Source organism: Parasteatoda tepidariorum, chromosome 2, assembly GCF_043381705.1.
Source record: "Parasteatoda tepidariorum isolate YZ-2023 chromosome 2, CAS_Ptep_4.0, whole genome shotgun sequence".
Classification (NCBI taxonomy): domain Eukaryota; kingdom Metazoa; phylum Arthropoda; class Arachnida; order Araneae; family Theridiidae; genus Parasteatoda; species Parasteatoda tepidariorum.
Window position 1 is genome coordinate 79,822,565 of NC_092205.1, and position 72,089 is coordinate 79,894,653.

The following is a 72,089-nucleotide window of genomic DNA, read 5'->3' on the forward strand; positions in this document are numbered from 1 at the left end:
AATGAAATTATTACCAATTATAAAAACGATATACATTTTACGTCTTGTTTGACGTCACCCTTAATGATCTCTTCTTGTATCGGTCGACAAGAAAAGACAAAGAAAAAACAGATAATAATTGAAGAAAATTATTTTCCTCGTCCAGGCTGTAAAAGTAGGTCAAGTACCCAGTAACCCTTACTTATGAAAACCAAGATTCGCTTTCGCTGACCTTATCTGAGAAAATATCACAACAATTGGCTTGTTACTTATTCAGAACACGCATCAGAATAGGAAAAAGACGATGAAGAAAAAGCGTTTTTAAGTGTTTTAAACAAAGAGAAAATTCATGCTGGATTTCTTAAGTCGTTCAAAAGCCTGATATACTTCTTTATTTACTTTTTTTTTTTAAATGCTAAAGGAAAAAAAAAGTGTTTTTAGATAGCCTGACGAAGGCACTTGAAATTTAAATCTTACAGAAGTAGCTTAATGCTTGTAAATGAAAACAAAATGAAGAAACGTCACTTAAAATTTAAAGTCGAAGAAGAAGCGTGTTAGTTTTAAATAAATGAAAACAAATATTGTATACAATGTTTGTTGTAAACATTGTATATGTTACCGTTTAAGTATGAAATCCGTTATTTTATAGAATACCTAGTTATTCTATGAAATAACTGATAGTGTCCGTTAAAGTGTAAAACTCTCTTGTATTTCATGGTTTAACTAGTTATTTCATAGAATAACGATCTGCAGCCCGTTAAAGTGTAAAATAATCGATATGCTACAGCTGAAAGTTTAGGTACTGGTCAGGGATTTAAAAAATGTTCGTGTAAAACCCNTATTTTTTTTAAATGCTAAAGGAAAAAAAAAGTGTTTTTACATAACCTGACGAAGGCACTTGAAATTTAAATGTTACAGAAGTAGCTTAATGCTTGTAAATGAAAACAAAATGAAGAAACGTCACTTAAAATTTAAAGTCGAAGAAGTAGCGTGTTAGTTTTAAATAAATGAAAACAAATATTGTATTCAATGTTTGTTGTAAACATTGTATACAAGAAACTACATTGTATATCGTACTGCCTCCGTAAGATGTAAAGTATGGACTGTACAGTGGACTTAAAAAAGGACACCTTGAATAACTTTTGATCTAATGATTTTATTTTCACATACTAGGATTTAATTTAAATGATTCCGAGAGTTTCAATTTAAATGTGCTAATTAATTAGTGCAGACGATACTTAAAGTTACAAAATCAGACGAAAAATATACCTTCGCTGAATAAGCATACCTATTTCGGATTCCTTTTACTCAAAATATGGGGAGGTCTGGAATTTACAAAATTCTTCCTCGCAATTATGAAACTCGTTTATCCAAAGAAAATTTCTCGAAAGTATATTTTATAATAATTATTATTTCTTTTTTTGTGAAAATATTGAAAGAAAATAATTGTTTTCGCTAATTTTTTATTATTTTATTTATTAACAGTCGAAAAAAGTTTGAACAGTAAGGATTAAAAATGTTTGCACAATTTTATGGAATATAGTTTTAAATGGTAAAATACAAAATTTGAACAAAATCATGGGAAAAGTTCTTGAAAAATCTAATTACTATTGTTGCACAAGCTCTTGGTTCAGAAATTATATCTATACAGTGATTTTGCCCTCGATGACGCATAAATAATTTAAACATGTAAAATGCCACTAACATCATCTTGTGTTAAAGCTTTCAAAGTGCTTACGGCTCTCTTTTGCAGCATCATTCCTCCAATATTTCATGAATATTCATAATCGCTTTTGCTTTTTGCAAGTAATATTCTACAATGAAAACCAGTATTGATGCACCGTTACCAACAGCAAAAATAATTAGTGCTCCGGATAAATCATGAATTGATATCTGATGCTTAGAGTCCGGAGTTTTTAAAGTTCCAACAAACTGAAGCCAAGATCGGTACATTTCATCTTCAAGTAGTTTTTGATAAATACCAGCATACTTAATTTTAACAATGACAGAATCGAGCTGTTTTTTGCAGCAGAACTTTTTACTCATACCCATCGCCATTCCAAAAGAAAAGGCCGTATCTTCGGAAATATACATTCTTGTGAATGGAGCTTTTCCAAATCTAAAATTGAGAAATGTTCTACTACCCAACTGTGCTGTTCGTCCATCAAAATGGTTTTCGGATTGCGATTCGGCGAATGTTAGGAACCAATCGTTCTTTATGATTGTGTTAGCCAAAAGTACAAGATCTTCTCGTTCGGTAGCAAGCAAACTTGGAATGGTAACAGTTCCTTTCAAATCAACTGCTCGATATTGGCCTTTAGAGGAAGCTACAGCCAAGTCGTGAAAATTTCTAATGGGATTTTCCCGTAAAGGCATGCTCAAAAAGGAGGAAAGCGCTCCAGAGTAACTCAACGACAAAACAAGCGAAGCAACCCACCAAGAGCCAAGGAGAAATCTATTGTAAAAATGGTCATCGATCAAAGGTTGATGTAGAATTGATCCGTAAAGATACAATAAACGTTCAAAGTACGATGGACCAGATGAAGAAAACCACCGAAATAATAAGGGAGCCACGAAAATGATGAGGGTTATACAACACCACGTGACAAGATCGAAAGGATAGAAAAACACATACTCTTTGGGTGTATATCCCGGCAAAGTAGTGACATAAGTTAACTCATTCACAGCGTATGGTTCACTAAAGTCAACAACTTCCAATCGTTCTTTTGTAGCTGTACTCCATAAAGTGAAGTCAGCCTCTCCTCTAAACACTTGGCCTATCATACCTGTCCAGTTACCGTCATCGGTCTTTCGTCCCCATTCATTATCAGGTGGTATATTAATGCTGTATTCAAAATTCAAAGCTTGGGCTAGAATATTTAAGAATTTTCCATCAGAACCTAATAGGTGAACGCGACCATCAGGACCTTCGTGTATTTCCATCACTCGTCGTAAAGGAACCATAGCTACAGTGATATTAGATGGAAATTTGGGAACCATTGCACCAAAATCACTTTTATATTTATTTGGCTACATTAGAGTATATGGCAATTCAGAGTTTGTGGTCGCTTCTTTTTTGAGAACAGAGGTAACGAAATGCGTGTTTAAAATCTTCATACAAAACAATAAAACAGATCTGTGTTGAATTATTAATTCACACACATTTCAAATTAGAGTTTTATTTTATGCCCACGTATCAATTATTGAATTCTAAAATACTTTTGCTACTTATTGGAAGATAATTTTGCGTGAGACACATTGCTGCAATAAGTAGTATTGAACTATACTTAAACCAGAAGAATCCATTGCGAGGATATTTTAATAGATATTTTCCATTTTAAGTAGAGTTAAAGCTGTGTAGTGTATAGAGAAAACATTAGCGTAATGGTGAATGAAGATAAAAGTGCATCTAAATCATAGATATAATCCTAACGCATAGCGATTCCAAATTAATAACAGTATTTTTAGTGTTCTGTCAACTAATGTAATATTTTAAATATTTAAACATATCTTTTTATTTTCAAAGCTTTTCTTTCATCGTTAAGTAACAGTTACCAATACTTTTTATTCTTCTTTTTTTAAGGTTATCTTCCACGTTTATTCCATGAGGAAATGGAAAACAATATTTAATTTTTGTTTCCCACTATTTTCAATGAGTCTGATTTTAATATAGAATGTTTGAAAACAATTCTTTTCGAAATCTAAAAAACATATGTTATGTTTCACAATGACCGCCTTTAATACATATTTTTAGAATCATGTCTACAGTAAAATAAAAGTAGAAACGCAACAGAAGTCTCAAAGAAACTGGTATATAAGGGGGAAAAAACAACAACAACTGAAATCTAACGAATCACTATTGAGAAAGGTGGGAAAACATTAAAACTTGTTTGATTGTTGATGGAAGTAGAGAGGAATTGAAAAGCTGTTGTTCGAAGCATCTAAACGTTCCATCAGGCTATTAACTGGTTTTGGAGTTTTTCAATCGATATTCCTTACTAGTAGATTTCGATAGCGCTTTTGTTCACTTCTTGCTTAAATATTTATTTTGAAAATCAATATCAAGTTCCCTGTATAATTTATACTTATGGGGAGAGAAAGTTTAAGCTACAAAATGTTTTCTTGAAAAATTTCGCAATAATGTTAAGAAATTTTATTGTTTGAATATTAGGGTTGAAATGTATAGTAATATTAAAATAACACTGACGGAATAAAATTAGAATGAGACAAGTTCCTTAAATTTCAGGAAGAAAAGTGATTCTATTAAACATAGTAAAATCAGAATAAACTAATGTGAAACAGCGTAAAACCGATGTTTCTTCTTATCAATAATTTAAAACAATAAATATAATTGTGCGATGTTTCTTTTTTAGCTTTGAAAAGAATAAAATTTTATTAAATATCATTATTGGAAAGCAAAATCTTGGAAATTTTCTAACAAAAATTGGCGGAATAAGGCGAAGTAAATTCTCAATAATAAGGTAGTTTATTTTTCAATACAGTAAAAGTCATATAGGATCTGACTAAAACCTATGCATGGTCTCCTGTAATGAATGCTCTTAATGTATATTTTTATAATCCTAATCGAAAATGAAATTCAAAAAAGATTGCTCATCCGAAGCTGTAAATTGGTATTTAGTTGTAGTTAATTTACGTCGCACTAGAGCTGCACAATTGGCTATTGGCGACGGTCTTGGAAGCATCCCTGAGGATGATCCGAGGACATGCCATCACAATTTTGATCCTCTGCAGAGGGGATGGCACCCCTGCTTTGATAGCCCGACGACCTATACGCGAAGTCGAGCACTTAACGGTAGAACATTTTAACGAGGACCAATACCGCACACCCTCGATCCCTACGCAGACTGATCCAAGTGGTCACCCACCCGCACACTGACCGAAGTCAGTGATGCTTGACTTCGTAAATTGGTATTTAAGCGAGACAAGAACGAAAATACTACCCAGACCTGTTTAATTGCCGGAAGAAGGCAAATCGATGATGAGGGAATATTGATGTTAATTGAAAAATCGATGTTTTCTATTCTTCTTAGAAGTGGTTTTGTAGATTTCGAAAGCGTTTTTCTTTTTTGCTCGCATTTATATTAATTTGCAATCCCTACTGCAGTGTTTCCCAAACTTATAACTTTTGTGTACTCTTTCTAAATTTTTCTTAACGCTGTGTACCACTACTGAAAAAATGAATGTATTTTTTGGTATAAAAAAATTGCCCAAAAGTTAAAAATCAAGACTGGCTGTTGACACCACTAATAATTAACTGTTAACTCTGCAAAAAATAGCCAATGGAAAAATACGTAATCTCAAAATTTTCATGGATAGCTTTGCTTTAAAATAAAAGTTTTTGAAATTTCCGTTTGTTATACGATATTTCACATAAGAACGCGTACCCCCTCTAAACTGTTCCCGTACCCCTAGGGGTACGCGTACCACACTTTGGGAAACACTGCCCTACTGTATATACTTTTTTGACGAAGATTTGAACATAATTAAACGAAGTTTCAGAATCTATTTTAAAGGTTCCCTACTTTTTCTACCTCAAAGAGCACATTCTAGAACACCATCCAGTCAGTGGGCACCATTTAATTTTTAAAGTTCAATTTGTAGATGAAATTAATATTTTTCTGTGGCACCTTTTAAAAACTAAAATATTTTTACCGTGTTTTAATACCGACAGGCATACTTAATACGATCAGCGGAAATCCACGGGTATGGGGTTGGGTACACCTGATTTGGCTTATTGACAAAGTTTTTGCCGCATGAACATTAAATTATCGTACGCTTTTTTGTACTTAATGTCCTAAAACAAGATCTCCCAAGGAGAGGAGAAGTCGGATAGATCTCATGACGGAAAAAAAAATTTCTGCAGCAAACAATAAGTAATCAATATTTAATGCAAAAAACCACGAAAAAGTACTTAAATTTGCAATAACTCCCGAACCTAGGTGTATTCTGAACAAATGGGAATTTCCAAAAAACTCTAGTCAAAATTATAATACAAAATGGACATATTAGCACATTAAATTTCAACTCTGCAGTTACGTTTCAACCGATAGTAGATCCACGAACATGTTTTTTTCTTTTCTTCAACTACAGGTCTAAAGTTATTAATTCTCAAACAGTAAAATTGTAATTATTTTTAATTTCATCGAACTCTTTTTGTACTTATCAACATATCTTCGTAATTTCAAGTTTCTAAATTGTACAGATTTTGAGCAACAAAGCCAAAATGTAACGTAAAGCAAAGAAAATGAGAAAAATTTGAAATACTTAAGATTGAAATAACTTTTAAATAAATTAGAGCTTTGTTTTTTTTTTAAAAAAAAAAAAAACTATGTATTAAGTTCATAAATAATAGTAATTTCAAGTTTTTAAGTCTTATAGTTTTCGGGCAGCAAACCAAAATGTTACGTTAAGTTGAACACCCAAAGTAGCGTCCCTGACGATTTTTTAAAATAGAGAGAAACTGAACTCCAGCATTCATGCGAATTTTGACAAAAAAGAGAATATAGTGATTTAAAGAAATAAAAAAAGAAAAACTGTTTTAAAGACTGTATAAAAAATATAATAAAGTATTTTTTTTCCTCAACAGATTGGCCTATTACTGACGTTATATTTAGCAGCAGCTTATGGACAGTGCTTCAGAGAAAATGACTACGCTCCATCTAAACATCAGTTATTTATGGGCATGGAAGATTTCTTTGATGCATCAACGCAATTTAGTATCCGATTACTGCACGCACTAAATACTACCGAAAATACGTTCATCAGCCCATTCAGTGTATGGTCATCATTAATCTTAATATATCTCGGTTCCAAGGGTGCAACCGAAAAAGAACTCGAAGGTGTTCTGTCATTACAGGGATTTGAGAAGAATGTTGTTGCTTACAGCTACCAATCTTTAAAACTGTGGTTCACATCGAAAATAAGAACACCTTCCTCTGCTTTATCTTCATTCACAATGGTCAACCATTTATTTTTACAAAAAGATATAAAAATGAGAAGTTGCCTGCTTCCTTTCATGGAGGATGATTTGGCTTACGTAGACTTTTACCAAAATCCTGAACTAGCTAGGAGAGCCATTAACTACTTCATACAAAGACAAACAAAGAATAAAATAAAAGAAATACTCCCTCCAAGCAGCATTAAGCATTACACAGACTTTGTAGTGACAAGTACTATGCATTTCAAAGGAGTATGGCTTCAGCCGTTCCTGCCACAATCAACCCAAAGAGGACCCTTTTTTACCACCAATTTAGATTATAAATTTGTGGATATGATGGTCACGCGGGACACCTTTCTTTATGCTGACAGTGAAGAATTGCAATGCAGTGCCATAGAAATGCCGTACGCAGGAAGGTCTTTAACGATGGTCCTTATGCTACCAAAGAATAAAGCCCACGGAGTTCAAATATTGTCAAGTTCGCTAACCATGAGCAGGCTGGGGAATCTTACAGAGGACATGTTTCCGAGAGAAATGGTGGTAGTTGTTCCCAAGTTTCAGTTTGAAGACAGCTTTCAATTGTCCTCCACATTGATTAAAATGGGGCTGAGGAGTCTCTCGTCTGGTGCGCTAGAACTAAGTGGTTTTAGCAAGGATAGAGTTCTAAGAGTGAATTCTATCTATCATAAAGCAAAAGTGTCTGTAGACGAACAGGGCACTGAAGCAGCAGCAGCGACTGCAACAGCATTCGCCAGAAGTTCTCGGCCCACAAGAATAATTGAATTCATAGTGGATAGGCCATTTGTGTTTTATATCCGTGAAAATCATTCTGGTAGCATTCTTTTTGTGGGCATTGTTCGGAATCCTAAATATTTACAGTCAAGAGATCACTAGAGATGTTAATAAATGCAAAAATGATCAATAATCAATCATGTCTCAGAAATATATCAGAATTATGAATTTAATATAACAGAAGGAAATAATTTTAAGTTATATAAAATATCAATAAAAGGGGAGAAAAAAAAACACATACACCCTAAGTAGCTTTGATTCTAATTATCAGATTCCCATGCACTAAAAGGTCTTCAGGGTTTATAGAGTCCATTTTAGACAGGCTAATTATTTTTTCAGCCTAAAATAATATGGAAAATAACCACAAATAATAAAATCAGATTCCAGTGATTAGTCAAAAGAGCTGTCTAAAGCATAGAACTTTTAATGTTATTTTTTTGCTATTTATATCTTTAAAATAAACTAATTGCATAAATTAAACAAGTTGAAAAGTCTAAAAAATTATTTTCCAGCATAAAAATAATTTTTTAAAATTTTACTTTTATTACAATTTAATACAATGTTAGTAAATTTCATATGAAATAAGAGGTTATTCTTAAATTATGCTTATCTTCTTTTTCAATATTTTTGACCCCTCCTCTCTTTTGGTACATCTCACTATATCCTTTACCCCACATCAAGTTATATTATATACTTGCAGTTTAGAAATAAAGATCTATGCTATAGCTCATGTTTTAATGATTTTTGTGCACATGACAATAATGATATGTGTACGCTTTTGTTAAAATATATGAAAAAATATAAAAATAAATTGTATAAAAATATTTAAAGTGTTTTTTTTCTTTTTGCAAAAATGGATGACATCATACTTGTTTCAATTTCATGAGCTTTCAACCTTCATAAGTTGTGGAGAACCTTAAGAAAAAATTTCCAATGGGGTACCCATTTGTTACTACTATGTTATAACATAAGCTTGATTTTCAAAATTAGTAGTCAATAGTAATGAAAGCTTTAATACCTTTTTTTTCATGAAGAATAGTAAATATTTTATAAATTTTTCAGTACTAGGTATATTTATTCTACTTTATAATTCTTTAACAGAAAATGTTATCTAGCAGCTGAATAAATTATTACTAATGATGATGACTTCTACTAATGTTTTGAAAGTATACCTCTGTAAGTACAATGGATATTATTTCGTAATCCGAAATTGTAAAAAATTAAATAAATAAAAGTACCTCAATTGGTTAATTGGCATATTGTGCATAATTACTTACATAACAAAATAAAAATTATTTACAGCACTTAAAATTTCCATTTTAACAGGGACTTTTATTATAAGGACACTTGCGATTATATCAAAATAAAACATGGTGAAAGCATCGCATTGAAAATATTACCAAGAATAAAAATTCCCCTACTGCTTTTCTTTTCCTGTTCATAAATATATTGATTTTTCAATATTTATATGCACAGTGGCATGTATACTGCATGGAAAAAAAAGGACATCCTTAATAACTTTTGATCTAGCGATAGGATTTTCTTGTTCTAGGACTTAAACTGAATGGTCTGAGGGGATGACCTTAAGTATGTTAATGAATTAGTGCAGACGATATTTTAAGTTGAGAAATCAGACACAGAAATGTACTTTCTCAGAATAAACATAAATTTTTTCTCAACAGATTCGGATTTCTGACCACCAAAATATAGGGAGTATTTGAGAAATATTGTCCCCATAGTTTGGTCAGGAGAGCGATCCAAAATTTGGACCCTACAATTTTAATTATACTTTTTGCGTATTTCGCCACATCTCAAGAACTTTTTTAAAGAATTGAAAATTTCTTGCACAAAATTATAAAATTCATTTATCGAAAGATGATTCCATGCAAAAAATAAATTTTAGTAAGTATTTATTAAAATAAGTCATAAAATTTTTGAATTGTAAGGTATAAAAGCTTTTACATCATTTTAAAATATCTAATTTTGCATGGCAATATACAAAATTTGAGCGAAATCAGTTGAATAGTCAACAGTTCCTGAGAAATCGAATTTGGAAATGGTCGTATATTTGATCGCTCCAATTTTGCCATGTAAAATTATATACTTTAAATATGATGTAAAAAATTGCATGCTTTACAATTCAAAATATTTTTGACTATCATTAAATAAAACAATAAATATTTATTAAAACTTATTTTATGCATGTAATCATCTTTCTATAAACGAATTTTTTAATTTTGTGCAAAAATGTTTCAATTTGTTTAAAAAGTTCTTAAGGTGTGGCGAAATATGCAAAAATTAAAACTACGGGGTCTAAACTTTGTATCACTTTCCTGAACAAACAAAGGGGACCATACTTCCCAGATTCTGGTTGCTTCCTATACTTTGGGGGTAAGAAATCTGAACCCGTTGAAAAAAAAAAGGCATGTTTATTACCTCCTTTACAATCGGTTAATTTTCAAGAAAACGGTCATATAAGTGCCTATTTTTTTATCCCTGAAATATATATAAAAATATGTGTATGAGCAAAATATATATTCAGTTTTAATTCGTTTTCAGTTTGAAATTTTTAGGAAAAGCCAACATTCTATGACTTAATGTTGGTTTTCCAGCAAGCAAGGAATTTTTAAAAAATATGAGTTTCAAACATTAAAAAAGAATTTTATTAAACTTACATATAATATGAATTAAGATTAGTAAATTTTTCTTGTGTGATAAATTTCAAAGCATGAGATACAGAGGTGAATGTCACAATCTGGACAGTAGTACCGAGTTTCCTTCCTACATCTCTTATCGTTTTCATCTTTCATTTCTTCTCTACTACCTACAATTACCTTAAAAATATTCTGGTACTGCCACCTGGTGTGTGAAATGAGAAATAAAATGTTTTTCGAGCAAAAGAAATGAACAATTTTTATTCTTATTGGCGCGCTGCCACTGAACACTCCAGCCCGGGAATATCATGGGAGCGAGAAATAGAAGGTGAAACTTCACCCCATCATTTTCACGGGAGCGAGAAGGAAGGAGTTCAGAAAAAGTACATTTTTATGTCAGATTTCATAACTTAAAATATCGTCTACACTAATTAATTAGCATATTTGAGGTCACCTCCTTGAAGCATTAAATGTGAGACCTAGAATGTGAAAATCCGATCATTAAATCAAAAGTTATTCAGGGTGATCATTTTTTTTTTGGTGCACTGTACAATTACGCAGTTGGTTTGTTATAATGTGTTCTATCATATCAGTGCGGAAATGACAATCACACTAAAAATATTTTCAGCCCAGAGTAATAATAAATAAATAGTGAATCTTTATCTTACAAACTGTTAATGAACAGATTTAATATTACTTGCAAAACATTTTAACCACTTGACTGACTCCATTTAAATATTGAAATTAGGCATTTAAAATTTTTTTATTTTACAATTCAAAATTTTTCTAACTATTATTTAGTTAAATTATAACATATTTCTCTTACAAATAAATTACCTTTGAATGAATGAGTCATATAAATGAGTACAAAATTTTAACATATCCATTTAAGTTAAGTATAAATTTTTTATTATTTTTTTGCAACTTAAAAATCTTATCAATTAATCAAAAGTTATTATAGTGTTTTTTTGTTGTTACATTTTATACAGAATAATCTGTCACATTATATATCGGATTTGTTATATTATATATAGCACTGATACAGCAATGGATTCATAGAAATTGTTTATGCTATTATCTTGCTATGGAAAAAAAAAGTTTAATGAACTCTTAGAAAAATACTTAGTGAGGAATTTTATTTACAGGGGTCCGTCTAGGTTTTTCTGAAAGGTACCTATTTTGTGAAAATTTTGACATAATTTGTGAAAAATTAAAAATTATATTAAAAAATCAACACAAAAACATGGTAAAAATTAGATCTATTGATTCTTAGGCGATACAAAAAATTATTTACGAAAAAGTATTTTGTGAAACTACCGTTTTTTTTTAAGTTGAATTTGTGAAACTACCATTTTGCCTAAAATTGAATTTGTGAAGGTACCGCTAAACGGTAATAAATTCGGCCTGGACAGCCCCTGATTTATTTACTTTAGGAGGGCAAAAAGAGCAACAGAAGGAGGTGCTGTATTTATTACGTAAACAATTTATAGATTGACTTCATTTGACATTGATAAGGGGTAGCTGAAAAAAGCTTAATGTTTCAAATAAATGGATTAAAATATTTCCATAACTATGAGTCAAGCAATTAAACTACACTTTGTACACAATAATTTTATCTACAAACTTGTACAAGAATATAAATTTGCATTCAATATACAATAAAAAGTATAATCATAGCTAAAAATTAATAAAAAAAAATCAACATATATATTTCCAAAATGACAATTTAAAGTAGCAACCAGGAGCAGCGCAGAACACTTATTCTGATTTGACAATCTTGTGCACCTTTTTCCTAGACGCCCGCAAGAAATTTTTCTTCATTTCTGAAAAACGACTGGATTCCTTGGCTTCTAAATCTAAAGCATCAAATGATTTAGATTTTGGTATGGATTCAGTTGATTTTGATGCAGGCAACGCCTATGCAGGGAAAAGTAATCAATGAGTAAAAAAAGCTATAAAAAATATCCTTTCTATGAATCAGTTCATATTTTCATGACTTCTAATAAATCGTAATGGAAAATGCAAATGTAATTTTTTATGAACGTTTTAAAATCATTACCGGGTGAAAAAAACAACAAAAACATTAACTTTTTGAACCCCATTAACGTTTCAGTTAAGCAAGAAAACTATAAAAATTGAATACTGAAAACATAAATGTAGATAATATTTTTAGCTGCTAAAATTAAGCAATATTTCTAAGTTATTTGGTAGTGTTGTGACATGTTGCTAATTAGAAAAAATAAATCTAACCAGTATTTAATTTTAGTCAGATTTCCTGTAATATATGCATCATAATTATTACTCTTATGAAGTGATAAATCCTTATCATGTAGTTACATAAATCAGGCTTAGATTTTCTTTTTTTCTCCCCATCATATTGTTTTCAATTCACTATAGATTTTAATTGACATAAGTTGTTAGTTACTAAGTATAATTATGTATTTGTATATTCAGATCTGTCAACTTCAGAAATTTAAAAAGCAGGAGACTTTCTGTGATAATGCAATAAGCAAAACAATAAATATATGTATAAAAAAAAGGAAATTGATGCATTTTTTAAATTAAAGTTATATAAATAGCTTTAATAATACATGAAACTTAAAAATTTCAAAACGATTTATCTATTTCTTAAAATCATGATATAAGACTTTTTCTGAACCTTTTTCAGGTTTGTCTTCCCAGTCAACAAATTTTCCAAAGCTCATTTCAGCTAAAAATAAAATAAGACAAACAGAATGAAGTCTGGATTTTTTTTTTGTTTTTTTTTTTGCGTGGCTAAATATTCCCACTACTGACTTTATGCTATTTTCCATCGTTATGTTATTTTCCATCAGAATGAAAAACTTCTATTCTGAAATGTTTTCACACTCTAAAGCACAAAACAGAACAAACTACATAGTTTTGTCATCTTTTCCTAAAATCTTTACAAGAACAGAAATACTTTGTGTTCAAAAGAGAAACAATTTAAATATTACTTAATTTAGCAATTTTACCATGAATTTAAATATCACACTTAGAACTACTAAATGCTGATCTGAAGGAAAGTTTTGAGGGCTGCTGCAAATTATGCACAGATTTTTTGATTAATAATGCTACTTAGAAAACGCATAGGCTGTCTGAGGCCCTGAGACTGGGCACAAAAGCGAGAGAGCTGGCAGGAGTACAATGAAATTTTCATGATATATATGCAGTAACCAAAAAATTGTCCAAAATTGGGACCAAAAAATTGTCCGTTTATGAGAGTTGTCCGCTTACGGGAAGGGTACCCTAATAACGAAGTTTAACACTGTTAATTGCTTTTAGAATATTTCCAAAGATGTTCAAGTAATTAAATAATTTACAATAACTATCTACAAGGGCATTTATTTAAACTTTAAGAAAGATAAAAAAGAATATATAAAGAAGTTTAATATAAATACATAATTCTGGATGCAGCTACAGATAAATAAATATAATTTTCCTATTAGCATGGATACTCAAGTCAGACATATGATACAGAATAGGAGCTTTCAGTCCTCAGTCGGTTTCAATTATTAGGTTAAGATAAGGAACATGGTTAATACCTTCTTGAAAGTAAACCTCACAGGATTCATAGTCAAGTCATTAGGGCCTATGGAGTTACTTATTCACAATTGATCAGCTATCAAGTGACTGAATTAGTGTTTCATTTATATGAATACATCAGAGATTATATTTCTGCTCTCTTTTTTACCCCAGCTGTGATAAATACAGCCTTCAAATTGATAAGGAAATTAAAGAAATTTTCAATGGGGAGAAAGCATTGAGAGCATTTAAGATGTCATTTCAACTTAAGGAGTCTCATTACCTGTGAGGTCCAGATGAAAAGATGCCGCTGTCCGAATTATTTCAGGAGAGCAGTGCCATTTTCTCTCCTTTCTTTATAACCATAAGGCAAGGTGACAGGAAAAAGATTGATTCTTCAATAGTGAAACAATATTTTTAGTTATGGATAAGGCAAAAAATTATCATGGATTAAAGAAGGCGAAAAGTTGCATCTTTCCCCCTTGCAATTTGAAGCAGAAATAGTTTTTTTTTTTTTTAAAATTTAGAATAAGTAGTGTTCGGTTTGAAGAGATAGAAAATAACATTTCAGGGCCAAAATGACTGCCCGCATCCGGTTACGGGAGTGTCCACTTTACGGAGAACGTACACAACGGTTTATTCATAGAAGATTCCAGGGGAATTAAAAATGTGTCCGTAATGAGAGGCGTTCGTTTTGCAGGAGTGTCCATAACAGGAGGTTTCACTGTATATATATATATATATATGTTAAATACAATCATATTTTGGATAGAATACAAAAATATAAATGTTTAATTAACCAAACAAATAATAACTTAAATACTCAAATAACAACATTTTTAAATACACAAGTGGGCGACCTTTGTGCTAAAATACAAACTAAGGTAGACAACGTTAAAGAGCACAAAAATATTATTAAAAGCAGACAGCTGTTTTGGATGCTCCAAGGACAACCTTCATCAGTGCAACTGTTGCACTGATGAAGGTTGCCCTTGGAGTATCCGAAACAGCTGTCTGCTTTTAATAATATTTTTGTGCTCTTTAACGTTGTCTACCTTAGTTTGAACAACATTTTTAGACATTATTACGTAGAAATGTTAACTAAAATACAAGGTGCTGGGAAAAAAAAAAGAATGATTTTTTATATAAATTTATTAAAAATAAATAAATGTAACAAAATATAACAAATAATAATAAGAATAGACTTTTACTAATAAATAAATTTAATTGGCTTCAAAGTGGCTGCCTTTTGCAACTATGTAGAAGCATAAATGATTATTGAAATTTTCAGCAATGGGCTGCAAATGTTTTATAATTTATCCCATTGCTGTTGAAGTGATTGCTCACAGAGCAAATGAAAGATTTCAGAATGACATTTTTTTGCTTAAACAACTCTAAAATAGCAGATCTTTTGCTGGACATAGTAAAAAAGCCAAAGAACAATACATAAACTAAGAGATACATTATAAAATATTTTATATCTCAAGTGGTAGAAAAAAAAGAAGAAATAAATATATGAATAAAAAAGAAATATTCTGTTCTCTGATGTAATAAACCTCATCTGAGTTCATGTTACCGCACCCTGTAGGTTACATTTAACATTTATTGGTTAATATCAGGAGCAAAAGCGATCAAATTATGAAGTAAATGGGCAATTATTTATTCTATTATAACAATTTTGTAAAATAATGAAAAATAGATATAAAATAGTAATGGTGCAATCTTAGTTGAAACATAAAAGGCAGCAATTAAAAAAANAAAAAAAAAAAAAAAAAAAAAAAAAAAAAAAAAAAAAAAAAAGCAAGGAATTAAATAGTAAACAAGACAATTTATAGATTAAGAAGCAAATTGAAATTTAATGATTTTTTTTTAAAAAATGAAAAGTTACCATATCATATGCTGAATGACGAAGGTCTAAATCTTCTTTCTTTTTATGCGAATTCTTCAGAATGTGCCTCTGTAAATAAAATGTTTTCAATATAAAGCAATGGAAATATATTTAATCCAAAAATGAAAGAATAAAATGAACAGCAATAAGTTTCATTATATTTCATTGAAACAATTATCCACTGAAATGTTTGTGCTCTAAAAAAAGGCAGCCCAACTTTTAATTATACAGGCTTGTGATCCACAGACTACCTTAAAGATTATATTCTTACACTAAATAATTAAACATTGCATTGCAAAGTGATGCTTTTATGCACCCGTTACTATTTTTCCTTAAAATAGCGCAAGGTGAACTTTCAGAACTTGAATTATTTGTAAGTAAGGAGGATATTGTTATCTTAATAATTTCAGAAAAAAGTTTGTTGCTAAAAGCTAGAAATTTTATAACATTTTAAGAGCATGTAATTTTTTTTAATAAAAAAAGCACAGGTATTAACTCTAAAATATTGTAAGTTTTTTAAACCAAGAAATATGAAAAATCATTTTAACAGATTTTCTTTTGCTAATTCATGCCGAGTAGGATTGAAATTAGTAATAATGAATTTAAAGTGAAATATACTTTACATATAAAAAGAAATTTTCAATGCAATTTAATTTGCAAATCTGGATACATTTCTTTTTACATTTAAAGACATTTTATGAATCGAGAAATAATTAAATATGATGAAGCTTTCTTTGCAGTTTATTCAAAAAGATAAGGAAATAATGAAGTATTGGATAAAAATGTGTGATGAGATTTATATTGGCGAGGTTCATAAATATTTGAAAATATAACAGAAAAGTAAACAGATCCTCACCTTTATTGCAGCGCCAACAGATCGACTTCTGAAATGCTTCTTTTGTGGTTCACGACTCATTTCCATATAATTATCTCTCTGAAGCTGCAAAATATTATTTGTTTTATAGGTATAATAGAATGAGAATCAAAAGAAAAGGTTACAAATAAAAACAATGTCTAAATTATGAACATGAATAAGCATAAGGAAAATAAAAAACAAAATATCATAAATTTATCAGCAAAGTAATCCAGTTTTTAAAATATTTTATTTTTATAATTTGGAAAAAAATCCAGTTTAAATATATATACAGTAGAGAACCGATTATCCGGAACGATCGGGACCAGCACGATTCCGGATAACCGATTTTTCCGGTTTTCTGAATCGCTACAAAATGCCGTTTTTTTAATGTTCATAAAACGAAACTAAAAAATTATTTTGAAATAGTTTTAGAAATAATAAAAAATTATAAATAATAATACACTTAAGTTTAAATAAGGGAAGAAATTATGAAATAAAAATTATATACAGGCTTATACATGTTATTATTAACATACATAAGCTATTTGTGCTTATGTGAGATTCGTCTACAAATGGCTTTTGATCCGTCCTCTAAATCAGTTCTTTCGTCAACTCGATACGCTGTACGCTCTAAATAGCAAAATGGGCTCAAAATCTTGCAGGAAAAAAATGTTTTTTTAATGGAAGAAAATTAATTTCCGGTTCCGAATTTCATTCCGGTTATCTGGTTTTCCGATTTCCGGATAAGAGGTTCTGCACTGTACTATATATATATATATTAAAAAAAAAGAAGTCTTAACTGGTTATGTAACAGAAATATCAGCAATATGAAAAAATATAATTCCATAGTAATTTTAAAATTGCAATGTGGTAGTATTTTGAGCATCAGAACAAAATATTAGCTTTTGAACGCCTCGATTATTAGTAGCATAATACATTGTTAGTAACTCAAATATATTTCCAGTTATTTTTATAATGGTATTTTAAAGATTGAAACAATATTCATGTACATTAAAATTAGATTAATGATACAAAATTAAAATGTAATAATTAGAAACATTTTTTTCTTAAATGCAACTTAAATATAAATGCATAGAAAATAGTGCAATATAGCATATAAAATATGTTTAAAAGCTTTGATTGAAAAGCATGGATATGTTGTTTACATAATAACATAACTTAATTAAAACAAGTGAGATTTTAGCACAGATTTAAAATTAGCTCAAGAATGCAGTAAGTAACTATGGGATACTGGAAATAATCTTAACTTTTAGAAGAATATTTTTATGCAGCTTAATTCACACAATAGCCATAACTAAATTGCAATTGTATATTATCACTCTTAGACAAAAACAAAAATCTTAAAAATTTAATCAAATCAGAAAACTATTTACTTAAAAATTATGAGAAAGGAATTTCTTTGGAAGGAAGATAAACTTAATTATTAAGTATATAAATGAAAAACAATGCAGCAAGTACAGAACTTATTCAGGATGGCCAAAATTTCTTTTCCATAGCATATACTTAAAAACTGATATTCCTATATAAATATTTGATTATAATGTTGAAAGTGTTTTAAACTATATAAAAAATGATTGAGAGACCAGAGAAATTACGCATTACTTTGAGGTGCATAATCATCACTCAACCAAGACCAACACCTAGTCCCATTCCCAGGGTACTTATCTTTCAATAGTTACGGTATGAATGCCACATAATTTTGACCTCAGTCAGACAATATGGACATCGCCTGAGCTGCTACCTCTATCTCCAAACTTCCACACCACAACCAACTAGAAGACTTTCAGAAATTACATATTTAACAGGCGATTTGCTTTTATACAATGCCGGTTAGTATTGTCAGCTGCCAGGATCGAACTCTGAACCCTCAGCTCTCCAATCATTGGTGCGAGAGACGCCTTAACTGAATGTGCTACTGGAGCGTTACATTGAGGTGAATGAAAAGTAATTTAATTCAAGAAGATCTTCAACAGATCTTGAGAAAAAATATTAAAGAAGCTAACTACAAAATTTTAATGTGTATCTTTTAGTGTATTTTGGATATGTAAGTTGAAATGTATTTATAAATAATATTTAATCAGCAACAAATAATCTAATAGTCAAGATTAAAACAAAATCTATTTCAATAAAGTAGGGATCACCTAATCACCAAAAATTTAATTCAGGGCGATTCAAATAAAAGAAAGCATTAAAAAATTTCACTGCATTTAATTAATGGCCATCATGATCTAAATTTTATATAGATACTAAGTACAGTGGATTAGTAGCTGATACTGATATCTACTTTTTTAATAACAAGCTTCTTTACCTGGTAAAATTGGGTAAGTCTTCAATGTAGATCTGAATAAAATGTATTTATGAATTAGAATATTGAGTTAAGATATATTTATAAATCATATTATTTAACTAGCAACAAATAATCTAATAATCAAGATTAAAATAAAATCTATTTTAATAAAGTCCTAGATCACTTAGCCCACCAAAAAAACTTAATTCAGGGCAATTCAAATAAAGAATTGAAAAATTTCATTGCATTTAGTTTTACACATAACAATTGCAATTAACTCATGGCCATCATGCATTAAATTTTACATAGATATCAAGCATAATGGCTGCTATTGATATCTACTTTTTTAATAAGTTTCCTTTTCCTGGTAGAATTGGGTAAGTTTTCAATGTAGGACTGAAGTTCAGACAATGCTTTATTTGTGTAATCAGAAGACTCCTCCTCAGCAGAGTTGGGTCTCTCACAAAATGCAATCACTGTCTTCACAGCTGTTGTCTAAAAGAAATAAAAGCATGAAATCTTTTCCCTTATCAAACTTTTCTTTCACCTTTATTTACATATGCAAGTTTGATGGTAAAAGTTTATGGTCAACATTCTAAGTCAGATTTTAGTTTTCATAAAATTTTGTCGCACAAGAAATAATTAATACATATAAATATTTATTCTGTCAGTGTAATTATGAAAATAAAACGTAGAAAGTTTCAGTTGGCTCTTTTCATTAACTTAATTTTTTTATGAAAATAGAAAGGGGAGCCTAAAATAATTGCCTACATTTACAGAAAGCAAATTTATCAATTTATTTATACAAGGCTGGCATAACCTGATTGCTAGGGCACTGGGCTCATGACCAAGCGTTTGTGGGTTCGATCCCAGCCGACTGAAGACTCCCCGTGTAGTAAATGGTGACTGATGCATGTTAAATCCGTCAAATCGCAAAGTCCTCCATGTTCGCATAAACAAATCAATACCTCTGGGGGTACTGATCCAGGAGTTCCTTTATCTTCTGGATTGGTTCAAAATTACAAGGCTACGGAGCTGAACATTAGTAGTCGTAAACCCAAAATTGGGTCGGCTGTTCAACGACGGATATAAAATTTATTTATACAGGAGTCACAGTGGTTCAAGTGAGAGAGCGCTTCCCTCCCAGTGATATGACCCAGGTTCAAATCCCAGCGTGGCCTGGTTGATACGAATTCTGTTCCTTGCTTATACTGACTACAGTGTTGATGTAAATCCTCAGTGGCTGATGGATCATGGGTTTTGATATCTTTGCCGTCAGTCAAAGCGTGCTAGGTTTTGCCTGTCTATCTTCTCTAATACACAAATGCAAGATAGTTCCACCAAAAAGTCCTCCACAAAGACTAGTTTGCTCGGTCTGATCCAGGCATTACCATGGCTTCTGGGTTGGTTCAAAATTGGAAGACTACAGAGTTGAACATTGAAAGTCGTAAACTCAGAATCGGGTCAGTTGTATAACGCTGGTAAAAAATTAAATATATTTATACAGGGTTCAGTTATTTTGAACTGTAATCATAAACTAAAATTGACGAAGTTTCTTTGAATTGTACTGTTGTTGAAATACAACATTGCACCAAACAAACTACTAAAAGTTTCTTTGGTCCAAACTTTATAAAGTTGTAATGTCTAAAACAAAACGTCAATGTTTTTTCTAAAATTGTTTAAATCTCGTCAGACATTTTAACTGGAATTATTTGACAATATATAAGGTCTGAAAAACCTAAGAACAGTTAAAATATTTACACAAAGAAATGTTTCACGTTTTAATTATGTGATCGCTCAAAGTCATAAAATCAAATTGATTATTAATTTTTTTTAACCACTTTAACAACATTATATGACACATCTGCATTGTATATAAATCTGGATAATTAAATAAACAAGCTATCAGAGAGTTTCAATACTTTAAATTGAGTTCAAGGTTGATGAACATTTAAATTTTCCATAATGGTGTCCAAAATATATAATATGAGACTTCAAAATTTTGCATCGATAAGAAGGAATTAATTACATCAATAATAACGATTATTTGAAAAACATAATTTCATTTTTGAATTATCAAGGATTGCAAAGAATAAAAAAAAAATTGAGAAGTATTCATTTATTTCACATCAAAAGATGCACAGATGGGTGAAAAATTAGTAGTTAATGTTTGCTTTGATAGTGCTTGTATCACTCTTTTGTTGGTAAATATGAGAGCAAATTAAAAGGGAAATAATAATAGTTTTATTTCGAAACTGTTTTTATTTTGTGAGTGACAGCATTACTAAAAGGTAATTTTAAATGATAGATTTCCTTGCAAGTTGCAACATGAAGATGTGATAACTAGAACTTTGAAATCGTTTACCACCACAAATTGCAAAACAGCAATAAAAGTATCTGAAAACATTTACTGGGAAGAAGCAGAATAATATAAATTATTTTGAAAGCTTTGGATTTTATACCAAAATTAACACCTTGCTGAATTAAAATAAATAAATTGAAATTTTTATTATTTGTAATCTCTTTCCTTAAAATATAAAATCTTTAAAATTTATAAGTGATACTTATAAATAATTCAGATAAAAAAACCTCTTTCTCAGCAAACTGTAATTGTCCTTCATAAGACATTTCCTGAAGATACAGATTAACATCCTGCACAAGTTCAACAGGTGGGCTGAAAACAGTAGTTGCATTTTCTATCAGAAAAGTAATACATTTCACCATGCGCCGGAAATTTTTCTTTAATTCTTCAGCAGGCATCTGTAATTATGAACATTTTTGTTTAAATCCAATAAAGTTGTTCATTGATATAAGATACAGTTTTTATTACTTTAGATGATAGTGCAGTATCTTCAGAATTACATCAAACTCAAATAAAATAAATTCTAATTCTAATTCAAATTCTAATGAAAATTAAAAAAAGCATTAAAGAAATATCAAGAATTTACTAACTAAATTTCTTGATACAGTGAAGGAAAATGACCACATTTTTATGAAACACGCATAATTGGGGGAAAATATTAACAATTCTTACATGCTAGCAAACTTTTATGTAGTTGTTAATTTAGTTGCACAATGAAGGGAAAAACTGGTTTAGCCTAGTCAACAGCTAAAAATATCAAAAAACAATTCCTCAAATAATTGACTTATAAATCTTTTCTATTATATTAAATAATTATTGTTAATTCTTTATTGTAGCATCAGTCCCCAATTATAGAGCAATGTAAAAAAATCAGAGTTACAAACAAGTATTTTATTTAACTGTAGGGTAATTTTACAGAATACATCAGTCATTAAAATTTCAGAAATACATATATTTGTGAAAGAGCAGCAGGTTCACTTACTCTAATTTATAATCTTAGGGTTTTTAATGCAAGAATTTAATTTACAGGGGAGGAGGAAAGCAGAACAAATTGTTTTGCATCATATTATTTGTTACAATGTTGTTATAAATTTTTTGAAAACATAATAATGGTTACCTTTTTAGGACAAATGATATGAGGTGCAAATAAAGTTGCTAAGTTTTGAGACGTCATTTTGTTCTTTTCTTGGGCGTTGTGAATTTGATTTAGCAACAAAAGTAAGTATTTTAAAAGGCAGTAGTTATCAGGAGGTAAAAGCAATAAAAGTAACTGAGTTGACTTCAACTGTTTTTCAAGTATATATTTCTTTTGACTAGAGGACAACTCATCTTGGCACATATCTAGAAAAGAAAATAGTTGTAATTAAAACACACAACCTTAATTTAACAAAAGCCATTTCTGAAGTAAAAAACAGATGGTAAAAACCCTGGCAGAATTCATATCAATGCTACATTTAATTTTTACAACACTATGATTACTCAACTCCTAGCATGTTGTTTCTCACAATAATAATGGCCACTAAATTTTCACAAGTTGAACAAATGGAATTTATTTAGATAGCAGCAATAATTTATTTTTAATTCACCTTTTTTAAGATTATCAATATCGGTTCATATCGGTTTTCAACCCAGTCACAAGCCCAAGTGCTTTAAAAAAAAAAACCCTAATAAAACCTTAATGAGTTTACCATAAACATAATCAAAATTTACCATTATATCAACTGTTATTTTTTATTTGACCTATAAATAATAATACATAATACACAAATATACATAACCCTACTTTAAATTAATATAATAATTTTTCTTACTCCAACATTAAAAAAAATCATTTTTTAAAAAAAGCAATAATTTGAGCTTTCTTAATGTGATTTGTTTCGAATTGAATAGGTGAGGAGTACAGGCCGAAATAACTTTGTCTTTCTTTCATATCTTTAATAAATAAGTTTTCAAATATGAATGAAATAAGCATATATAAGTATTATAACAAAGTATCAAAAATAGAATTTTTCAATTCCTTTTATAAGAATATTTTTGTTTTATAAAATATACAAATGGATGGATTAAAATATAAATATTCATAGAATTTAAAACCATGATAAAATATAGAATAACATGAAATTAACATTAATGTTTGCATTATAAATTTTATTTAATAAAAATTTACAATATTGATCAATTATTTTATTCACATTATTAATCATTTAACTTGCATCAAAACTAATTTTAAATACATAATTTAAAGAGTAATTCAAAAAACTATTAAGAAAATTGTGAAATAAAAAGTAGTTATGTTGGCCTGCAAAAGACAAATATATATATAATTAAAAACTGAAATTATAACTTAAGTATTTAAAAACAAATAAATAAAACAGAAAACAGCATCTTTTTCTAACCTCAAAATTATGCTTTTATTTCTGGTCAAAGAAGGAATTAATTTAAGAGCCTTTTATTATTGTCAGCATGAAAGGATGGTACTGCATTAAAATTAAAGCTATTTTATTAAATTTTAATTCATTATTTAGTTATTTTCGAATGAAGAATTTCTTAACTAAAAATTGTTAAACTAGGTAATATCTAAAAAAACCCGCCGGTTAAAAAGAGTTTTTTTTTAATACTTTTTTTTTAAAAACCCTGTTACCAAAAGTGAAATTCAAAGAATTTATTAGTTTTTTTTAATGAGTTTCAAGATTAAAAACTAAGAATATCAAATTAAAAAACTTAATATTAATTTTATATATTAACTGTAGACTCATAAGCATTTGTCTCACAGATCTCTCAAAATATGTAAAGGTAAACACTTTTAGTAATAAACTTCTAAGTACCTTTCAAGATTGTTAGATGAATGTCCATGAATAGTGTATCGAATAGCGTTTGTTTATAAATCTAGTTTTTTTTTGTAATAAAGGGTTGATACAAATGCTTCCGATTTTAAAGAAATTTTCAAGTGTTAAACAAAAGATATTTTTTTAAAATACCTCAAGACAGGAAAGGAAAATCAAGACAGAGACAGGTAAATAAGGAATAAAATTATGTATTCTAATTAAAATTGGCAAACACACCCTACTATTCTAATTGACTATTTGCCATAAAAACTAAAAAAATTGAGTCATAGCTTTTAAAAATAAAGAGGATATTTTGGATAAAACAGAAAGAAGTTCAAATTACCAGTTATTTGGCAGTGAGCAGTATAATGAGCTTCAGACAATAATGGTTCTTGCAATTCAGCCAGGAAACTCTTTAAAACACATGCACAATCATGAACTGTAAACAATTCAGAACTGAAGTCAATATTCTCTCCCAGTCTTAACAATGTTTTAAGTTGGTGCTGACGAGACAAGCTACCAGTTTTTCTAAAGAGTCCTTCACGGCTTATGTCTAAAATAAATAAAAAATACTTCAAAAGAAAACAAAATACAACATTCCTACATAGCTCCTTAAAGTATTTAATAACCAAAATATTTACTTCAATTTACCATACTCAGACATTTATATAATGATAAAATTTAGTGCTATTTAATGTAAATTATTTACATATTATACAGTTTTTCTACTGTGGGGGAAAAAACACCTTGGAAAAAAAAAACTTTTTCTCAAACACAAAAAAAAAAAAAAAAAAAAACTTGGATGCNAATTTGACTACACTCTAATCTAGAAAAAACAATATTAATATCTAAGCTATTTAATATATGATTTATGATATGACGTTTAAGTGAAGTTTAAAAAGCAATATTGGAAAGAAAAATGAAACAAAATAATTTCTTGATTTATTTGCAGTTAATTAATATTTTACATAAGAAATAAGTGTAGTAAAATCCAATTTCAGAATTATACATAAAGAAATGTAAAAATATCATAATAAAATTTTACAATACTACAGCAATTAACATATCAAAAATCGAACAGATACTCTAAACAATTAATTAAATTTTGGATTCACATTGACAAACAACATACTAATTTTTATAATCAAACACTGTTAGAATGTATGCTCATAATTACTCTAACAGTTTACAGAGTCTATACATAAGTCTTAAGTCTGTACATAACAACTTCTAAAATTTTGTACCAAACTAAATTAAAAAATCTAAAAAAAGTTAATTTTTAAAAAAAATAAATGTAAAAAACAAATTTTTTTTAATATTAAACTCAATTTGTTCAAATTTAAACTATTCTATTATCACTTATTTCTAAACATTTGCATTGGACAATTTCCCCCCTTCCATTTCATAGGCTTCCCTGGTAGACAAAAAAGGGTATCAAGATAACATTTTTCACAAAAAATCAAGATAGAAAACTTACATTTTTTGGAACAGTACCAGATAAGAATAAAATATACCATTTTTAACATCAGAATTACTTTTTTTAGAACAACAGTTCAAATTTCAACAGTTTTCAGTATGATTTTATTAAAACTGAGCAACCCATAAAAGTTTAAATTAATGTATAGAAAATTTCATTAGAATTGTTGCACTAAAATAACTAGCATCAATTAGTTAATACTCCTCCATACCAATATATAAGTAAAATAACTCTTAATTGAATTCAAGATTTATTAATCTTCTTCAGAAAAAGTTAAAACAATGGAACCTGTGGGTAAGGCTATATGCTCTTTTAAAATTTTTTTTTATTACCATATCTCATTTTATTATTGCTGAAAAATATTGAAATAAATTTTGCAATTTAAATAATATCTTCATTTTAATTGAAAGAATTTTTTGAAACAGATTAGATTTCAGATTTATTTTATTTTGTTTGTTATCACAGTTGTGAAAAGTTTGTAAAATAACTGATGCATCAGAACCTTGTATTAATATTAATAAAAGTATTTTTATTAACTTACTTATCTCACGTCCCAGAAATTCAATGATCTGATAAATATGAGATATAGTCTCTTGATTCAAAGGCATCACTTCTGATATAGATTTGTCTAAATGAATAAAAATCAAAATTTAACAAAACATGGAAATTTAATTTAAGAATACAAAGGTGCATAAAATTCTCAGAGCCTAATATTTCCCCACAATAGTTTTATTGGTTTAAAATTTCTTTCACAATTGCGGTGTTTTTTCCAACTTACAATAACTTTTTCAAAATATTTTTAGAAAGTAGTTTATATTTTATTAATATATTTTCTTTAATGAAAAAATAAATAAATCATTTGATTTTATCTAGTTCTTGCAATTTTATATAAAATAGAAATCAGAGTATCTCAGAGTATAGGTCAATTTTTCAAACCTCAAAATTATTGTAAAGTAATAAAGAGAACACTCATTGATCATGAAATATCGATGCATCATAAACAATGAGATAAGACATGAATAACTTAGTATAAATTTACCTTTTCCAAAAATTATTTTTAACTTGTTATAAAGAATTAATTTTACATTTTCTCTAATCCTATTTTCTATACATTAAAAGGTTTTTATTAGAAAAGAAACAATTCTATAAATTACGTTCAGAAAAAAATTATGGAGAAGAAAAGTTAAACTATTCAAGAGTATTTCAAAAAATATAATACAATGAAAACTTCTAAGATATACCAGCTTCAAATTTAAAGATTCAAAAATGTCATCTGTGTCGGATTTAATAACATTTAGCATGTAATCATAAGTAATCCTACTCTGAAATAATTTTACTTTGTCCTCAAAAAAAAAAATGTCTTCAACCCTATCTAAAATTTCCACACTTTTTCAAAAATTTTACAATAACATTTGAATTCAAAAGTTGTCCTGCGTTTAATATCATCTGACAAAAGATATTATCAACATAATTACTGACTTACACACCCAACAAACCAGAAATTTGCAATCTCGTAATCAAAAATAAGGGGTTAACTTTTACAATTGGTCAACATGGAATTACGGTATATTTAAATAGTAATAATTTAAAATTATAATGTGCAATCAGAACTTTTTTTACAATAAAACTTTAAGTAAAATTCAAAATTTTTTTTAATTGGACTAAGAATTTTCCAGGATTGCTTCAATTTCCCATGTACCTCGTTCGCTTGTTCAAACATGCTCTGCACCTCTATTATATTATCATCATTGTGGCTAGTGGCAAAGCTCCATCTCATCAGTAGAAACTGAGTTTTAACTTTAAAAAAAATCTTTCAAGATGTTAATGATTTTATTCTTTTGTGAATTAATTTTGACATTAAAATTTGATTTTAAAATGAGAAATATAGCAGTTTTTATAATTAAACTTAACTTATAGATATATGTATATAAATAAAGAAGGCAAAAAGAAATGATTACCAATTAAATTTCATATCAATAAAAATTACATTTTTTAAACTTTTGAAGCAGTTTAGGAAAAATGGAAGACATGAAATTACATGGAAAAGATTTAGGTCTTTTTTTATTTATTTATTTATTATTATTTTTTTGCAAATACTTTTTTCGTAACAGGCTTAACAAGACAGGCTAAACAAGAAAAAAATCACAATATCACAATACAAGTACATAAACAATTAACCTTTAATTGACATTTAAAAGCAACAAATTCTGAAAAAAAGTTAGTCTGAATATTAACTTCATCACTGGCTGTGATTTACTACAGTAACAAAAACAACTGATAGCATGCAAGTTATATTCATGAGTCATAAACTACTTATAAATATAATGAGACAAATCTAAACTATTAATTAAAAGAATAAAGTATTTAAATAATTATTAAAAAAATTCACCTTTCATAAAACGGCTAAAATAGTTGCGTTGTTTCTTTTTTCCATTGTCCTTTTCTAGTAGATGAGAAAATGCATCATTATCCAAATCTAGAGTAAATGTCAAATGCATTCGACATAATTCAACTAGTTTCTCAGGGTCGAATTTCTGAAGTTTCAGTATTGCTTCCATTTCTGCACATTACATTTATTCTACAATTAAATAAAATTAATTTTAATACCAATCTAAAATAATCTTTATAAATATAATATGATTATGACCAATAAATTCAATTTAATTACTGTAATCTTAATTTGGAACAAAAATACAAAAATATTATTAACCATTCACAATAGCAAATACGTATATAAATATTATTATATTATGTGATGTGTAAAATATTTAGAAAAACATTTTTTTAAAAAAATAAATGGTTAGAAAATATAGAGGTGCTATCTGAATCAAATGGATAAGTACCATCTAATCTTAAATTCAGCTGCCTGCATAGAATTGGTGGTTCAAAAAATAAAGTGTGATCAGCAAATAAATTTAATATTAATATCTTAAGTCATTAAAATAAAAATATTCTTCATATTTGAGAAAAATTAAGAACATTCTGTTTGAAAATACATAAAAATGGATTTAGTTACTGTAAATTTGTATCATTTAATTTCATTTACCCCCATCAATTTTATTTACACTCTTCTTTTCAGGGTGTTTAATTGAGGATCTTGGCTTGGGCAACCTTAGAACACTGCTTAATTTAGATATTTATAAATGATTTCATTTTTAATTAAACACCAGAAACTTCTTCATATTTATAGTATAGGGATGATTTATATAATGATACCTATGCTAAAATAATCGCCAAGTCCTGGTGACTTCTTGGTGTTGGTACTTGAGAAAAAAAGATCCCATTAGGAGACCAATTGGTCTTCATCCCCAAGCAAACTATAACATAAGTTTTTGGTGTTTTTTGGCTAGCCAAGTGAAAAGAAATTCTATTTTTTTGCAAAAATTGTTTTTGTTCAGCATTTAATCAATAAATAAAATAAAAAAAGAAAGAAGAATTTGGCAAATGCTTTTTTTGTGTGGCAATTTTATGCCTTTGCTTAATAGGGTTGTAAAAAAAAATCCAATCCACTGTTTCCCCCCCCCCTCAAGGCTNCCTGTTTCCCCCCCCCCCTCAAGGCTTAATTGTGTTTTGCTAACTTAATTGAGTTTTTCACCATTTTCTTTCATTCCTTAAAATCTTAGAGTAAGTTTTACTGTATTAATATGTACTACTACTTTGATTAATAACTATAATTATTAACACTTTTTATAGTAAAAGTCATTTACATTGATAAATTGCAACTAATATTTTTCATGCTAATAAAGCAGTTCAATTACTTTTGTAGAATTCATCTATTCAGTTGCAGAATTGTGAAAAATTAATAAATGTTCAAGAGAATAAATAAATTATTGATTTTAATTCAAATGAAAAAAATTTTCAAATTAATTCTTAACATGAAAAATATATTGATGCAATGGAGCATCCTATTACTTTTCCAACTGTGTTATCCTGTCCTATGTTATGTTCAGTGAAAGAGGGCTTCTAGAGGAATAAGCTCTAGTAGGAAATCAAGGAATACATCAGAACAAGAATTCAAGAAAAAGTATTTAAAATGGAAAAATATTATTTAAAACATATTTTTATAAATAATTTCCCAATTTTATTGAATTGTGACTCTAAAAATATTACATATTAAATCTTGTTATAACATAAGTTTCAATTGAATCATTAGAACAAGTAATATAACAAATGTTTGTAAAAATACTGCACATTATTTGAAATTTCTAATACATGATTTTAAAAAAGGTTAATTAGAAATTTTAAAGCACAGAATATAGATGTAAAGGAAATATAATAAATTTAATGAAAGTAATTTGTATTTTATTACAAATACAAACCCTTGAAAAAACCAAACTGGGATTTTATGAGTTTAAAATCATAACTCTGCCACTCAACTACAAGAAAAGTAAATTTTTTTTTTGCAAGTTCTAAAATTCTCGGCAACAGATACAAAAAGATCCCAACACAGTGCTTTAATCTATAATAACAATGATCACTCAGATTTCAAATATTATTCACAAGCATAATAAACAACAATTGAAAATGATCAAAACTAAAATTCCTAAAATAGTTAAATCAATTTTCTTAACTCGTTTGCAATTTGATGCACATTTGCTTATAAGTACTCAACTATCTATCATATGTACTCAATTATCTACTGTACCCTTGTACTCATTGTCAAGAAAATAAATTCTTAGAGTTCTTCTGGAAGATTTCCGTTTTGGTACATACTTAGGATAAAGCCAGTCCCAAGTTTTGGAGACTCTTAGGAATCGCATACAAGATGCTAATCTTTCACATGATTATTTTCATTTTAGATGATTATTTTCATTTAGATTTTTTCATATTAGAATTGTAACTCTAGGGTAACTCTTATCTCTTCCTAAATTATTCATAGTTGATCAACCATATTAACTTTCAAATATGCATGCGGCAACTTTTTGCAAAGTTTGCAAGCTTCCCAATGATATTAAATACGGAGTACTTTTTCTTTTGCACCATTTGAAATTTTAATCAATGAGAACAAACAAATTATAAACAATAGTTTTTCGCGAAATCGTAACGGATGTCACGATCAGGGAATTATGATATTATAACTTTTCTTATATAATCAATGATTACAATGAAATGGAATTGCCTTACCTTTAAAGAAATTTCGAATATCGCAATGAGTTTTCATATTTATAAGGATATTTTACATGCACTTTAAATTTACAAACAATCGATGATCACATTATTATTAAATACTGCGCTCTGCTTTAGCTGCTGTTCATTGGCTGGCACTTACTGCCATTCCCTGCTAATCAAATTTCGTTTTTTATGAGTTTGGTAATTTTGAGTTCACATCAGATAATTTGGCCCTGTCCTTAATTAAAATAGAATTTTTCTTTATCACAATTATGTTGTAATAACAAAATAATCCTTTATGGATAAAAACAATAAAATTATTTCAACTAATCGTAACCTTAAAGTTGTTTCTTTTTTCCGGTTGAGCTTAAAAATTTTTCCAGTTTAGACCGATCGAACTGAATAAACTTGAATCAGAGGTAACTTTTATATTTTGTACCTTGGCCAACCAAGTTTTGTACTTTCATTTAAATGTAAACGGAAAAAACTGGTTCAAACGATTTCTTTAGACGCAGTTTTATTCCAAATATTTACATTGGAAACGATAATTATCTAGAAATCACGATGAGTAAAAGGCATTCCTAATTTATCTGAATGCGTTATTTTCTCATCTGTAGAAATTTTTTTACATTTATCAAACCATTTCATTTTAACTTGAACAGAACTGCATCAAATTTTACGGCCATGGATCCTCAAGAAGCAGCGAAAAAAGCAGCAGCTTGTCAAGCTATTAAAGATCACATATCAGTATGCATAATTTTTCTTTATCAATTAATAATACTTGCAAGTTTTAATTTAATATTAGGAATGTCTCTTTCATTTATATCTACCAACGTAGAAAAAAGGATTTAAAACTTAGCTGTTCTAATTCAATTGTTCTCCATATTTCGTTAATTAAATAAGAAGTATAAATAGTACAAATAATTGATGATGACTAATTTATTGGGAATTTTTTTAGTGCTATTTCAATTATCATTAAGTATTTCTGCACTGTAATTTATTAGCTTGCTATTTCGTTAGTAAATTAGCCATTCATTCTTCTTTTAGAAATAATTTAAATGTTTTTTATATATATATTTTTATACATTATTTTTATCTGTATGATTTTAAAAATATCTATGATTGTATTAATTCTCTCTATTTATATTAATCTTTATCATAAGCAAAGGCACAAATGACAAAAAAGTTATTAATTTTTCCAATCATTTACTTACCTACTTATTTTCATAGTGAATTTTTTGTTAATGATTTGGAAATCTTTTGGGAAATTTTATTTTAGGGGAATTGTGTTGTCGGAATCGGAAGTGGGTCTACTATTGTTTATGCAGTTGAAGAATTAGGTTTGTATCAATGTTTATTCTAATTATATTAAATGTAAATATTTAATACTCTTTGAAATTTTAATGGAATGCTATTATCTATTATTTACAGTTGAGTAAAATGCTTAATTTTCTTTCAAAATTACATTGCATCAAATAAAAGGATCTTTATGCTTTAAAGAGGTTTCGAAACTTCTAAAAAATTTAAAGTAATCATCTGTTACTGAGCAATCGTGAATATTTTAAAATGTATCAACATCTTTAGGCTATCTTTAAGTTTTGTGATTATATGACTGATAATATAGTCATACGATCAAAAGATAAAACCTTTACAAGATTTTATTAATGTTTTTTACTTTATTTGTAAGTTTTGAAATGATTAGACAAATAAAATTTATGCTTTATGAATTAATTTATATGATTTAATTTGTCTCTTTAGCAAGAATTGTTAAGGAAAAGAACTTGAAAATTCCTTGTATACCAACATCGTTTCAGGTAATTTTGATTTTTGTTTGTAAAAATTGTAATATTGTTTGAATAGTCAAGCTCATCATTTTTAAATAATATATATCTCAGAATTTAAAAAAATGTTGAATTTAGATTCCATTCCATTAAAAGAGGAGAAGTGATAAAGAGACCACGATTTTGTATGAAGAGCGTCATTTCTGAAGAAAACTTATGTATTTTAATGTAAAGTAGACATTAAGACTTGTGCAACATAGAAGTGCACAAGTCTTGTGCAGTACTTAAGCAGTGTATATATAACCTGGCAATTCTCATTTAGCTACATCATATTAGTTAATGTCTTAAGACTAAAATTATCTTAATGTCTGTTTATTTCTTCATTAAGTTTGAGATTATTTAATATATTTGTGTGTTATGTTGAGTGGTTACAAATACATACATGAAATGAATTAAAATGGCTCCAATTAGAATAAGTAAAGGAACTAAAGTTTATTGAATTTAAGAATTTTTATAAATAGATGTTGGTATTCAATAACATTCAAGATATAGAGTCAATATTCAAGAACAAACTTCTAAGGAAAATAGGTTAAAGATCTATAAGGACCTATAGTTACGTATGGCAGTGAAACTTAGGACTCTGACAGATAAAAACTAATCTAATCTACTAATCTTTGAAAGGAAAGTGGAGGATAAGAAACAATAATGAACTTGACGATTTAATCAGACTAAAAAACATAATTTTATTTATTAAATTCATACATTGACGATTTAATCAGACTAAAAGCAGAATTTTATTTATTAAATCCATACATTTGGCACGGTTGTGGCAAATTAAAAAATTAAATGATTATAGAAATTTAAGAAAACTTTTAAAATGGAAATATTTCAACTGGAGACCAAGAGGAAAAAAGAGAAGGTTAGACAATGGCACCAAAAATTTGACCACCTTAATAAACCTTAACTTAAGTTTAAAAACTGAAAGTTAAAAGCCGTAAATAGAAAGGTTTGAAACGATATTGTTCAGCAAGCCAAGGCTTACAGCGGGCTGTAGTACTGTGCAATTAGAAGTAGTAGTTATAATGTTTCTTAGAGAAACTCATTGTATTACATATGAAAAATATTCTAAATTCAAGTAATGTGATAAATAAGAAGAAAATATCTATTCTCATATCTTTAAATTTTATGTAGAAAGTTCATATTTTAGTGTGTGATGGAGTTATCAATTAGTTAATTATTTTATGCATTTATTTATAAAATTGATTATTATTGTCTTTTTAGGCAAAACAACTTATCAGAGAGTTTAATTTGTTGCTTAGTGATCTTGAAGAATACCAAGAGGTATATTTTTGAGTTATTTATTTATCCTCTAAAAAGTATTTTAATTACTCATTTTGTCAACGTAATGAGAATATATTTATTTCCTTTTGCTATTTAATTTATTATTTACTAAAAAATATTTTGTCATTGTAAATATTGTTTTCTAAGTTTGCAACATTTAGTTCTATATTTTTTCATGGTTTATAACATATGACTTTTATGCTTTTTAGAATAAATTTTTCAATGATAAGTACTAAAACAAAACTTCTTAAAAACTATTAATTTTTTTTTTAAAGAAACATTTCCTGCATTGAACAACATTACTGATTAATTATTTGGACATTTATATACACTAGCTGCCAACTCTTCTGCATTTTGCTGAAATGTTTTTGCATTCAGTTCCATATTTTGCTTTTTTGAACTGAGACTGAAATCGTCTACATTTTGGATAACTATAGATGACTCACATCTTTTATTTTCCATCCTATATATTTGTTTTAGAAGTGATTATACAAAAAAGGGATACTTTTTTTCAATTTATTTCATCTGATTGTGTTACTTTATATTCCAATTGTACTAGCTGTTGCCGATCATTTCCTTCAATTTTTTTAAATGGTGTATTAACCCTCTGGCGGTTAAGGAAATGGGCAAAATTAGTAGAATGTTTCTCTTCTATACACTATTCCCCTATCCATTAGCATGGATAAACCGGTTTTGCTATGCAGAGAAGACTGCAGGTTAAAATGCGACTTTTTACGTGCAGAACCACCAGTGGGTTAAAGACTCCAATATCACTTTCACAGCTGTAGAAAAATGACTTCGTAGCTAACAATGGGAAAACTATAACTTTACAACTATAAAACTATAACAGTTATGTTATAAATCTGATTGAGGCTTATGAAAAATTCACTAAACTGTTGATTCTTTGAATAAAGAATTAAAATTAAAAACATGCAAAATATTTTGCATTTTAAATAACTTCTGCAATTTTGTTGTGAAGCTTCTGTATTTTTTTAAAATAAAAATAGGGGGCTGGCAAGTATGCTTTATTAGATTGGTGAAATTTAGTATAACAGATTATAGCTGTCTCTAGAGTAAAACTATGGAGAAAGAGAAATGTTTAGAAAAAAGTTAGAATTTTTTTGGTATAACTATTACTCATGCTCTTAAAAGTAATTTGCTCTTTTTATAAAAAGTACAACAGTGATCCTCATTTTTTTGAAAAAATTTTGCTGCAATGGTACTTAAATATGCCAAATTAAGCTGTGAAAAGTTTCTGATAAAATCAAAAGATTGCAGTTGTTAAAGGGATTCTAATAAGTATTTCCTAAATCAGAGTTTGCAAACTTTTTTCAAATGTTGTGCTAGCTTACTTGCAGTTAATTAGTGTCCGGTTTCCAGTAAGCTGCTATTTTAATTCTTGTAAATTAATCAATTGTGATTTTTTTAAAAAAAAAAAATCATTGATTTAAACAAGTTAATTTTTTTTAAATAAATCATTAAGTTAAAAATGTTTTTATAAATATATTCTTTAGGGTGGGATCTTTTTAATTGAAGGTTTTATCCAAAGAAGTAATGAAATGGGATGTATGTAAATTATGATATTTCTAATTAGATAATAAATAAAATTAGTGACTAAAAGTGTGCAAGATTGGTGTGAGTGAATATTTTCTATTAGCTGTATATTAAATAATTTGCTGGTAATAAGCATATTTTAATTATTTCCTTTTAGTTTTATGTTTATTTGAATACACATGCTTTTAAAACTCTTAAATACCTAATTAATGTATGCAGATACTAAAGAAAGAATTTATTCTGCCCTGAGGAACATACAATATTTTTTTCCTTCAAGTTAAATTACTTTTCATACTAAACTTATTCAAGCAATTTGTTTAATACTAAACAAAATTCGAACGCTAATTTACTTTCCTGTTCTAAACTAATTTACTTTTCATTGGATATGTAATTGACAAATTGCCTCCTAGGCTTTAAAATTTTAAGCTGTCCAGTTTGACTGAAAATAAGCATGACTTTATTTATTCTGTGATTAGTTTATAATATTTAAATAATAATTTTTGAAGTATTTTTGGACTATTAAAGTTGTTTACGTGCAACTTAAATGANTAACAACTTTTTTTCTAATTTTTTTGCCCAAAAATGAATTAATTTAAATTACAAGCAGTCAAACTCAAATAAAAATACAGTTTTACCGTAACTATGGGTTTTTGACAGAGGGTTTTTTGACATGGTAAAAACCGTCATGTGTCAAAAACTTGCCAACCCTGTTTTAAATTATGATCACAGTCTTGTAACTGCTGTGGTTTACAATATTTATAGTCATTTTTATCTAAACATAACTTTTTCAAAATTTAATTAACTGTTGAAATTAGCAAGATTATTTTATCAATCTGTAAATAATTGGGAATTTCTCTTCTATATTTATTAGGAGAAAACTAGCTATTGATAGTTAGTAGTATAATTAGTTAGCTAACTAATATAAGCTAACTAATATATAATGAATTGTTTATCCATAGTAAATAATTAATAAATTCATTGAATTATTTAACAAAATTTTATAAATTGAAAGATTACTTATTTATTCTGCCCAAATTTAATTTTCACAGTTGGATTATGTGTTTGATGGTGCTGATGAAGTTGATGCTAATTTGGCGTTGATCAAAGGTGGAGGCGGATGTTTAACGCAAGAAAAAATAGTTGCCTCATGTACAAATAATTTAATTATAGTAGCTGATAGTAGGTAAGATGATATAACTTTATAATCCTGTCATTATTATTTTTAAATTTATCAAGTTTATTTAATCTTCTATTTTGTGTTTCCTATTAATCACCCTGTTAGAATTGTAATTTTCTATAACAAAGTCATGCTAAATTAAAATGAATTTGTAAATTTTAAATCATGTGTAGCCAAATAAGGTGTTTTCATCTAACAGTTTTTTTTTNTTTTTTTTTTTTAAAAAGATGATATTACATTACAAAGAATCTTACTGTGGAGATAGTAGCTATTGACAATGTCAACCTTCATCTATGAAAATTCATATTCCCCACCATAAAATGGAGTTAACATGTCTTACAAACTAGTGAATTGGAATTATATTTTTCTAGTGGTAGGTACACTACAGTACTCCCCCACCAGATTTATATCTGTGATAGAATTCAATGAACAGATACCACTAGTTGATTCATTGCTGTTTTGTAAGAAGCTGAGAGAGCTGTATTAAGATCATTGTACTTTTTGAGTGCTTATTGTGGGAGCTGTATTAAGTTTGCGGTCATGGTTGCCCGTGCTTTGTTTTTTAGCAGTCGAGTGTATATGTTGTACGTTATGTGTGATCGAGACTGAGAAGCAACAGCTTGAGGAAGGCAATGTCGCAGTCACAAGTAGCAAATTAACTGTTCAATGTGGACCATCCATCGAAGTAGGCGTGTTCAAATCGCCGCGGGCGTTTCTGCCAAGTTAGGCGTTTTCAAATCATATCCAGGTCACCAATGTGGGGTTGGTAGCTTTCGACAATGTCAACCAGTGTTTTCTTCATGGAAAAAGAAATGGGTGAGAATTTCTCACCCTTTCTCAAAAACAGTTGAGATTTCAAAAAGTTAAGTGAGATTTCTAAAAACTAAAAAAACACAAATAGACTTGAAAAAAAACCATTTCCTTAATTATGATACATTTTTAACATCTTCTATTTTTTAAAGCATTGAATATTTTTGCTGCATCATCATAAAATATTTTGCCTTTACAAGGTATTTGTCCATCTTACATTAGTGTATAAAGAATTTGAACGTCTTACATGAAGAAAACCTCACCTGCGGTAAACACGTGGTAGCAGAGAAATGTGTTCTGAAAGGTGTTCCGTGCTTCGGAGGGGCTGTGTTCTGTTGTTCGAAAAGGTTCTGAACTATACTGGTAAATAGGGAAGATAGATAACGGAGCAGATGTTGCAATTAATGAAACATCCGGGAAGAAAAGTGAAACAGATTTTATTCTAAATGGCGTAATGCGAGAAATTCGCCAATTTTGAAATTGATTTATAGAATGCACGAATTTCTCGCGGTGATAATTTTTTAATGCGAGAAAAGAAGAAAATGTGCGAGATTCTCGCGCTGTAGTGAAAACACTGTCAACCTTCATCTATGAAAAGGTACTCCACCATAGAATCGAGTTATACATACTGGTGAATTGAAATTATATTTTTGTAGTGGCAGATACGCTCACTTATATCACAAATAAAATTACGTTATGAAGAATATTACATTATAAAGAATACTATTATTATTATTTTATTTTGCAACAAAAACTGACCAGACATTTTTATATGCATCTTTTCATATTTTTGTGATCTTAGTTGATGTTTCCAAAATACTTTATTGTGCTGCATGCTAATTTAAAATGAAATTAAGCTGTTTTCAGTGATTTTGATATTGATACAAATTCTTTAATCTCAATGCTGTAGCTATTGTATGCAATGAAAAAATGATAAACGTGTATTTAAAGAAAAAGTACAAATGGTTACTCTTTGCACAATTGGAGGAATTTTTAGCCAACTTTTCTACTTCAACTTTTTTAAATCTATTAATTTGATTCTTGTTCGGACTCAAGTTGGATGTATTAATTTCATTTTGGTAAAGTTTTATGCAATTAGTTGACTGCTCGCCAGATATTTCATATAATTTGAAAAAATGTGGCTTTCTTCTAATCATATTAAATGTTTAGTAAGCATTGTGTCCCTCAAGCTTTACTAAGTGCTGTATCTTAAGTAGTAAAGATTTATTAATTGTTACTAAGAATTTTTGCCAAAGCCTGTAACTACTTGAATAACAAATTTTTTTTTTCTCAGGTTGGCTTAACACAGCTAATATTTAATGTTAGCATATTTTAAGTTTTTAAATTTGACAATGTACACATAGCAATTTTTTGATATACTGTGCCTATAATTTCTATGACTTTTGACAGAAATCTACTGGATTTCATAAATATGCAACTATGTGTATAACAAGCTTATAAACTGTTAAATTTGCATTTAATATTCAGTGTTTTTTTTTTTTTTTTGTAGTTTAAACTTATTTATCAGGCCATTTTAAATCTCTAAATTGGTGATTAATGAATAGCAAAATCCATATTTGCAATTTTTTTGTCATTGGTATTGCATATTACCATAGAGAAAATATATTAGAATGAATTAGGGAAAAAGCAGAGTTTGCTATTTGCCTGGATACCAAAAAACGACATCTAAAAGAAATTGTTTAGTTATTATTACCTAATAAACTTTTATAATTTTTTTTTTTTTGTTGACAAATTTCTTGAATAAAGTAAAAGTTATCTAAACACTATGGAGTTTGACTAATTAAAAAGGTAGATTTTAATGAATAAAAACACATACCTAATTGCTTAAACTCACTGTAATGAGGATACATATTTTTGTATAGATCTACTGTTTCTTATAATAAACAAAAATATATTGATTAATAATTTTTTAAATTAAATTCTAATTGAATAATTCATTAATCAAGTATTACATAGTTTTATAAATATAGCTCTTAATGACTGAATAATTTTATTCATCAACTCCACAATATTCAGTACTATTTCCACATTTATTTATGGTTTATTTATTATTTTGATTATTTATAATTTTGATTTTTCATTATTTAAAACTAGTGTGACAAACTTCAAACACCAGGATTAAGGAATTGTTTGTTAAAAACAGTTATCTGTTTCTAAAGAGTGTATGTTATAGAACTTTAATTAAACAATTAAAAATTTTTTTAGTTATTTCTATGTATATTGCATACATTTATGTTTTAAATTTTGTTTACTTCATGGTTATAACGTAGGAAAGACTCTACATTTCTTGGAACTAATTGGACAAAAGGCATACCTATTGAAGTTATACCAATGGCTTATATGCCAATTAAAAGGAGATTAGAAGCTATGGGAGGACCTGCTGAATTAAGAATGGCAAAAGCTAAAGCTGTAAGTATAACTTTCATCAATCATAATAATTTAATCATTAAAATGTTATCAGTAAGACTGTTAATTTTTAATTGATTTAGTCATGTTCAAGTGTGTATTAATGTTGTACATATTTTCTTACCACATGAACCACATGTTTTTCCTGATTTTCAATAAAACGTTAGCATTATTAAATTTTTTTGAGAAATTTCCTATTCTTGCTTATATTTGTTTATAACCCTTCCTCCCTCTATTTCTGTTGTGAAATAATAGCAGCTATGCTATTGCTTTACTCTATGTTAAATTATTACAAAATTCAAATATGGAATTAAAATATAAATTTAATTTTCCTTTGAAAATATTCTGGCTAGGTCTTTTAAGCTATTTTTCTTTTCTGTATTTTCAATTATTTGCATTGTTAACATATTCAAGCAATTACATATTTCGAATTGTTTATCACCACTGTCATGTCGGGAGAGTTAGATATCGTTTGTATTTGTATTTATTTAATTTAAATCGACATATTATAATTGCATTAAATCGACATGTATTAAAATATGATTTAAATTGTTTAGCGTTATATAAATCTCAGTAAACATAAGCCTTTTTTTTGTGAAATAACTTGTAACAAACAATACAACAAAAATAACAATACAGCAAAGAATAACAATAAAATGGAACTGTTATCAAAATGAAACTGTGGGGATAAATGAATGATGGGACTGATTAGCTGGTGTGATAAATGAATCTCATTTATCCCACCAGTTAAATCATTTGTCCCATCAGGATAAATAAAGCTCATTTATCCTTTTTTATCAAAATTTAAAATAAAATCTATTGAACTGTGTAAGTCCTGGGTATTAGTCAAAAGTATAATCCACCATGCAGTACGCAATTTTCTCATTTTACAATATTTTGCAGTTGAGATAGTCATTCATTATTTTAAAATTCTGAATTATATTTTAAATAGCTATGTGGCCGATGTTAATATAATTTTATCTTGTTAATTATTCTTGTTATACAAACTATTACACTAATCTCTACTGATGTCTTTGTTACACAAATTTTTGGTCATCAATTTAATTGCAATTTATTTTGCTTGATTTACAAGTTTTCTTTTGTGTGTTTTTTTGTTAAAACTTAGCTTGATTTAGATGCTTCAAACTGAAATTAAGTTTGTTAAATTTTGTTACAACTGTATATTTTATGATTAGTTGTAATATTTTTACTAATTTTGTCTAGGAAATGAAATTATCTTTTCGTTACTCAAAAATTAATTAGAATGTTCTGTTTTAAAAATCTTTTTTATATTTAAATCAGCAATTTTAAATTATTGCAAATTATTTAATCATTAAGGTGCATTAGAAGAAAATAACTTACTTAAATGAAGGATTAAAAAAAGTTTGATACTTTATTAGTAAATATTCTTGTATTCTTTCTATATTCTTATTATATTATTGTTATTTAAAACAAAAAAGATTAATTATGTATTTTGTGTCAAACTCAAAGAAATATTATTATTATTTTTGTTTTTGAGTCTCAAAAGCATTTATGTCTTATTAAAGACAAATTCAATTAAAAAAATAAATAAATCAGGTAGTTCTTAATAACTTTTGTTAAAATAACATTTGGTGTCATTTACACTTAATCATATTATCAGTAACTTTCATAAGTTTAAAATTTCTTTAAAAATTAAAAACTAGGTATTACGATAGTAACACAATATGTTATATTTGTATAAGTCAGTTTTTAATTTTTAAAAAAAATTTAAACTTCTAAAAAGCTAATAAAAATTGATGTGACAAAATGATAAATGGGATGAAATTAAAAAAGTATAAATGACAAAAAAAGTTATTTTAACAAGAATCATTTGAAGTATTTGATTTTTTTTGCGAACTTTTACATATTTGCTGTCTGCAAATACGGCTTTTGTTTCTGTCTGCCAGTTTTTCATGTTTGTATTTATCATCTACAAACATGGCAGTATTTGGTTTCATCATAATTTTCATATTCTAGGGACCACTTGTTACTGACAATGGAAATTTCATTTTGGATTGGAAATTCACCATTAAAAGTGCGGACTGGAGGACACTGAATCAAAAAATATTATGCTTTCCAGGTTAGTGAGCTAATTTTATTTCTTTTGTTAATAGTTGATATTGGAAATTTCAAAGTTACAAAGAAAGTTTTTTTTTTTTTTTTTTTAAGAAATGTTTTTATTTTTAAAGACAAGTTTTTTTTTAAAAAAACAATTTGATCGCTAAGTGAAATGAACTATGCTATTCCCAAGTATTTTATAGTATTTGACTATTTCATTTAACTATTAATGTTTTCAATAACAATTCAAAAATATCCACTTTTGTTCCAAAAATATGCTAACACAATAATAAAGAAAGAACTATATGCTTTTATATTACTTTACAACTTCTAACTAAACTAAACTCAGTGGTGCGACAGCCCATAGAGGGCCAAGGCCTACTGTGCCCATCTCAGTTTTCTTGACCTTGGGCTCTGGGGTGCAGGAACAGATGTTCCGGTCAGGTGGTCAGCCGAATGCGACTTTACAACTTCACTTAACATTAAAATAAATACTTAACATTTAAATTTTATTTTAGTGATATATGTTAGAGAGTAATTTCTCCCCATGCTTGTATGTAATATAAAAATTCAATAGTATTATATTCAATAGTATTAATTAAGTTTTATGAAATACACATTTCTTGTTTTCTTTAATCCATTGAATCAATACAAATTTGAATATATTTAAGGCAAAATATCGTATTTATTTTATATTAAAAAAATGCTTGAAAATAATGGAATTATTAAAAAGTACAAAAATGACATAGGTTGCATTAGTAAAAGTAATCTTTAGTACTAATGATTTAATAATTAATAAAGTGTCAAATTCTCTTTTTAAAATTTATTTTAAAATAATAGAACTTCAACAGATTTTGTAGCTGTATTGAAATTTTTTTTATTTTTCTGATAAGGAAGCATTTTTTGTTATTCATCTTTTTTTTTTTTAGCTATTTGTTCTAATATTTCTGATTTGTGTTGTGAAATCCCTGTTTGAAATATTTGATTAAAGATATTTTATATATTTGCACATTTTAAATAAATATTGTTGTGAAGGAATGTTAACTAAATGATTATATGACAATTTTTTTTGATGAACAGTATCATTAAAATTTTTTAAATATTAATCACAAACTGTTATGAATTGCTAGGTGCTTTATTAATAAATTCCGCTGGAAATATTGTTAAAACTTCTTTTTCAGAATAAAGTAACTGAATTTAAAAGTATTACCTGTATTTTATTTATTTATTCTTTTTACAAGTCCTTGAATTAGTCCTTAAATTAGCCCTTGTTATATTTAATTAGAGCAAATTATAAATTTTTTAGTTTTTTTGTTTGTTCTTTCTAAAAGTAGTCTGGTACATGTATACTGTACCAAAAAATGTCATGGTTTTTCCTTTAGTCCACTAAGAAGTATACTATTATTATAATGCAGCATTAATAAAATAAAATAGAATGAGTAAATTTAATTTTTTTATTTTTTGAATAAAATGTTTTATACCAAGAGACTTTTTTTAAAAATTTGCAACAATATTTTGTAATTTATGTAAAATTCAAAAGCTAATTATATCTTTTTTATTTCCAAATCTATATAAAATCAAAATCTAAAGTTTGGAGAATTGGAATCTAAAATATTGTTCATATTGATGGGATATTTTCTATTATCAAACAAAATTTGTTTTTTTAATTTTATTATTTTTTTTTCCAAATTATACTTTAACTTAAACTATCAGGCTTTAAGTGTAAGTTCTTTCTTGGGTAATTACTCTACAGCTGTATAGGTAACAACTGTGCCTTTCAGCAGAATAATTCAACTGTTTATCTGTGACATAATTATGCTTTTTGATGGCGCTCAAGATTGAGGATTTTCGCGTTGAATTTCAAGACATGTGAATTAATTATATCTTCCTTTATTCTTCAATTTTCTTCTATTTTTGTCTGTTTTACATATTTTTTTTCTAAGGAATTATTTTTTGTGTATTTATTTATTTATTATTATTATTCTTTTTGGTGCTTAATACATTTTTGTACTTATGTCTTCCAATTTGGCAATATTAACATTTATTCAAAAAGCTGAAAAATTCTATGCTGATAGTGTGATGTGAGTTAAGAGAATACAGTATTACGATTTTTTAAAAAAAAATTATATTTTTTAAATTATATTTAAGCATTTCCTTAAATTATTGCATATTTTTTATTATTTTTTATGCTTTTTCTTGAGTAAATAATCCTGTTCATCTATATATTAGGCAAGGAGAAAAAATAATGTTTTGCTATACATTGACATAAAGAAACAATTTCAATGACATATGATGAAAATGGTATTCTTGAGAATTATGAAAAGTATCTGGTAGACCTGAAAATTAAAATTTTTTGTTAGTTATCAGTGGTTGGTACACTTAAATAACTTAGCAACCACTTTTCTTTCAAACCGAATGCATTGGTGTCTGATATCAATAGGTTCTTTTAATTTAATAGCCACTTTTTGCAAACTTGTTTTGCTTGGATTAAATAACATTTTTAAGAAAACTCATATTAGAAACTCATATTAGCTTTATTAAACTTTATTTAGCAATGTTTGCAGAGATAAAATTGTATGCATTACCTCTTTGAAACATGTGAATTGTTAAAAAGCTCCTCTCACATGAATTTTCCTATCTCAAACTGATGGATCCTGAGGGATCACAATTTTCAATGGAGATATTGAACATTTTAATGAAAATTCTGTTTTCCAGAGTCTTCTTGCATTGATGTATTTTCATCATTAAACGATTTTATAAAAAAAAAATAAATCAGTAAAGACAAAGGGAAAAAGTGACTGGTTACTTAATTAAGTCACCACTTTTTTTTGCTGACTCGCCATGCGGCGAGTGTATGTTTTCAGGTCTAGTATCCAGGATTTATATTTGGAAAGCTGAAATTTTTTAAACTCTTCTTAAACAATACCTAACAAATTTTTAACTACTAGTGCCCATAAAATGTTTTTTGCTTCAGTATTTTCTACAATTTTTTATTTTCTATATGCTATATTTGATTGATATTTCATATAGGTGTTGTGGAAACAGGTCTATTTGTTGACATGGCAAAAAAAATTTATTTTGGTGAAGAAGATGGTAATGTGACAATCAAGATATAGCTGTGATATAAATTTTAGGCTTTTTAAATTGTATGACAGATTTTAACGATGTAAATTGCACTCATATTTTACTTTTCATTGTGTTCTAAATAAAGCTCTCTCATATGCCTTTTTTTATATTTTTGTAAAAAAAAAGTGAAATAAAAGAAATGATTTGTTTATATAGAAGTGTTATTAAATTATTAGTCAATTAAGTCCAGGCAAATGTTTGATAATTGAAGAAATTATGAAATCCCAATAAATAAATGGAATTAAAGAATTTGCATATGGCTCTATATCTGTTATTAAACTATCTGTCAAATTTTTGAGGGAAATGTTTGAAGAAATTGTAAATTCTAAGGAAAAAATAAAATTTTTCATTATTCAGTTTTAAATCCTAAATTTTTTGCTGTTAAGAAAGGTGTGCTTCATACTTCAGTGCAATTTTTTCTTTTCTAAACTTTCCCTTTAACTAAAGAATTTCACCTTGTTTAGCGTTGTAATAATAATAAAAATCGCATTCAGTTTAGTAATAAGGAAAATTTTACCTCTAATATGTGAATATTTAGTGAAACAAGTAATATTTAATTGTAACGCATATTTAAATCCAAGCATAGTTTACAGCTTTAGTATCATTATATAATTTTCTTAATTTATTTGATGATAGATATGTTAAACTTAATTACATAATTTTTTTCAAGTATAAATCTTTAATTTATATTTAAACTTTTTTTTAAATAAAAAGGTAAGAAAAGCCTAATGTTAGCACATGCTTTTAAATATTCCTTTAACTAGCAAATTTAACAAAATATAGAAAAAAATAAAAATTTTAACATAGAAGTTCAGAAAAGTCAAGAAAATTTTATCTAGAACTTTACCAAACACTCTGATTTATGTTGCATTTGAATAAACTATCAGATTAAACTTTTTTAGTGTTGCATCACATAATTTAAGATTATTTAGGAAAAAAAAAATTGAAACAATTTTAGAGAATGCCAACTAAATCTATGCATGGCTGTATGTTGGATTTTTTTTCCAATGATGAACTTTAGATAAGGAAACCCATTTATTTCTGACACCAAACTTCGGATTTTATTTATAATAGTTAATGAACTAGTAAATTGTATTTAACAAAGTTTTGAAATAAAATTTACTTCTTTCATCAACTATGAGAATACATAGGAACACTGTGTTCAATAAACAATATTTGAACATTGACATCCATTTAAATTCAAGAGAGAAAAAAAATTAGTAAATAACTTGGATAATCACCTTGTTTTGCTTTAGGAGTCCTCCTGTTGTTCTAAATGTTAAATTGAAAAGAGATAAAAAAAATTTGATATGGAAATTCTTCATTTGCAAAATTTATGTTTGATCATTCTAGTAGGATACATAGAAGCTCTGAGATGGAATGATGATTGTGGTGCAGTTATGAGAGTTAAAAAGTCGAACAAGCAGGGAATAAAGCTCTGCATTAAGGACCTAAAATTAAAAAAAAGGAATAGGTCAAAAAAGCATTGCAAAAGAAAGCATTATGACTATGGATTCACCACCCCATGGCGTCTTCTTCTGTGGCCTTTTTTTATATGAATGACCACCACACTCTTCACCTTAAAGCTATTCGTGAAGCTTTGGTCACTGCGAGATATTAGGATACAAGGAGACGCTTAAAGAGGAAATGACTTTTTGTGTTTCTGTTTTAATCCTTGTATGTTCTTTTATTGTTATATTGTCAACCCTCTTGCAATTGGAAATAATAAAAAAAAGGAAGAAATACTGCAAAGGAAACAAGGATTACACTCAATGCAAATTACGCGCTACATCTACGAATAAGGAAATTTTTATTTATTATTTTTAAATTCCATTTCAACATTTAAATCTTTAATTTCTTTTGCAATCATGTCAGTTTGTATAAAATACCCATTTTCATAGTATTAACAGTGGCTGCATATTAATTTGTTACATTGTAAAATTAAATTAATACATTTATAAATATTCTTAAAATAATATAGCATGATAAGCAATATTTTTTATTCATATTTTCAAGTTTTTGAAGAAGAGTTATTTCACTATTTTATTCTTGAATCTAATGATTTTAGTATTTCTTTCCCTTCCATGAATAGCAAAATTAATTAAAAGCTTGCATGAATTTTCTTCCCTTTGGAACAAAATTATTAGCTATAAAAATAAATAAATACAAAACTAGGTTTTTGTTAAAAAAAAAAAAACCCATTATTATCCGTTAGCAGAAATCCGTTATAAACACTATCGAAATAAATTCAAAATGATGTTTAATTTTTTTCTCTCTCAATGACACTTCAAAAATTAGTATTGAAATGAATGACATTTAATTCCCGCTTTTTAGAGTTATCGTTTCTGAAAAATCTAATTGATCTGAAATTTCTCTTAAACTTTGAACCATGATATTGGTTTCTTAAAACGTAATATCATATAAGTTTGCTACAATCCCTTAAATAATTAATTGTTAAATTAAAACAGCTGTTTAATTTGAACAACGATGGAGTAATCACCTTTTAGATGGTTTAATTTGTACGATAATATGGTACAATAAGGCACGGAATTAAAGTTGGAGCAAATTCACGCTTTATTTTGTTTAATGTACCTTAAAATTTTTAACATAGTAATTTGTAGTAATTATTGCATCTAACAAATAAGATCAACCCACAAGGCATCTAAGGAATACTAAGGAAAACTCTATCATCATATGATCACAAGTTTCTATCTCTGAATAACTTCTGTGCCTTTTTATTTTTCTCACAGCTCATGAAAATCTTGACATTAGAACTTCACAGTAATAAAATTGGCGTTCAAGAATAAATTTTTGCAATAAATCGAGATTTATTTCGAGAAGTTATATGTGAGACGTTGCACTGTCAAATCAGAGAGATCTGCGCTCGTCTCCTTCCGGATAACTTCTTTCCACCGAATCAGATCATCACTGCGCAATCTCCAATCAGTCAATAACTACTTCACGCTTGCGCAGTATGGATCTTATTCCGTATATCAGTAACTCGTTATGAAAAGAGGTACGACTTCCTTAGATGTACAGCATATCTTCATACCATTCATAGATGTTTTATAGTACACATATCAAGAATAAAAAACTCGCTTCTCTGTTTTAGAAATAGTTCTCGATTATATATCGAAATTATACTGAAATAAATTGTCAGAAAATATTGATATCTTTCCATAAATCACGTTATTTTTCTAATTAATTAATATATTATCAACATTTACTTACATATCGCATCCGATAATTAACGGGCACCCTGTTATGATTCTAGTCTTCTGTCAACGTTTGGGCCGTGTTCGGTACCCCTTGCTTGTTCATAACTCGAGGTCTTGTGTTAGAGAGTTTTCCTGTTCGGTTTGTCTGTTTCTCCAATGGCCTTCTTGGTGATGACTTTTCATATTTTCTTCTGTATATGCCTTTAGACCATAGTTTGGCTGAGGTCTCAATTTTAAACTCACACTAAATGCTGGATTTCGGATTGGATTGAAAGTTTTCCAATCGTGTTTTAGTGGTTAGGAATCCACTCTTAAAATAATGACCCAGGCCGAAATATAATGACGTATGGTGGGGCAGTTGAGGAGTGTAATGCGGAGGGCAAGTGATAACTGCCGCCGCCTGCCCTTCGATCTAAATTGTGGTAATATAGTGCATGCACGAGCCAGTGTGGTCTTCAACATGGTCTTTTAACAGTGTGGACATAAAGATGAACGCCCAACCGTCGTCAATAGCTCATGAGTGTAGCTCTAGTGCGACATTAACAACCGAGCCAATCGATAATTATTGCTTTTAATAATCTTCGCATCATTATCGTATTCAGATCGCATTTAATGTTTATTGTTGTCAATAGCTGTCGTTTGTTGTCAATAACTGTCGTTTGCAATATTTATCATAAGCTGTGGTTTTCCCAAAACATTGTGGGAATACATATTAGCGTACAAGGGGGCCCATAAAAATTGCTTGTAATACGTATTTTCAGACTCCTTATCATAAACGAGAAGAATAAAGTATATACACGAGGGTCGCAAAATAATATTTAATTAAGGAAAAATATATAAACGCTATTGAAATCAGTCAAACCACAGTAGAGCGATACGAATGTAATTAACATCAAAACAGGTTTAACTAGAGATAGGTGTTTCGAATAATCCTCTTCCAACTCCTCTCCATTTCCTCTCGCAATCAAATTTGTCTTATACGTTCGCATTCCTGCACTGTTATTTGTCAGATTTAGATTTTTTTTCCCCATCAGTCTAATTTAAATTTGCGACCTTCATGTACATACATTTTGTTTTCATTTTCGATAAGAGTTCTAAAAATAAATTCTAAGGACGATTTTTATGGAATACACTGCATAGTTATCTTGATGATAAAAAAATATTCTCGATTCATTACCCAGCTTTATTCAGAAATAAACAATTTTGGCATTTCTTTGATAACGTCGTAAGATCTAATTTATACCTAAGATTACTAAGATTAATTTTTAAAACATTTGCCAGCTTACATCCTTTTTTTATTTCCTTTCCGCAATAACATTGTTAAAAGACTTTTTTTAAAATTTTTTAAACGAGAAACTAAATTTGTTCAAAGTGTTCCCAAAAATCAAATCCTTCATCAGAGAAAAGAATCTCATTAAAAACACAGTCCCAATCCTCTCAGTTGCTTAGAGACAATTTAACAATCTTGAGATATTTTGATGATAAAAAGTGAGTCATCTTTTCCATTTATAAACATCAATGAAATAAACCCAAGAAGATGATTAATTTATTTTCTCTCAAGAGCTCATTAAAAGCGTTACCTCTTCCGGGCAGAACAGTATTGAAATAAATTATATTTTGCTTCGTCTCGCTCCCTCATGAGAAGCCCTAATGATTAATTGATATTTGAATGAAAGAAACCGGAGTAGAAAAATTCAAGAAAAACAAACCTCTCCACAAAAGAACCTGGAGTCAAATAAAAGCTTCTATAAAAATATTGATGACAATAGCCAAATGAGGAAAGAAGAAAGAAAAAGAACAATAATAATAAAAAAAACTACAACCACCGCCAAAACTCTTAAAACTTCAATCCTTTTTCATTATAAGGAAGCCTTTAGAAATTGTAAAACTTGGCGGAGACGCTAATTCGCCAAATCATGCCTTGAGGTGAAGGAGGTGAGGTATACTGCGGGGAGGGATAGTTAGAAATGAAGGCCCTTGTGAAATTTCAAATGCTTCAAGAAGCGAGGGGGGTGCATTTGGGAAAAGACAGACGGACGAGCTAATTGGTCCGAAAAGCTTGAAATCTTTTAAGAGCCGACTTAATTGAGACGAGACCCAACTTAGGTAATGACCGTTTTCAACCGTATTTAATTAGCTTAGCATGGAGATAGCTCAGAGACTTATTTAACAATGGCTTAAGTATGTGCGTGCAGTTTTTGACTCGTCTTTTAACGATTTGCTTCTGCAGCTCGCATTTTTAATTCATTTTTTTTTTACCCCATTTATTTTTCTCTTTTTGAAAAATCCCCCCCCCCTTTTTTTTTCCTTCAAAAATCATTTCTCGTAAAAATTATGCTTCCATTAATACTTGTTGTGGAGTTTTTTTTTTTTCAAGTCACATTTAGCATAGAGTGATTGCTACCTTTTAGTTTTGGAAAACGCCCATGGCGTTCTTTCTTATGCGATGTGGAGGGGGAATTTTATTCTCGTCTTTATTGCATTAATTCTACGTTTTGAATGATGTTTTTTTTATACTCGTCTAAAAAACGAAATAATTTTAATAAAACACGATTTTTTTTTCTTCGTTTCAAAGGAGATGAATTCTTAAATGATCGGAATGAAACGTACGCTTTGCGAAACTTGAGATAACTTTAGTATTTTTTTTTTTTAATGAATCTAAGAAAAAGATTAGCTGAGGGTTTTTAGCTGGCGCTCATTTTGATATCGGTAATTAAGCTACTGCACTGTTTTTAAGAAGCTGAAAAAAAATTGTCTTTGGCAGTAGTAAAAAACTAAGTTTTACATTGAGTAAAAATTTGGGAAATTTTCAAGTTTTTTTTCCTTCCAATTTTTACATGCTTTTCTATAGTTTTATTATCAGGAAAGTGCTAATTTTTTGATTTTTTTTTGCAGAAACTGTAGTTTATTTGTCGCCGTGAGAGGTGAGTTAAATTCTTAAGAAGCACAAATAAAACATGCAATACAACACGTTTTCTCTTTTTTTAAGGGTATTAGCACCTTTTTTTTTCATACCGAAAATTTTTCATGAAATTTCGTAAAAATGTTTCTTTAGTCTTTAAAGCTAAAGTGACACCAATTAAGGGAAACTTTTGCAGTTATTTTTTTAGAATTAAATATTGACGTTTGTATCCATGAAAATAAAGAAAGATGAGTAAAAAAAAATCACGTAATTTCTCAAATAACTGTTTCAGAAAAATAATTTTTGAGTTGAAGATTCGTTTTGGGTTAAAAAATTATGTTCTTAAAAATCTGGTGAGAATAATGATCCGTCTGTGCATTCTCATTGGACAGATAAATCACATGGTATAATCCAGTTTTCTGACATGAAGTTTTGATTTCTTTGGTTTGGATGTCATTAGCACAAAACCAGTAATGGTTATAAACATATTATTCGTCTGTAAAATATTTCATTATTTTTCCGTTCTCGATACTTGCCTAAAATATTTATTTATCATCCTTATTTATTTTGATTATTGTTCTAAATTAAAAACTTAACACTGAAAGTAGTGCTACGTTATTATAAAGTGGTGCTTTGTTACTAATTCTGTGATATTATCTTATTAAAGAGTATTTTATGATTAGCGTATTTAAATTGGTTTCTAAATTTATTAATTGTTTCAGTTTTACCGAATAATAAATAAAATATGCTTATTCTTATATATATTCTTATTTTAAGATATGCTTATTCTTATTTTGAGATTTGTGTCTAGTTTACGTAGCGTAATGAATACAAATTTTTTTCTTCACGATAACTAATTTATCTCATTGGGGAAAAACGTGAAACGTTTTTTTTTTAGTTATCAAAAATTAAATAGGAGCTTAAAAAATTAAATTGGTATTACGGTTAATGAGTAAAATGATTCGGTTTTTATTTTATCCCAGTGGAATAGAAAATTTAATCTGAAAAACCAAATCTGTGTGAACATAAATTTTTTTTTTGGATCTTTCAATTAAGTAATTTTTGATTTTGATATTAAATCTATTAATAGTTCAAAACAAAAATGATTGAATAGCTATAATATGGTTTTGTAAGTGAACAAAGCAGAGAACAGAGCTCTTAGTCTTGAGAAAAAAAGAACGTTTTTTTTTTCTTCAATAAACCATCAACATGATACAAGGGAAGAAGATAATTTATGAAAAATCTTTAGGTTCCCTGCAATCCTAGCTCTGGTTAATGCCCCTTTTGCCCCCACTCTTGCATCGGTTGTAAATTTTACCTCCATTTTTCCAATTTCTTTTCTCTTTTTATTCTCTAACAAAACATAACTTTCAACTGAATTTGTCACTGTTCTGAAAGTTTAACTTAACTTTATTCCGATTATAGTTTCTTCATGAACTATTTAAATGCGGGGATATTAAAACTATACTTCCTCCTAAACTTTAAAGTGTATAATATCGTTTCATTAAACCATTATATGGTACTGATTTGCTGCAAGTTAATAAGATATTAAATTGAACTACGTTTAGTTTAATTTTGACCATAGTATCATGTAAAAAAGTTAGGGAAGTATGTAGTTTCTCTTAGTATCATATTAAAGTTGTAGAATGAAAGATTGTTAAAATTATACTTCAACAGAAACTCTTGTTATAAAATAGATATTTTTATCACTAATATCACTAATAAAATTCAATGTTTATTATTTTAGACACTGGATGGCGCTGATGAACTATGTAATGTATAACTTTTAATAAGTTTTACTTTCACTACTCATTTATTCTCCATCTTCAGAGCACTAGCTCACCCCCTTATATAGTTTTTATTTATTATCTTTATTTAATAATAAATTCGTATTAAAAGGCAATCTTAAATTAAGATTGAATTATTAATCCCCGAGTAAGTCACTAGGTACCTGTTCTATTGAAGAATATAAAGTGAAGACAGCACAAGTGAGCATACACAAGACAAATGTAAGCAATCTATGCTACCTTTTATTCACCTAAGTGCGTGCATTAGCAGCAGATTATGAGACTGAAATGTCTCACTTAACTTAATAGTGTATGAACAAAAATTATTTCATGAACTGTCAATAACATTTTATGGAGAACTATACATAAATATAAACGTGGCAACCTTTAATGATAATTCTCCTCATGTTATTAAACTTAATGAAACAAATTATTCCTTACTGAAATTTAAAATGGAAATGCTTCTAGTCAAAGAAGATTTGCTCGATGTTACAGAAAAAGATGCCCCCGAAACGCCAAACGTCGATTGGATTAAAAAGGATAAACAAGCACGAGCATTAATAAATTTATATATAGATGACAATCAAATTGTACACGTAGAATGCAAACAAGTACAAAAGCCACATGGAAGAAATTAAAAACTACTCATAAATGTACAAATTTATAGAGTGAATTGTATTTAATAAGAAAATCATATAGCATTAAACTAAGTGAGCTGTATCAATTTTGGAAATTGTTGATAGACTGAAAGCCATTAATGGAAATATTTCCCCATTTCAGCTTTATTGCTCTGTAGTCTACCCATGAGCTATGAAAACTTAATAACCGCTCTGGAAGCTAGGCCAGAAGAACTTACTCCTGAATATATTAAATCGAAACTTATCGTCGAATGTAGGCGACGAATCGAAGCACAAGCGTCTGATAATTTTTCCTTTTCAATGGCTTATAAAAGTTCGAATTTAAAAAATAATAAAGGAAGGGAAGGAAACAAATTTTGTACACATTGTCACGAAAATAATCATCTTAAAGCAGAATGCTGGTTAATTAAAAATTAAAATAAGAATATTCCTTTTCAAAATAAACCGCAGTTAGGAAAAATTCCCTCTCATGATTTGAACAAATCTGTTAATATGTGAGCGCTGGGAAACGAAAGGTCATTCAATTGCGATGAAAAATACTATGGAAATTAGGCTTTAATGAACGATGGATTCGCTTGAATTTTCAAAGCAAATTCTCTAACGAGAGTAATAAATCTTTAGCATTAAGTAGTTGTATTAATAACACTAATAAAATATTTTACATTGATCGTGGCTCATCTCAACATTTAATATATAATAGAAACTTATTTTCTAAATTCAAAGAAAATAAGGAACCTTAAAAATAACTATTGCAAATGGAAAAGAAGTTTATTTTCGGAAGGATTCGGCTACGTTTGTCTCAAAACAAATACAAACAATGACAATTTTGACATAGTATTAAAAGTATTACATACCTGAGTCAGAAAGTAATTTAATTTCAGTTAAAAGAATTACAGAAAAAAAGTTTCCCAATCATTTTTGAGAAAAATCAATGTTTTGTGAATAAAGATGATATAAACTGTCATGCCTCCCTGCTGTGCGATATCACATTACCTATATGCAATCTATTTCTGAGAATAATAGTTTATATAAAGTGAATTTAAGCTATGATGAAATGCATGTTAACTATTCATTCAAATTCATTAACAATAATTGTATGACTTTATAGCATAAATGATTTGGCTATAGAAACAGTGAAGCTTTGAAGCAATCAATCAAAAATAATCTTGAAGAGGGTATTAAAATAGATTGTAGTCATCAAGAAGACAATTGTGTTAATTGTATTAAAAATTAAATTATATAGTCTCCTTATCCAAAAGAAGCCAAATATAGAGCTGAAAACTCCTTTGATTTGGTTTAATAGTGACATTCGCGGTCCAATGCAAATAGCCAGTATTAGTGGCAAACGGTATTTTTTAATATTTGTCGATGACTATTCCAAATACACAACAATTTATCTATAGTCTAAAAGAAGCCAAATTTTTTTTTGAAACTAAAGAGTACATTAGCGTTACTAAAGATAAATTTGGTAAAGTTATACGAAGCGATAACGGAGAGGAATATACTGGAAATGACGTTAAAAAATTCTTAACTAAATATGGTTTTGAACACCAGCTGACTGTTCCATTTTCAAATCCTCAAAACGGAGTATCAGAGAAAAAAAATATAAGCTTGATTGAAATAATAATATGTCTTATACCCAAAGCTAACTTACCACAAAGATTTTGAGCAAGCAGAAGTGATAATGACGGCTAACTACCTCCAGAATAGACATCCAACCAAAGTAACATCAAAAACTCCTTATGAACTTTGGACGGGCCACAAACCTGATCTTTCAAATATCAAAATATTTGAGATATTTCTATATTTGGGGCTTTTAAAACAATTTTAAACTATGAAACATTTGGGGCTTTTTGAAATAGGTCTTTGTACACATTCATAAAAGTAAACGGAGCAAATTTGATGTAAAAGCAGTTGAAGGAATATTCGTAGGCTATGGTCAGAGAAGTAAAGGCTATCGGGTGTATATTTCAGACACAAATATGATTATAAGTAGAAGTGTTCGATTTATTGAAGATTCTAATAAATCAGATGAAATTCCAATCATATTCATTCAACACTATAGCATATCCGATGAAGAAGAAAAAACATTGCTGAAGAAGTAAATCCTCGGGGCTACTAGCGAAATAACAGAAGCAAACGCTCAACAGTCAAGAAGATCAAACAGAATCAACAAAGGAAAACCACCTGAAAGACTGGTATATCTCGCAAATGATTTAAAGATGGAACCCAGCTGTTTCAAGGAACTTGAGAATTTCGATCCCGAAGAAAAGGAAAAATGAACCAAAGCTATTGAAGAAGAGATGAACTCTCTGGAGAAAAATAACACTCGGGATTTAGTTGATCTTCCAGAAGGAAAGAAACATATAGGTAACAAAAAGACATTTAGAGCCAAATCAAACCAACTTGGTCAAATAGAAAGATGCAATGCTAGACTTGTCGCTAAGGGATACAGTCAAAAATACGGATATGACTATAACCAGACATTCGCTCCTGTAGTAAAACGCACCACAATAAGACCCTTTTTAGCAGTGGCAGCTTATTAAAAAATGCAAGTAAAACTTGTTGACATAAAGACTGCTTTCTGGAATGGGGATATAGAAGATCTATCGTTACGAAATGCATCAACTCCATGCTCCATGCATCAACTGGAAGGTTCTATTAAACCTAGACTTGAAGGCAAAGTTTGTAAATTGAATAAATTATTCTATGGTTTGAAGCGAGCAATTAATACCTGAAACACTGAAATAGCAGATGTATTGTTGAAAAGCGAATTTTCGCAAAGCTTAGCTGACTCTTGCTTATTTAGGAAAATAAGTAATGGTAAACAAATCTTGATGATTCTCTACGTCGATGATATCCTTATTTCGTGCGAAGAAGATGAAGAAATTAATAAAGTCATAAAAGTTCTTCCAAATTACTTTGAAATAAAAAACCTCTGTGATGTAAAGAATTATCTCAGAATAAACATAAATCGTATCCGAAATTGAAATTTTAAGCTCAATCAAATAGCTAAAATCGAAGAACTGACTGAAATATTTGACAGGAAAAATGCTAAACCAATTTACACTTCAATGAATACATGATACCTAAAGAAAGCTTATTTAACTGTACTACAAAGTGATAGCAGCAGATAAGCTATAGTGACACAGAAAAGCTACAGGCTCCTTACTATATATAAGTTTATTTGCATCTCGACCAGTCCTATTTAAGGGCATACGAGAGTAATAGATCCTTACTATATATAGCAGCCGTCACAAGACCTGGCATTGTTATGGCTGTAAGCAGACTTAGTAGAAAGAAAGAAGCACCAGCAGAAAAAGATTGGGTGGCAGTTTTGAAAATAAAAGCATACCTTTACTCAATCAAGGACTTGTACTTCACCATCAATGCATCTAATCAACCAATCTTAACATGTTATTCGGAAACAGACTGGGTGAACTACAAGGAGACAAAATCATTAACCCGTGGAAACGTGTTCTTCCTTGGAGAAAATGCCATCTCTTTGTTTTCTGAGAGACAGAACTCTATAGCACTCTCTTCTAGGAATCAGAATACATTACAACAGAACACGCAACCTCAAAAATTCAGGGGTTACTACATTTACTTGCAGATCTCAGACTAAAGCAAACATAACCCATAAAACTTTATGAGGACAATAAGTCTTACATTCTTCTCTCACAAACAGGTGAAGCTGACACTCGTATGAAACATACGATGCAAACATCACTATTAGAGAAATTTACAAAATAATAATGTAATTAAGTTTGAATATTGTTAATCTAAAAATATGATTACAGATTTTCTTACAAAACCACTTCATAAACAAAAATTTTTAAACTTTAGAAAGGAATTAAAATTAATATCTCAAATTCAATTGAATCGTAAGATTAAGGAAGGGTGTTATAAAATAGATATTTTATCACTAATCATAAAATTAAATGTTTATTAGTTTAGCCACTGGATGGCGCTGTTGAACTAGGTAATGGATAACTTTTAATAAGTTTTACTTTCTATACTCATCCATTCTTAATCTTCAGAGCACTTCATTATTAATCCCTGAGTAACTCACTAGGTATCTGCACTATTGAAGAGTATGTACAAGACAAAGGTAAGGGATATTTACCTCTGCTACTTTTTATTCACCTAAGTGTGTGTTTTACCAACAGCTCCTAATAAAAGTATCAGTAACTTGAACCACTATATTATACACTGTTATTTTGCTGCAAACTTAGCACTAATTTCATGCAATTAGGGATGTACAATTATGTAGTTCAACTCAGAATTATATTAAAGTTGTGCAATAAGGGAAGGTTAAAAACATATTTCAGCAGAAACTCTGGATCAAAATATCAGTACCTGGAACTATTATGAGGTGCTAATTTGCTGCAAGCTTAATATGATGTAAGTTCAACTTAGCATCATATTAAAGGTGTAGACTAAAAGAATGTTAAAATCATACTTCAACGGGGAGTCTGAACCAAAATATGGTGTTTATTTTCTGTAAGCATAATATGTTGTTAAACTAAACTATGGATAGTATTCGAACTACATTGAACCATAATTTCGAACAATCAAGTTTAAGAAAAACAATAATACAGCTCAACTTAGCATCATATTAAAGTTCTAGCCTATTCGAACAATAATGCAGTTCAACGCTCTCCAAAATTCCTTTAAGTGTAGCCTATCAAATCTGAGGTTGTAAAACAGCAGGGTAACGAGGATTTATTCTCTTTGTTAACGGTCCCTGATTACTTCCAACAAACATAAACAACACAAATTCAAAGGTAGAGTAGAAAAAGAAGAAGAAAGCGATGGGAAAAGAAGATCCGGCAGAAATCCTAGCAATCTGAGAGTGACAGAGGAAAGAACCAGAAATAGGCGTAACCCTAGAGAGGGACTTGTCCTCTCTAACTTCACCACAAGAACTCAATCTTAACAAAAGAGATGGTACGGAAGACAAAGAAAAAAAATAAAACTTTTTCCTGAATGCTCCCAGGAATTGATAGAGCATTTGAAGGAAGGTAATTGGCTGAGATAGAGACGCTTGAGGGGATAAGGGGAAGGGAAATAAGTCCTCTTCGTCCCCCATCATCGTCCGTGACAATTAAGGGCTATCATTGGCTCCTCGTTACCTAAACCGAAGAGTAGCAAGAATCAAGGAGAAAAAGAGACAATAAAAAAAAAGGAGATGGAAAAAGTAAGGATCGTGACTTAGATTCTTTTAGGTTTATTTCACTGATTTCTAAAGCATAAAATTATGGATCTGATACACTACATATATGGAAATGAAATTAGTAAAATGATGGATATCCATAGAAATCATCATCCAGGAGATGGAATTTTAATAATGCTGTAATTTGCAATCGATGAGATTAGGCATGATTATGATATACATTTTCCTGATTCAAACGCATATTGTCAAAGAAAACTATAAATGACTACCAGACAATCGGTCAGTGATTATAGGATCTTGTTACTACAGGTAAAGAGGATGGAAAAGGAAATGGAATATAAGATTATTTTAAATTAATATTAATAGAAAAGATTATATGGGAATTGTGACAATTGCCATTTTAAGTTAAATTCATGAAATCCAAAAATAAATAAATATAGTGAAATGTAATTTCTAATTGCATTAATACCAGACCAGAAAAAAATATATTTAAGATATAGAGACTTATCTTTTGAATAGTTTATGTTCCAGAATCCAGAAAACTTATACTGTTTAATCGGTAATATATTTTAAAATGTATACATACCATCTATAAAGTGTTTACAGCACATTACACTGTGAGCTGATGGTGTCTATTCTTTCCTTCTTAATGAACTACTCCATTGAATTCGGTGAGATGGGTTCTGATTTCGTTCAAAATTTGTATTATGTTTTCGCAAAAATTGCATAAATTTTACCCTTTCTACATTTGCTATGGATAAATTTTGATACTTTTTCTAAATTTTTCAGCTGTAATTAATATACCTAACAAAAAGTAATTGTTTAAGTACGTATTCAGTATGTATGTTAAGTATGTATGTATTAAGTAAATTATTTTTATTGTATCTATGAATAATAAAACGGAATTATGAAATTTATTTTTCTGTGTATAAATAATTTAATAAAAAAATCTTTTTTTTTAATTTTCTTAAAAAAGGAAAAACTTTAGATGTAAATATGAAATCAATAAATATAAATTCAGATATTGATATAAATATACGAAAAAGTAAAATTAAGATTAAAAGGTCCAAACTTTCGACGATTAACTATTGATATCATATAACACAGATTGCGGTTACCCTCCTCCTATTTTGAAATAAAAAATCCGAATCCCTTAGGAAAAAAATGGAGTCATGTTTACTTAGAGAAAATAGGCCTTCGTACTTCCATTCGTATCTTAAAAATTCCTCAACATAAATTAAATAACGTATTTAATTTTAGCCTTTTGAATCAATAAGATTGCATCGTAGTTCGTGAAAATACGATTATTAGATCAAAAGTTATTACGGTGGTATAGTTTTCCTTTTAATCCCTGAACATACAATTTAAAAAATCCCCTTCTAATAAAGATAAAAAAAAAGACGATAAGTGTTAAAAACACATGAAATGCGTTACTCTACTGTAGATCATTAGAAATTGAAGCTCAATAGAATAGCGCCTTTTGAGAAATTGTAAGAATGTTAATTATTTGAGATCTATTCATTTTGAAAATACTTTCAAAAAGTATAAATAAATAAATAATTGAACCGTAAAATAAAGACCTCTTTATGTGTTTTGAATGAAAGCCTTCAATAATAAGTGTTGGAATTAAGATTAATTTTTATTACAATCTAACAAAGGCATACTTCCAATTGCCATTTTACGAAAAAATACCGCTTTTGATTTATGATTTTAATAATGTTTCAAATTTCCCTCTTTTCAGCATCAGCTTTATTCTCAATTTTTCTATATTTTCAATTAAATTACAAACAAATGATCATTCTTTTTGCTTTAAAATTTTTTTAGAATTTATTAATTCTGAAGCTAGTTCTGAATTTTTTTTTTATTGGCAATTTTTTTTTTAAAATTCTTTATCCGTATGCTTAATTTAGCCAAATATATTCTATTCATTTTAACTCAATTAAGTCACGTATGTTAGATATAAAGAAAGCCTAATAATGCTTGAAAAAAAAACATTTATAAACTTATTGTGGGTGTGTTTTTTTTTAGTTCTCAAAAAGAAAAAAAAAATAATTGAGAGTGAGGGAGAAAATATTTTGAAGAAAAAAATATCGTTTTTCCTTAGAATTTCAATTCATAAAAAATAAAGAATAAAAAGCATTTCTTTTAATTTTAATTCTATGAATAAACGTCATTAACCATCTCGATTACGATTATTATTTTTTTTCTTTATCGTCTGCCACTTAGAAGACTCCTGATGGCAATTAAAAAGCTTCAAACGATAACCTTTTGTTAGTCGTTGTGTGAATGGAAATTAATAAGGAAGAATCCGTGCTGTTGCATTTGCCGCGGATTTCTTTTCACCAAATCAGCACGAACGTGATTCAGAGAAACAACCGATGAAAATTGCTGCGTTAGCGTTTTCCCTGCCACTCTATTCATACCTAACAACGCACGGAATTTCAATTTTTTTTTATCCAGCGTATTCTCACTGAGAAGAATTGAGAGCACCGTGTCATTTCTTGCAGCACGTTTGGTAAGAAGAAGTTTTTCACACCAACTATGTTTCATGCTTTTCGCTTACACTTATCGAAAAGTAGAGAAAAATGTTGGCTAATTTTGCAGATTATACAAATTATTAAAATTAATGGATTTGTCTGCTTACTGTTGCGTATGAATTTGCATGCATAAATATATCCTTTTGAGCTCTATTGATATTGTTTGGAATTGTAGGATTCTTAATTTTTTAAAAAACCGAATTGAGAAAGTGTTTGTATGTAATTGAGAATGTGTTGTACCAAATTGTATCTTTTAATTCTGTTCAGTCATAAGTTACCAAAAAAGGATTACACGTTAATTAATTAGCTTTCCGCATTAATTAAAAAGAAATTATTAAAGTAGATGCTTACAATTAGCTTAATCAGCCCTTAACAATTATTCAGAAAAAGATCACTTGTTTCTGAATAAGCTTTCATGAGTTATTGAGAAAAATTCTTAAGAAACTTTTTTATAAAATTCTAAACGATATTTTAAAATTCTTAAAGATATTTTTAAATTCTTTTAAAAATCACCTTAATTTCGGATGGAGTGTAAATATTGCTTAAATAATATCTTATTACTTTGAAATATTTGTTTTCTTTTTTAAAAATAATCTTTAAAAATCTCAGTTGGAAATTTTCTTTCAGTTGGCAATATGTGTGGCTTTCCTTACATCTAGAATGAGTACAACTATGAATTTTGAATCTTTAGAAAGAATGGTAAAGTTGACTAACATACACACACTAATGGTAATAAAATAACTAAGACACATACACTGATGGTAATAAAATGACTAAGATACAATCATATACTAATGGTAATAAAATGATTAAGATGCATGCATACTGCATACACTATAATAAAACGACTAAGATTCATACAAACACGAATTGTAACGAAATGATTAAGATAAACAGACTAACCGTAATTAAGGGACTAAGATACATACGTGTACAGCAATGATAATAAAATGACTAAGATGCATACACACACTAATAGTATGAAAATGACTAAGATACATACACACACTTATGGTATGAAAATGATTAAGATATGCATACAGTAATGGTAATAAAAAACTAAGTTTTAAACTAAGATAAATTTTGGAATGTTCTGAAACAAAATAATTTTCAGATTAGGTACGACCTTAATACATTTCAAAGTTTACTATTTTATCTATCTTGTAAATTATTATATAAATTAATTTTTCCTGAATTTGATTTCTCGGTAACCATGAGCAAATAATACTTGATGATTCTCCAATGATGGTTGATCGAGCTGTCATCACAACGTATATTTAAAAATTTCTTTCAGCCTTACAAAGCGAGGGCAATACTAAACGGTAAGGAATCAGTTCATACTGTAGCTTTGAATAGTAGGTACTTTACGTTTTATAATTTAGCGTATTTTTCATATTTTTGTTTACTTTTGCTTATTTCCTTTTATTTTTCTTTAATTTTGTTTTATCAAAAGTTCTGTGAAAAACCAAGAAAAGTAAAATCTGTTTCCATGGTATATCGAAAAGCATTCATGTAGTAATCATAAGGAATAACATTTATCCATATTTATTCTTCAATTTACTCAAAAGGATTAATGGTGCATACCAAACTTTCATATAAGCTGAAAGCTACTATGTTCATAAAATGAAAATATTTCAGAAGCAGAAGTTTTTCGTGACAGAATTTAAAGCAATTTAGTCAAGGAATCAATTCTAAGTTTGAAATTATAATCACTTTTGGAAATTATTAAATATTTGTAAATTTGGACTTAATATTTGATTTACTTTATCGATAAGGATCATTAGAATCATAAGACATGGAGAACAAAAAAAATTTGCTCAAAAGATATCTAAAATATTTTAAGATGGCAAATAGTGTATCGGCAAAGCAAATGCATTTAAATTACACTTCTAAATAATTCTCCTAATTTTGGCTGATTTATATTAATATTATTAATAAAATAGAAATAGAGATTGAAACGTTAAGATTTGGTTTACTTTATGGATAGGAAGCAGAATCAAGAGACGCAAAAAACAAAAACGTATTAAAAATTTACTCAAAAGATATCTAAAATATTTTTAGAGGGCAAATAATCTATCTGCAAAGCCCCTGTATTTGAATTATACCTCTAAATAACTCTCCCAATTCCGGCTGACTTATCTTAATATCATAATTAAAACAAGAGCTTTCATGTGTTACAAGCCAAGCTATTTTGTAAATATAATTCTTATGCACAAAAATAGACCCCTTTCATAAGAATAAAAGTAAAAAAAAAAGTTATATTCGGAAAATTATGGGTAAAATGAAGTTCATCTTTTAAAACATATCTTTGGATTACACAAATTGTTGATTAATAAAAGTTTTTATAATCTTTTTCGTAATTACAACAAATTGAAATAAATGTTTGTAATTAAATAAATAATCCCAAGAAACTGAAACGATAAGATATTACTTAATTAAAAACTTCATTTGCTTCAAAAATATACAAATAGGAAATAACAGTCGACATGTTTCAAGCCCTTCGTAAATGGGCTCCTATTTTTGAAGCGCTTGCCTATTTATATATTTTTGAATTAACGAAGTTTTTAATCAGGTAAATGTTAGTAATACTTAGACATTACTAAGATAAAAATTTCTATGATTTACTTATTGCTAATGCATAGTTTCGAAAATCTTCTTACATATATTCTCAGTGTATTTCGATTTAGAAACATTGCTTGAAAAATATGTCAGAAATTTACACATAACCCTATAACCAATTACAAAATTGCTCATCTTGCCAATATTTACACTTTTTTTTAGCCAATTCGCGTAAACACGTCTGGTAAATTGAAGCTTGTTGACTGAAAACAAGCTATTTAAATTAAAAAGCAAACACCGGTGTAATTTTTGCTTCATTCTTTCTTCCACGAGTTGCAAACTCGACGCCAAATTAATATTTTAAGTCTCCAAAACTTTCGCTTCATCCCTTTCTCATGAAAAGTAAACATTACAAGCCATTAGTGCAAATCGACATCTTCCAACAAGGCAAAAACATTGGCGGTTGGGAAAAGGGCTTTAATAGATACCGAAGCTACTTTAATTAATCAAGAAAAGGGCGGACACCCAAAAAAATATCTCATTATCAAGATAAAGTGTTCTTTTCTCTAAAAAGAGAAAACCAAATACCTCGTTGCTGTATCCAAAACCGTACCCTTGCTCCTTTACTCTATTGTTTACCTTTATCCTTTCTTTTCAGGCAAGTGTAAAATAATCTTCATATCGACTCCGGGATTTTTTCTCCTCATCTTTTTTTCCAGGAAAGTTATTGCTCGATATTTTTCCTCTTTCAATATTTTTTTTCTGGAGCGTAGTACAAACAATTAATTAAGTATGCATTACGCTGGTTTTTAACTCCGGTTTTGAATATTTGAAGAGACGCATAAATAATAAATTGGCCCCTGTTATGCTTTTCCTCCATTATTTTGGAAAAAGAAAAATCCGGAATTTTTTCTATTCTCCTGATAGTAAAAGGTATTTTGCAAGGTGGGGAGAATGTAATAATATTTAGGGGATTCGTTTAAAGGGGTTGATCTTCATTATTAATTTTTTTTTCTATTTATTTTTTAGAATTTTTTAAACAATCCATTTGGAAAATTCGTTCTTACATTTTTTGTTGTTGTTAAAAAAATAAGTGGAAATGAAATTGTAATTTACACTCGGGAAATGCGATTGAAAAAGTGTTATAAAAGATGAAATCTTTTTAAAATGTTTTATAATAAGTAACTACGATGATTTGATCTAAAAAAAAGTTCTTTTAAAAAGGATTTTAGTTCTTTATATAAAGGAATGTAGCTACTTTTTTTTAATGAGATGAATATTTATACAAAAATATTCACTTAACACTCGATGAAATTTTTGTTAAAAAATAAAGATTTGCTGTTTCAGGGTAAAAAAAAATGTTAGTAAAAATGCGATTTTTATGCAATCTGGGAAATTAAATAAATATACACAGTTGTAAAAAACATTGTTTAAATCTCTTCAAAAATAATTTCAATAGTTTTTTCTTATTAAAAAAACATTTTTAATTAAAATGATGTTTACCTAGTCTAAAATTATTTTTTGTATTTATTTGAATAATATCTTATAAATGATAAAAACATCCCCTTTAGTACAAGCTGTATTGATTATAAATGTTATTTGGAAAAAAAAAGTTCCATGAATTATAAAATTCGCTTTTTTATTTACTTTTTTGTTACTTATAAACTAAACTGAATTTAATTTGAGTTGCAAAATATGGTAAAATGAATAACAGATTAGGGGCAACTTTAGTAACACCAGCTACAAGTACATCAGTAAGTACATTAGTAACGTCAGTGTACAGTCACAATAATGGCACAGCATTTCAAGGCAATAACCCCACAAACTGAAGTAAAATTTTAAATAAATGCAAAATAAAACTAAATGAGGTAAACTACGTTGAGAAATTTCCGCAGTGATTAAACTGACTTAAAAGAAATCAATGAAAATATCGACAAACCAGAGAAGTAACTGGTCAAGAAAATTCTTGTAGTTTGAGAAGTCATAAGTTAGAATAAAAGAAAAAAGATTGTTCTTATTGAATTTAATAGCAATAATAATAATAAATTACTCATCACTTAATTTAATAACTAAAAAATGTGCAAACATTTAAGCTGAAAAATCTATTGTTCCAAGCCAAACATAAAGCATGTAAAAGTTGTTTTTATTTTGTAGGGTTTCAAAAAAAAGTTTTTTTTTTTTAAATAATGAAAAAGAAGTTTTAGCCCATTGACCAGTATCCGTGTTTGCTTTTCATTCATTATTGAAGATGAAGTATGAAAAATGGTTTATGTTTCTTCTTCCTTTTTTTCTTTTTAAAAAAATTGATTAAAAATTGGCAAAAACGATTGATTTGCCATGTGCTATAGTTTGAAGATTACTACGTTATGGTAAATCAATAGCACGAAAAATCGATTTTCCCCGAGAGTTATTATACAGTGAAGGTGGGCCATCATTCTGAAAAACAGTGCCTGTCCATGCGCAGATTCTTCGAAAGTAGTGACATTCTGAGTGTCAATACTTTTTACCACTCAGGGTGTCAATACTTTTTTTCTTAAAATCCATTTTCATCGGAATGTTTTATGGAACAAAAAAACTGATATACCGCAATTTTTACAGTAACAATCACCATGAAATCATTGAATCACTCTTATTAAATAAATATTACTGTAAACGGTGTGATATTTTCGCAATAAACATGGATTTTACGGATTATGCACCCAAAGTGCCGGTTCTATATTTTGAAATTTGATCCTGAATTTTTTACAGTGTAATTTACATAAATTTATTTTAATTAGTTTAATATGTTAAAGTTTAAAAATCATCATTAATTATGTTTCTAAGATCGTAAACAGTTGATAATATTAAATACATATGAATAAAGAAACACAAATAATAAGTAATTTGAATAAACAACTACAAATAATAAATAATTTGAGTTAGTAATAACAAATAATAAATAATAAATTTGAATAAATATATACAAATAATAAGTAATTTGAATAAATAAATTCAAATAAAAAGTATCTTTAATTTTTATCCGAATTCCAGATTGATAATAAATGCTTAAAGCAAACTATAACTTTTGAAAATTGCGAATCTTGATTTAAATCCTCATTTGGAAATATATTGCTGTTTATTTCTTTGAAATAGATTATGTTTTATTTTAAGGAAGAATAGAAAATGCAGTTATTTATTAATTTTTAAACTTAAAATAGCTTATAATGTTTATGCGATTTAAGACTGTTCTTTAAAGGTCATTTCGTTATTTAAACTAGTGCTTTTTTGAGAACAACGTGTAATGTTTATTTATGTTGTGATTTTGTAAGCCAAAGAGTTTCTAGGTACCCTTGGTATAAGTAAACTCGTAAAAAGTGAAACGAAAAACTCTGCGGGTTTACTTTACGGCGAGCATATTCTCCATGCAGTGAAACAGTTTTACAGACGCGTGAGGGAAAAGTTCTGAAATTAGTGGTTTTTCCTTTTGTGCAAGACAGTGAGTGGTTTGCTAAATTTGTGTTCATCTAACTTAAAATAATATTTTCAAGTAGATGTCGCTGACATAAAAAAGGAAAGTTCATTAGTTAAAATTTTAGCATAAGTTATCAAACATAGCATGATATGTATGCTTGGTAAAGGAGACATACACTGTAAAAAATTTAGGATCAAATTACGGTAAAAAGTGCCGGCACTCAGGTTGCTTTTATCGTAATATCTATTTTTACTGGAACGTGTAACGGCACAAAAAAATCTTATATACCGTAAAATCACTGAATTCCTCTAATTAAATAAATATTACTGTAATATTAACAGCATAATACTTTACGGTGAAATGGAATTTGCGGATGATGCACTTAAGGAAGTGCCGGTACTCTTATCTAACAAAATCCATTTTAAGCAGAACATGTTACGGAACAAAAAATTTATGTACCGTAATTTTTACTATAATAAGTACCGTAAAATTACTGAACCACTCTAATTAAATAAATATTATGGTAAAAATTATGGAATAATATTTTACGGTAAAATGGATTTAAGGGATGATTAACCTGAAATGCGGATATTTTATTCCGAAATTTGATCTTGAATTTTCTACAGTGAAGTTCAAAATGTGTATTGAAGAAAATCGACGAGGCCCTTATCAATAGGCTTAGCATTTGATTCCGTTTTTTAAAAATTTTCTTAAATATCAGCATTTTTTTTTAAAGATTTAAGCATTGTGTAATGTTCCGTCACTAAAGAATAGTCCTCATTAATACTATTTATAATAATGTTGAGAGAGGAGAAAAAATACAGATTCTATTGATAAAAATAGTAGTATTTAGATTGAATTTAATTGAATGATTTGATTTTTTGAATTATTATTATTATTTTTAATAATTTAAGCATCGTTCATTCCATGTTGTGTTACGTTCCCCGTCATTATAGAATAGTTCGCATTAGAACTGTTTATTGCAGAGAGAGTAGAAAAAAATTAGATTCTATTGATATAAAATTAGTAGTGTTTAGATAGAATTTATTTGAACGAAGGAATCTTTTAAAATATTATTTTTTTTTAATGATTTAAGCATTGTTCATTCTATGACGTGCAACGTTCCATCTCTTTAGACTACTTTGCATTAATACTCTTTACAATCTTGTTGAGAGAGTAGAAAAAAATACAGATTCCAATGATAAAAACAGTAGTAGTCAGAAAGAACTTAATTAAAAAAACATGAAAATCCTTTAAATTTATGAGATAAAAACTTTAAAAATGCGCCTTGGTTAAAATGGAAAGAAAAATTATCTTAACTTTCTTGGCATGAGTTGGTTACGAATATTTTTCTTGTGAACCATCGTCATAATTTCAACTTCTTTTATTTAACCAGTCTTTATTTACATTCTTTTATCCATAAATGATACACCAATAATATTTACGTTTTAAAAGCTACGGAAAATGTTCACACAGCTTGCTACCTCATTCATAAATATTCTATAAATAATTTTATGAATTTAAATACTTTTACTTTCATTTTTCTTCCACGAATGTCTTATAGCAGACGATAAAGGAATAATGATTTTAACTATTACTGTTTCGTATATTGTGTATACTTTCTCAGAATTTAAGTTTACTTACGTATTTGAGTAAACCATTTTATTCTTTTAAGTTTGAAGCTTTATCACATGATATTTTTTCACTATTTCAGTCTTAGTTCTTTTCACCACAACAACATGAAAGTGAATTAAAATCATGTTGCTTTACTTTTGTTCTTTGATATCGGAAAGTTCTGTAAAGGATAATGATTATAGAATAGGTGCTCCAGTAAAAATTTATTTATCATCTATTTGAAAAAAGAAGATTTAAAAAATGCTGTTTCCAGTGAATTGGTATAAATGTAAGTAGTGAATATTGATGAATATTTGATTATTTAATAAAACTTTCATATTTTAATTAAATAAAATACTAAATGCTTTTAATTTTAAAAGGCCATTAAATTAAGCGTTTTTTAAAACTTTTAGAAAATGATACAAACAGATAATGTTAAAGTAAAACTGTGCCCTAAGTACATTGTAAAAAATTACAGATCAAATAACAATGCAAAATACTGGCACTTTGGGTGCATCATCCGTAAAATTCATTTTTACCGTAAAAAAATTATAACGTAATTTTTATAGTAATACTTATTTAATTAGAATAATTCAGAGATTTAACCGTAATTATTACTATGAAAATTACGGCATATCTGGTTTTTTGCTACGTAACATCTTCCAGTAAAAACAGATTTTATGGTATAAAGCACTTTAAGTATAAAGCACCTTAAGTTAAAGCACCTTAAGCGACGAGTTGCTCAATCTAAAAATTCATTTTTAAAATTCTCAAATAACGCAGGGAGAGTCAGAAATGAGGGGTAAACAAAATTGAGAGTCATCAGTCAAAATATTCTCTAAATTTGAAATCAAAAATCTCGCGATAAGCAGACAAGAGAGAGTTTAATATTTCTAATAGTTGACTTCAGCTCGAAACTTGTTTGTAACAAGAATTTTTATTTTTTAAAGTAAGACAATAATATTTTACGAATAGAGATAGAATCAAGAATAGATAATTAAGTAATATCTCATCAGAGTAACAAACCAAAATTTTAGGTTTATATATTTTATTACGCAAATCGAAATTTATTAGAGTTATTGGTGGCAATAAAAATCAACAATTAATGTAAATAATGAAAATTTGTTGCTTTGAAATTGATGAAAAATATTGATATTTGATCAACTTCATAAGCGATAGAGAAATATTTAAAATTGTTAAATTTCATAAGAGTTTAAATCTTCTCAGTTAATAATAATAATAAAATTCTTATGCTTGAAAATAGTAAGCTCTATTTTAAGTTGAGTATTTCTTTAAAACTAAGAACTAAAAGCATAAAAAAATGGTTTTTCATACTCAAAGTTCGTATGCATAATATTTTCCTGTTAGGTATGTTTTATATTTATTTAGAAATTTCGCACTCTCCTTTGTTTAGAAAGGAAGAATGTTCACAAATGGATGTTATTCTTAAAATTACTCAGTTACACTTATTTACTCCTTCTTCCATTCTTTATTTTTTAAATTTTTTTTAACTACACAATTATATAATTTGTTACAAACACTCAGAAAGATCATTTTAGTCTTTATAAACATTTGTTATAAAATATCCTTTTAATGAATTACCCCTTTTTGAACGCAAAGAACTGGTGAACATTTTTTTTAAAAGTTCAAAAAAGATTAAAAAGGTAAGATAAAGTGGTTATTAAATTGTTTATTTTAAAGAAAAATAAATAATAAAAAAATATCAAAACACAAAAATATAATGAGACGACAATTGAAAGCTTTATTTGTGCAAACAGCATACAATAAAAATTTTAAAATTAATTCTACAAAAATGACACATTATATATTGGCACAATTGATTTCTAAATTTATAAATTTTTAAATTATTTTTATTATTTTTTACTGTAGCTATGATTCATAATGTACTATGAAAAAGTGGGGAATATTTTTTTTACTTTTCTGATAATTTGTCATATTTAACTCTTCGTGATGCAGTTTCACCAATTCTTTCACAGATGGCGCCAGTGGGACAATTTTAACTTTTTGAAATGTTCAGAAAGAGTTTACTTCATCGATCAGGGAGTTGTTAGAGCTTCGCGAATTGTGCGATTAAACGGGCCAACTAGAAAACGACATTGACAGATGGATTTGTAATGTAACCCGAGGCACAAACGTCTACACAAATAGTTCTCTCGGATAACAAGCAGCCGTGGTTTTCCTTTTTTTTCTCTCCTTCCACCCACCCTCCAACCTTAACCCCTCATTTATTTATTTATTTCCAAGAGAGAAGCAGATTGTTAGCGAGAAAAGATTTGCGCCCCAGGTGTGTGCCAGCGCTTAAAATTTTCAACTAAAATAACTAAAATACCCCTTGACAATCCTTTACGTTTTAAATGCTTTTAAATTATTTTAATCGGCGCTAGATTTTTAGAACCGAAACTACTTTTCGATGGCTTCGGGCAATAAGGAAAGGAGTTTATGAACATTCTATAGATATAAGTATGTATTTGACGGGGTTGCCCAAATTGGATGAAATGAGCCTGAAATTCCTATGATTTGAAGGAGATGTAATGACGATGATGAAAATAGGAAAAGGATAGGGGAAAAAAATTGCTTGCTAGAGGTTAAAGCGATATCATGGGGAATTGTGTGTATTGAGCTTTTTAATATTCTTTACAGAATAGTAGTTCCTTACCTTTTCCTAAAATAAGATTACTGTTTGTTGTAAGTTCGGAAAAGCGAAAATTGACTGCAGGGTGGTGAAAACTTATGGATTTAACGGTGAGGAATGTTTTAAAAGCGCATTATTCTCCAATGTTTGACAGGTGATGAAATTTTAATATAGACTTTAATGAGAAAGAAGTTAAAAAGTACCTCAAACAGAACGTTGTTTCCGAGAATTAGAGTGAAGACTTTGAAATTAATAGCCAAATTAAAATTGCACTTTTTCTTTCAGAAAGTTTGAAAAGTCCCCGAGGGGAAGCTTATCCCTTTTATCGGAGTTTAATTTTGAAACAAACCGATTTAATTTTCACTTATGAGCTCTGACAGATAATTTAAATATCAAGAAGATGATTTTATTTTTCCCGAAACTAATTATACGAGCATAATTAATGGATATTTTTTGAGGCTAATTTTAAAACTGTGTTTGATGACTTAATAGAGAAGTAATGGAACTC

At 28.3% G+C, this 72,089-nt stretch overlaps 3 protein-coding genes across 7 annotated transcripts in view; 2 read left to right on the forward strand and 1 right to left on the reverse strand.

Moving 5' to 3' along the window:
- Positions 1 to 8,553, forward strand: part of LOC107457288 (leukocyte elastase inhibitor-like) — a 19,510-nt gene extending 10,957 nt beyond the window's left edge. For both annotated transcript variants that reach the window (XM_071177803.1, XM_016075424.3), the window contains exon 2: positions 6,587 to 8,553. In XM_071177803.1, coding sequence (XP_071033904.1) covers positions 6,677 to 7,831 — 1,155 coding nt within the window. In that variant the 5' untranslated portion in view covers positions 6,587 to 6,676 and the 3' untranslated portion in view covers positions 7,832 to 8,553. The remainder of the gene's footprint in view (positions 1 to 6,586) is intronic.
- Positions 8,554 to 11,979: 3,426 nt separating this feature from the next.
- Positions 11,980 to 30,922, reverse strand: LOC107457289 (rho GTPase-activating protein 19). 4 transcript variants are annotated; one of them, XM_071177804.1, is made up of 11 exons: positions 30,767 to 30,879; positions 29,555 to 29,620; positions 28,032 to 28,220; positions 26,184 to 26,270; positions 24,509 to 24,718; positions 22,458 to 22,681; positions 21,568 to 21,738; positions 19,321 to 19,473; positions 16,671 to 16,754; positions 15,815 to 15,883; positions 11,980 to 12,300 (listed from the first exon to the last, which is right to left on the reverse strand). In XM_071177804.1, exons 3-11 carry the CDS (start codon positions 28,198 to 28,200, stop codon positions 12,142 to 12,144), a joined length of 1,326 nt encoding a protein of 441 aa, XP_071033905.1. In that variant the 5' UTR covers positions 28,201 to 28,220; positions 29,555 to 29,620; positions 30,767 to 30,879; the 3' UTR covers positions 11,980 to 12,141. The 4 variants fall into 4 exon arrangements, with proteins under 4 accessions (XP_071033905.1, XP_015930911.1, XP_071033906.1 ...); XM_016075425.3 differs by lacking the exon at positions 29,555 to 29,620 and having other exon boundaries at positions 30,767 to 30,922; XM_071177805.1 differs by lacking the exon at positions 19,321 to 19,473 and having other exon boundaries at positions 30,767 to 30,878.
- A 210-nt stretch (positions 30,923 to 31,132) lies between these two features.
- LOC107457286 (Ribose-5-phosphate isomerase) lies at positions 31,133 to 45,199 on the forward strand. Its single transcript, XM_043043498.2, has 8 exons — positions 31,133 to 31,498; positions 32,031 to 32,091; positions 32,510 to 32,565; positions 33,814 to 33,873; positions 36,477 to 36,610; positions 39,706 to 39,844; positions 41,840 to 41,942; positions 44,951 to 45,199. The coding sequence occupies exons 1-8, from the start codon at positions 31,346 to 31,348 to the stop codon at positions 45,034 to 45,036; spliced, it is 792 nt and encodes a 263-aa protein (XP_042899432.1). The 5' UTR covers positions 31,133 to 31,345; the 3' UTR covers positions 45,037 to 45,199.
- Positions 45,200 to 72,089: the final 26,890 nt, after the last annotated feature.

Coding starts and splice junctions, on each gene's coding strand:
- LOC107457289 (XM_016075425.3), bottom strand. CDS start 28,200: ATGGAAGCAATACTGAAACTTCAGAAATTCGACCCTGAGAAACTAGTT. Junction 24,719..26,183: donor ATTTCTGGGACGTGAGATAA/GTAAGTTAATAA, acceptor TATTTATTTTAG/ACATAAGCCGTGAAGGACTC. Junction 19,474..21,567: donor TACAGTTTGCTGAGAAAGAG/GTTTTTTTATCT, acceptor TATTTCTTTTAG/ACAACAGCTGTGAAGACAGT.
- LOC107457286 (XM_043043498.2), top strand. CDS start 31,346: ATGCGTTATTTTCTCATCTGTAGAAATTTTTTTACATTTATCAAACCA. Junction 39,845..41,839: donor GAATGGCAAAAGCTAAAGCT/GTAAGTATAACT, acceptor TTCATATTCTAG/GGACCACTTGTTACTGACAA. Junction 41,943..44,950: donor AAAAATATTATGCTTTCCAG/GTTAGTGAGCTA, acceptor TATTTCATATAG/GTGTTGTGGAAACAGGTCTA.